The sequence below is a fragment of the Salmo salar genome, chromosome 17 (assembly GCF_965601325.2).
Source record: "Salmo salar chromosome 17, fSalSal1, whole genome shotgun sequence".
Taxonomy (NCBI): domain Eukaryota; kingdom Metazoa; phylum Chordata; class Actinopteri; order Salmoniformes; family Salmonidae; genus Salmo; species Salmo salar.
In genome coordinates, this window is record NC_138307.1 from 36,274,915 (window position 1) to 36,347,003 (window position 72,089).

Genomic DNA, 72,089 nt, shown 5'->3' on the forward strand with positions numbered 1-72,089 from the left:
ACATGTCTCTCTCTCTTTCTCTCTGTCTCTCTCTCTGTCTCTCTCTCCCTTCCTCCCTGCACAGGTCTCTCTCTCTCTCTCTCTCTCTCTCTCTCTCTCCCTTCCTCCCTGCACAGGTCTCTCTCTTCTCTCTCTCTCTCTCTCTCCCTTCCTCCCTGCACGTCTCTCTCTCTCTGTCTCTCTCTCTCTGTCTCTCTCTCTCCCTTCCTCCCTGCACCGGTCTCTCTCTCTCTCTCTCCCTTCCTCCCTGCACAGATCTCTCTCTCTCTCTCTCCCTTCCTCCCTGCACAGGTCTCTCTCTCTGTCTCTGTCTCTCTCTCTGTCTCTCTCTCCCTTCCTCCCTGCACATGTCTCTCTCTCTGTCTCTGTCTCTCTCTCCCCTTCCTCCCTGCACAGGTCTCTCTCTCTCTCTCTCTCTCTCTCTCTCTCTCTCTCTCCCTTCCTCCCTGCACAGGTCTCTCTCTCTCTCTCCCTTCCTCCCTGCACATGTCTCTCTCTCTCTGTCTCTCTCTCTGTCTCTCTCTCCCTTCCTCCCTGCACAGGTCTCTCTCTCTCTCTCTCTCTCTCTCTCTCTCTCTCTCTCTCTCTCTCTCTCTCCTTCCTCCCTGCACAGGTCTCTCTCTCTCTGCTCTCTCTCTCTCTCTCTCTCTCTCTCTCTCCCTTCCTCCCTGCACAGGTCTCTCTCTTTCTCTCTCTCTCTCTCTCTCCCTTCCTCCCTGCACATGTCTCTCTCTCTCTGTCTCTCTCTCTCTGTCTCTCTCTCTCCCTTCCTCCCTGCACAGGTCTCTCTCTCTCTCTCTCCCTTCCTCCCTGCACAGATCTCTCTCTCTCTCTCTCCCTTCCTCCCTGCACAGGTCTCTCTCTCTGTCTCTGTCTCTCTCTCTGTCTCTCTCTCCCTTCCTCCCTGCACATGTCTCTCTCGCTGTCTCTGTCTCTCTCTCCCCTTCCTCCCTGCACATGTCTCTCTCTCTCTCTCTCTCTCTCCCTTCCTCCCTGCACAGATCCCTCTCTCTCTCTCTCTCTCTCTCTCTCTCTCTCTCTCTCCCTTCCTCCCTGGACAGGTCTCTCTCTCTCTGTCTCTGTCTCTCTCTCTGTCTCTCTCTCCCTTCCTCCCTGTAGTGTAGTAGCGCACTACTTTAGACCAGGGCCCATAGGGTTAGTAGTGTACTACTTTAGACCAGGGTCCATAGGGTTAGTAGTGTACTACTTTAGACCAGGGCCCATAGTGTTAGTAGTGTAGTAGTGTACTACTTTAGACCAGGGTCCATAGGGTTAGTAGTGTAGTAGTGTACTACTTTAGACCAGGGTCCATAGGGTTAGTAGTGTAGTAGTGTACTACTTTAGACCAGGGTCCATAGGGTTAGTAGTGTAGTAGTGTACTACTTTAGACCAGGGTCCATAGGGTTAGTAGTGTACTACTTTAGACCAGGGCCCGTAGGGTTAGTAGTGTAGTAGTGCACTACTTTAGACCAGGACCCATAGGGTTAGTAGTGTAGTAGTGTACTACTTTAGACCAGGGCCCATAGGGTTAGTAGTGTAGTAGTGCACTACTTTAGACCAGGGCCCATAGGGTTAGTAGTGTACTACTTTAGACCAGGACCCATAAGGTTTGTAGTGTAGTAGTGTACTACTTTAGACCAGGGTCCATAGGGTTAGTAGTGTAGTAGTGTACTACTTTAGACCAGGGTCCATAGGGTTAGTAGTGTAGTAGTGTACTACTTTAGACCAGGGTCCATAGGGTTAGTAGTGTAGTAGTGTACTACTTTAGACCAGGGCCCATAGGGTTAGTAGTGTAGTAGTGTACTACATTAGACCAGGGCCCAGGAGGTTAGTAGTGTAGTAGTGTACTACTTTAGACCAGGACCCATAGGGTTAGTAGTGTAGTAGTGCACTACTTTAGACCAGGACCCATAGGGTTAGTAGTGTACTACTTTAGACCAGGGCCCATAGGGTTAGTAGTGTACTACTTTAGACCAGGGCCCATAGGGTTAGTAGTGTAGTAGTGTACTACTTTAGACCAGGGCCCAGGAGGTTAGTAGTGTAGTAGTGCACTAAGTATTATTGTTTAATTAACCTTTATTTAACCTTTATATAACTAGGCAAGTCAGTTAAGAACAAACAAAAAGCCACAGGCCTCCTGCAGGGACTGAGGCCTGAGATTAACAATAAAAAATACACATTTTGGACAAAACACACATCACGACAAGAGAGACAACACTACATAAGAGAGACAACACTACATAAGAGAGACAACACTACATAAAGAGAGACAACACTACATAAAGAGAGACAACACTACATAAAGAGGTTGTTCCACTGGATATCATAAGGTGAATGCACCAATTTGTAAGTCGCTCTGGATAAGAGCGTCTGCTAAATGACGTAAATGTAAATGTAAGAGAGACAACACTACATAAAGAGAGACAACTCTACATAAAGAGAGACCTAAGACAACAACATAGCAAGGCAGCAACACATGACAACACAGCATGGTAGCAACATGACAACAACATGGTAGATACACAACATGACAACAACATGGTAGAAGCACAACATGGTAGCAACAAAACATGGCAGCAACAAAACATGGTCCAAACATTATTGGGCACAGACAACAGCACAAAGGACAAGAAGTTAGAGACAACAATACTTCACGTGAAGCAGCCACAACTGTCAGTAAGAGTGTCCACGATTGAGTCTTTGAATGAAGAAAACTGTCCAGTTTGAGTGTTTGTTGCAGCTCGTTCCAGTCGTGAGCTGCAGCGAACTGAAAAGAGGACCGACCCAGGGGTGTGTGTGCTTTGGGAACCTGTAACAGAATGTGACTGGCAGAACGGGTGTTGTATGTGGAGGATGAGAGCTGCAGTAGATATCTCAGATAGGGGGGAGTGAGGCCTAAGAGGGTTTTATAAATAAACATCAACCAATGGGTCATGCGACGGGTATACAGAGATGACCAGTTTACAGAGGAGTATAGAGTGCAGTGATGTGTCCTATTAGAAGCATTGGTGGCAAATCTGATGGCCGAATGGTAATGAACATCTAGCCGCTCGAGAGCACACTTACCTGCCGATCTATAAATGACGTCTCCGTAATCTAGCACGGGTAGGATGGTCATCTGAATCAGGGTTAGTTTGGCAGCTGGGGTGAAAGAGGAGTGATGACGACAGAACAGGTATTCTCAAACTGGGGTATGCAGAATGTCGTCAGGGGTAGAACCAAATTAAAATGGGATTCACATTTATTAAAACATTTTTGTTAAAAGAATCTTCACGTTTTCAGACAGTACAAACAGCACATTCATTCTTCTGTTTACTAAATGTATGGTATAGTGTGTGTGTGTGGCAGGCTCACAACGATGGCAAAAAAACAACATTTGAGAGTTTCCTGACCCTGGTGCTAGAGGGGGTACAGCTGGATGTTGAATGTTTGAAGGGGTACGGGACTATAAAACGTTTGGGAACCACTGGTGTAGAGGAAACCAAGTCTAGATTTAACTTTAGCCTGCAGCTTTGATATGTGCTGAGAGAAGGACAGTGTACCATCTAGCTATACTCCCAAGTACTTGTATGAGGTGACTACCTCAAGCTCTAAACCCTCAGAGGTAGTAATCACACCTGTGGGAAGAGAGGAGTTCCTCTTACCAAACCACATGACCTTTGTTTTGGAGGTGTTCAGAACAAGGTTAAGGACAGAGAAAACTTGTTGGACACTAAGAAATCTTTGTTGTAGAGCGTTTTACACAAACTCCGGGGAGGGGCCAGCTGAGTATAAGACTGTATCATCTGCATATAAACGGATGAGAGAGCTTCCTACTGCCTGAGCTACGTTGTTGATGTAGAACTACATAGGGAGCAGAGATGCAACAAGATGGCGCCGATAGAGATGGAAGCCCTTAGGAAACCGTGCATTATTTAGTTTTTAAATGTATTATTTCTTACGTTGTAAAATGTATATATATATATATATATATATATATATATATATATATATATATATATATATATATATATATATATATATATAATTATATAAGCGTTTCGATACACTTTGCTAACCATGTCTATGTGACCAATAATATTTGGATTTGATTTGATTTGGTTTGGTTTGAGAATCTGATTAAGTTGTCTCCCCAGCCCCAAATCTCGAATTTCTATCTGGAAACATGTTGAGGACGGGTTTCTTTCTTTCTTTCTTTTTGTTGTTGTTGTCTTCTATTAAATGACACAGATCAGAAATGAGGAAGTGCTGCAGACAGGAAGGGAAAGCAAGATAGCTGGTGGTGATGACACTGATGAAGCTGGGAAACTGCAACTTGGCAGCGTGCCTAGATAATGCCTGTAAGGCTTTTCCCTCTTTGTTTTCCTTTAAGGCAAAAAAAATGCAGAGGAATTTGAACTGGCTTGTGTCCTAGATGGCACCCTTATTCCCTTATATAGCACACTACTTTTAACAGGGGGGGGGGGGGGGGGGGGGGAGATAGGCTGTCATTTGGGACGCAGAGGAGGCATTAGTCACTAAATTACATCCTTTTACATCCAGAGTAGCACTGCCAATGAAATCAATCAGAGGAAACATGATGCCTCGGGACTTGGCCTTCTAATGAGTTCAGTATCATTCATTTAACGTCAGATCAACACTGTTTTGACAGGAAGAAACGTTACACACTTTATTACTTACATCCTGTATTGTATTCTCCTTCAACACACCGTGGACTAGGTTTGATATGAACACTAACAAAGCAATTATATGGGCCCCATGTTAGAAGGAATATTCCTCAGAACTCATATAAAGGGTCAGAGGACCAGGACATTTATGTGTAAAGTGGCAATGAACACATTCGTAACTTCTCACTGTGTGTGAGTAGTGTAAATATTTTGGTCTGTCCGTCTCTGAGGGAGGGAGGGAGGGAGGGAGAAAAGAGGGAAGAGAGGAAGCTGTTAAAATGTGTTTTGACAGCATGGAGAGGAAACAAACCCAACACCCCATACCAGAGTAAAGGATCCTCTCCTCTCCTCTCCCCTTTTGGCAATAACTCTCTTCTCCCATTGAAGAATTCTGGAATAATTTAATTTGGCGTTGGGAGAATGGACTCATGGGTAGAGGATACGCCCACACGCACTTCCCTCTAGCACCTTCTCCCCCTCGATCTATCTCTCTCCCCCTCTATCTACTTCTATACCCCTCTATCTACCTCTCTACCTCTCTATCTACCTCTCTACCCCTCTACCTACCTCTCTCCCCCTCTATCTACCTCTCTCCCCCTCTATCTACCTCTCTCCCCCTCTATCTACCTCTCTACCCCTCTATCTACCTCTGTACCCCTCTATCTACCTCTCTCCCCCTCTCTCTACCCCTCTATCTACCTCTCTACCCCTCTATCTACCTCTCTACCCCTCTATTTACCTCTCCATCTACCTCTCTCCCCTCTCTCTACCCCTCTGTCTACCTCTCTACCCCTCTATCTACCTCCCTATCTACCACTCTCCCCTCTATCTACCTCTCTCCCCCTCTATCTACCTCTCTACCCACCCCTCTACCTACCTCTCTCCCCCTCTATCTACCTCTCTCCCCCTCGATCTACCTCTCTACCCCTCTATCTACCTCTCTCCCCTCTATGTACCTCTCTCCCACTCTCTCTACCCCTCTACCCACCTCTCTATCTACCTCTCTACCCCCCTACCCCTCTCTCCCCCTCTATCTACCACTCTACCCCTCTATCTACCCCTCTATCTACCTCTCTCCCCCTCTATCTACCTCTCTCCCCCTCTATCTACCTCTCTACCCCTCTATCTACCTCTCTCCCCCTCTCTCTACCCCTCTATCTACCTCTCTACCCCTCTATTTACCTCTCTATCTACCTCTCTACCTCTCTATCTACCTCTCTACCCCTCTATCTACCTCTCTACCCCTCTATCTACCTCTCTACCCCTCTCTCTACCCCTCTATCTACCTCTCTATCTACCTCTATCTACCTCTCTATCTACCTCTCTACCCCTCTATCTACCTCTCTACCCCTCTATCTACCTCTCTACCCCTCTATCTACCTCTCTACCCCTCTATCTACCTCTCTACCCCTCTATCTACCTCTCTCCCCCTCTATCTACCTCTCTACCCCTCTATCTACCTCTCTACCCCTCTATCTACCTCTCAACCCTTCTATCTACCTCTCTACCCCTCTATCTACCTCTATCTACCTCTCTATCTACCTCTCTACCCCTCTCTCTACCCCTCTTCACCTCTCTACCCTCTATCTACCTCTCTACCCCTCTATCAACCTCTCTACCCCTCTATCTACCTCTCTACCCCTCTATCAACCTCTCTACCCCTCTATCTACCTCTACCCCTCTATCTACCTCTCTACCCCTCTATCTACCTCTCTACCCCTCTATCTACCTCTCTATCCCTCTCTCTACCCCTCTTCACCTCTCTACCCCTCTTCACCTCTATCTACCTCTCTACCCCTCTATCTACCTCTCTATCTACCTCTCTACCCCTCTATCTACCTCTCTACCCCTCTATCTACCTCTCTACCCCTCTATCAACCTCTCTCCCCCTCTATCTACCTCTCTACCCCTCTATCTACCCCTCTATCTACCTCTCTACCCCTCTATCTACCTCTCTACCCCTCTATCTACCTCTATCTACCTCTCTATCTACCTCTCTACCCCTCTATCTACCTCTCTACCATCCAGAAGCCCCTCTATCTACCTGTCTACCTCTCTTTTCATCCCCAAGCCCCTCTATCTACCTGTCTACCTCTCTTTTCATCCCCAAGCCCCTCTATCTACCTGTCTACCTATCTACCTCTCTTCCCACCCCCCAAATTAAAATGAATTCTGGAGGGAGAAAGGTGATGGTGTGGTGTTGTGTAGTCTGCCAGAGGCCTAGTGGAAGACCCAACCAGTGATGTGGATGTAGAACAAGCTGGAATGAGCTCTGCGTACCAAATGGCCCCTGAGGGCCCTGGTCAACAGTAGTTGACTATATACAGTATAAACCAATGTTAACCTTTATGAAGTAATTTTTCTAAAAACTCAAGAAATAATTTTCCAATTCACAATCATTTACTTTGTTAAGTTTTCGACCGCTTATATAACCGTCCATTTAGAGTGCAATTAACATATAAAAAAAAACAGAATAAGTAAATATTTGGCATTTATTGTTGAACTTATGCTGTGTTCAGCAAAATAAGTTAATTGGCACTCCAAAAACCCCAGCGTGTTCCTCCTCCTGCATTACAATACAGGTCTCTCAGTGGGGCTGGTGTCTGCTCTGCATGCACAGAGGTTTTGATAATAGGACTCAGTGAACAAGATACCAATGCTTTTTTTTAAATTGTTGACTGTTTCCCAAAATGGCACCCTAATCCCTTTGCCGTGCACTACTTTTTTTTCGGTCCAGAGTAGTGCACGTTCGTAGAGATGAGGGTGTCAATGGGGACACGTTCATTTGTCTCACCAATAGAAGGAGAGTTTATTTTTCTGTATGAAAGTCATGGACCAATTAAAGCTGTGAATAAAACTCTTCAGAAGTCAAAGCCGCCTTTGAACTTCAGAATATGTCACAGATGACTATTTAATATGGACTAATTAGTCTTAAAGTGATATATTGATACACTGTGAGCAGTTATAGGACCTGTTATAGTGAGAGACATATTATTGATCATTATAGGGCCTGTTATAGTGAGAGACATATTATTGATCATTATAGGGCCTGTTATAGTGAGAGACATATTATTGATCGTTATAGGACCTATTATAGTGAGAGACATATTATTGATCATCATAGGACCTGTTATAGTGAGAGACATATTATTGATCATTATAGGGCCTGTTATAGTGAGAGACATATTATTGATCATTATAGGATCGTTATAGGGCCTGTTATAGTGAGAGACATATTATTGATCGTTATAGGACCTGTTATAGTGAGATACATATTATTGATCGTTATAGGATCGTTATAGGACATGTTATAGTGAGAGACATATTATTGATCGTTATAGGACCTGTTATAGTGAGAGACATATTATTGATCGTTATAGGACCTGTTATAGTGAGAGACATATTATTGATCGTTATAGGACCTGTTATAGTGAGAGACATATTATTGATCATTATAGGACCTGTTATAGTGAGATACATATTATTGATCGTTATAGGACCTGTTATAGTGAGAGACATATTATTGATCGTTATAGGACCTGTTATAGTGAGAGACATATTATTGATCGTTATAGGATCGTTATAGTTAGAGACATATTATTGATCGTTATAGGACCTGTTATAGTGAGAGACATATTATTGATCGTTATAGGACCTGTTATAGTGACAGACATATTATTGATCATTATAGGACCTGTTATAGTGAGAGACATATTATTGATCGTTATAGGATCGTTATAGTTAGAGACATATTATTGATCGTTATAGGACCTGTTATAGTGAGAGACATATTATTGATCGTTATAGGACCTGTTATAGTGAGAGACATATTATTGATCGTTATAGGACCTGTTATAGTGAGAGACATATTATTGATCGTTATAGGACCTGTTATAGTGAGAGACATATTATTGATCGTTATAGGATCGTTATAGGACCTGTTATAGTGAGAGACATATTATTGATCGTTATAGGACCTGTTATAGTTAGAGACATATTATTGATCGTTATAGGACCTGTTATAGTGAGAGACATATTATTGATCATTATAGGACCTGTTATAGTGAGATACATATTATTGATCGTTATAGGATCGTTATAGGACCTGTTATAGTTAGAGACATATTATTGATCATTATAGTGCCTGTTATAGTGAGAGACATATTATTGATCATTATGGGGCCTGTTATAGTGAGAGACATATTATTGATCGTTATAGGATCGTTATAGGACCTGTTATAGTGAGAGACATATTATTGATCGTTATAGGACCTGTTATAGTGAGAGACATATTATTGATCATTATAGGGCCTGTTATAGTGAGAGACATACTATTGATCATTATAGGGCCTGTTATAGTGAGAGATATATTATTGATCGTTATAGGACCTATTATAGTGAGAGACATATTATTGATCATCATAGGACCTGTTATAGTGAGAGACATATTATTGATCATTATAGGGCCTGTTATAGTGAGAGACATATTATTGATCATTATAGGATCGTTATAGGGCCTGTTATAGTGAGTGACATATTATTGATCATTATAGGACCTGTTATAGTGAGATACATATTATTGATCGTTATAGGATCGTTATAGGACCTGTTATAGTGAGAGACATATTATTGATCATTATAGGATCGTTATAGGGCCTGTTATAGTGAGAGACATCTTATTGATCGTTATAGGACCTGTTATAGTGAGATACATATTATTGATCGTTATAGGATCGTTATAGTGAGAGACATATTATTGATCGTTATAGGATCGTTATAGGACCTGTTATAGTGAGAGACATATTATTGATCATTATAGGGCCTGTTATAGTGAGAGACATATTATTGATCGTTATAGGACCTATTATAGTGAGAGACATATTATTGATCATTATAGGATCGTTATAGGGCCTGTTATAGTGAGAGACATATTATTGATCATTATAGGACCTGTTATAGTGAGAGACATATTATTGATCGTTATAGGACCTGTTATAGTGAGAGACATATTATTGATCATTATAGGACCTGTTATAGTGAGATACATATTATTGATCGTTATAGGACCTGTTATAGTGAGATACATATTATTGATCATTATAGGATCGTTATAGGGCCTGTTATAGTGAGAGACATATTATTGATCGTTATAGTGAGAGACATATTATTGATCGTTATAGGGCCTGTTATAGTGAGAGACATATTATTGATCGTTATAGGACCTGTTATAGTTAGAGACATATTATTGATCGTTATAGGACCTGTTATAGTGAGAGACATATTATTGATCGTTATAGGACCTGTTATAGTGAGAGACATATTATTGATCGTTATAGGATCGTTATAGTTAGAGACATATTATTGATCGTTATAGGACCTGTTATAGTGAGAGACATATTATTGATCATTATAGGACCTGTTATACTGAGATACATATTATTGATCGTTATAGGATCGTTATAGGACCTGTTATAGTGAGAGACATATTATTGATCGTTATAGGATCTGTTATAGTGAGAGACATATTATTGATCATTATAGGACCTGTTATAGTGAGAGACATATTATTGATCATTATAGGGCCTGTTATAGTGAGAGACATATTATTGATCGTTATAGGGCCTGTTATAGTGAGAGACATATTATTGATCGTTATAGGACCTGTTATAGTGAGAGACATATTATTGATCGTTATAGGACCTGTTATAGTGAGAGACATATTATTGATCGTTATTGGACCTGTTATAGTGAGAGACATATTATTGATCGTTATAGGATCATTATAGGACCTGTTATAGTGAGAGACATATTATTGATCGTTATAGGACCTGTTATAGTGAGATACATACTGTTATCCATGTCAAATAACACTGCTGTCAGTCTACAGTGGGGAAAAAGTATTTGATCCCCTGCTGATTTTGTACGTTTGCCCACTGACAAAGAAATGATCAGTCTATAATTTTCATAGTAGGTTTATTTGTACACTGAGAGACAGAATAACAACAAAAAAATCCAGAAAAACGCATGTCAAAAATGTTATAAAATGATTTGCATTTTAATGAGGGAAATAAGTATTTCACCCCTCTGCAAAACATGACTTAGTGCTTGGTGGCAAAACCCTTGTTGGCAATCACAGAGGTCAGACGTTTCTTGAGGTTGGCCACCAGGTTTGCACACATCTCAGGAGGGATTTTGTCCCACTCCTCTTTGCAGATCTTCTCCAAGTCATTAAGGTTTCGAGGCTGACGTTTCAGACGGGCATGTATATGTATTCTTGAGCAGGGGGACCTTGCGGGCGCTGCAGGATTTCAGTCCTTCACGGTGTAGTGTGTAACCAATTGTTTTCTTGGTGACTATGGTCCAAGCTGCCTTGAGTACATTGACAAGATCCTCCAGTTCTGGGCTGATTCCTCACCTTTCTCATGATCATTGCAACTCCACGAGGTGAGATCTTGCATGGAGACCCAGGCCGAGGGATATTGACAGTTCTTTTGTGTTTCTTCCATTTGCGAATAATCGCACCAAATGTTGTCACCTTCTCACCAAGCTGCTTGGCGATGGTCTTGTAGCCCATTCCAGCCTTGTGTAGGTCTACAATCTTGTCCCTGACATCCTTGGAGAGCTCTTTGGTCTTGGCCATGGTGGAGAGTTTGGAATCTGATTGATTGATTGCTTCTGTGGACAGGTGTCTTTTTTTACAGGTAACAAGCTGTGGTTAGGAGCACTCCCTTTAAGAGTGTGCTCCTAATCTCAGCCCGTTACCTGTATAAAAGACACCTGGGAGCCAGAAATCTTTCTAATTGAGAGGGGGTCAAATACTTATTTCCCTCAATAAAATGCAAATCAATTTATAACATTTCTGACATGCGTTTTTCTGGATATTTTTGTTGTTATTCTGTCTCTCACTGTTCAAATAAACCTACCATTAAAATTATAGACTGATCCTTTCTTTGTCAGTGGGCAAATGTACAAAATCAGCAGGGGATCAAATATTTTTTTCCCCCACTGTACATGCCTTGAAAGATCTCAATACTTCATCCCAATTGACACCCTATTCCCTATATAGTGCAGTACTATTGATTATTAACCCTAGCTCTAGGGCTCCTGGTCAAAAGTAGTGCACTATATAAGGAAAAAGGTTTGTTCTGCCGTAGTGACCAGAAGTCAGTCCTAGCAGTAGGATGTCTTTTAGCTGGTTGCATTAGTTATTATTGTCGTGTGTGACATAGTGAGGCAAGAAGGGATATTTGCCATGACTCTGGAAAGAAAGAATAATCACAGAGTGTAGTGAAGTTACCTCACTTAGTAATGGATAATATCAGAACAGGGATCCTCTCTCTCTGTATCTCTCTCTCTCTCTCTGTCTCTCTCTCTCTCTCTCTCTGACTCTTTCTGTATCTCTCTGTCTCTCTGTTTCTCTGTCTCTCTGTCTCTCTCTCTCTCTCTCTCTCTCTCTCTTTATCGCTCTGTCTCTATGTCTCTCTCTGTCTCTCTATTCAAGTCAATTCAAGGGGTTTTATTGGCATGTGAAAACATATGTTAACATTGCCAAAGCAAGTGAGGTAGATAATATAAAAAAGTGAAATAAACAGTAAACAGTAAACATTACACATACAGAAGTTTCAAAAGAATAAAGACATTACAAATGTCATATTATGTATGTATACAGTGTTGTAACGATGTACAAATGATGTACAAATGGTTAAAGTGTCTCTGTCTCTCTCTCAGTCTCTCTCTCTGTCTCCCTCCCTCCCTCCCTCCCTCCCTCCCTCCCTCCCTCCCTCCCTCCCTCCCTCCCTCCCTCCCTCCCTCCCTCCCTCCCTCCCTCCCTCCCTCCCTCCCTCCCTCCCTCCCTCCCTCCCTCTCTCTACCACCCACCAACGTGTTTCCATCTTAACCCCACTCAGCATATTCTTCCATTTCCCCCGGCGGCATACACAATCCTTTCTTCTGATAAGAATACATTAAATAAGCTGTCAAGAAAAGAAAAAAATGACTTTGCAAAGACAGCAATGAAAATCTGAGATATTCTATCTAACACACAGAGCCTTAACTTTCAGCTGCACTGACAGACATCCCAAAGCTCTTTTGAAGACATCGATGCACGATTTGTCTCCTCTCCTCTCCTGCCCTCTATCTCTCTCTCTCTCTCTCTCTCTCTCTCCTCTCTCTCTCTCTCTCTCTCTCTCTCTCTCTCTCTCTCTCTCTCTCTCTCTCTCTCTCTCTCTCTCTCTCATACCATCTTCTCTATTCTCTCTCATTCCTTCTGTACCACCTCACGCATGCAATTACATTGCAGTTTGAGTTTAATGACATAATGACTTAATGACTTAATTAAAACAGCGTTGGCCTGATACTATCCCCTTATCTGACCCCATATTCTAACCCTCCCGGTCATTCGTCCCAGGTTGTCCCACATAAAAAAAATATTTACTATAGAATACTACAGTACTTTACTATATAATTCTGTAGAAAATTGTAGTACAATGTAGAATACTATATAACACACTCTTGTATCCATCAATCATGTGTAGTACTTAATATATCATATTGTAATATACTGTAGAACTCTATAGTACATTTTACAGTATTATCCACAAAAACAAACACTACAGTAAATACTACAGTATATTAGAGTCCACAAAAACACTACAGCGAATACTACAGTATAATGAAGTCCTCAAAAACACTACAGTGAATACTACAGTATAATGAAGTCCTCAAAAACACTACAGTGAATACTAGAGTGTATTACAGTAAACAAAAACAAATTCTCATTTACAATGGCGGCCTACCCCAGCCATACCCGGACGACGCTGGGCCAATTGTGCACCGCCCTGGAATCGAACCAGGGTCTGTATTGACGCCTCCAGCACTGAGATGCAGTGCCTCAGACCGCTGCTCCACTCGGCAGCCCCTAACCTGGTTGGACATGTTGCTTGGTACGCCATTAGATGGATCATACTGAAAACCTACTGTACACCAGGGACAATACCAACAGCATAGGTCTGCCCCTCTAGGGTCCCCTGTCAGGGAAAACAGAGAGTAAACAATTAAACACATGGTTTGTTATGGACCCTAAACATGTTTCTTTTCACTCTCTAGTGGCATTAATAATACAAACAGGTATCTCCTGAGTCCTGAGCTTTCAGCTCCATCTGCTCTTATGTCATTAGTCAATATAGATATTGTTATGTTATTAATCTCTACATCTGTTGTTATGTCACTAGTCTCTACATCTGTTGTTATGTCATTAGTCTCCACATCTGTTGTTATGTTACTAGTCTCTACATCTGTTGTTACGTCACTAGTCTCTACATCTGTTGTTATGTCACTAGTCTCTACATCTGTTGTTATGTCACTAGTCTCCACATCTGTTGTTATGTTACTAGTCTCTACATCTGTTGTTATGTCACTAGTCTCTACATCTGTTGTTATGTCATAAGTCTCCACATCTGTTGTTATGTCATTAGTCTCCACATCTGTTGTTATGTCACTAGTCTCTACATCTGTAGTTATGTCTTTAGTCTCTACATCTGCTGTTATGACATTAGTCTCCACATCTGTAGTTATATCTTTAGTCTCTACATCTGCTGTTATGTCATTAGTCTCCACATCTGTTGTTATGTCATTAGTCTCTACATCTGCTGTTATGTCATTAGTCTCCACATCTGTAGTTGTCTTTAGTCTCTACATTTGCTGTTATCTCATTAGTCTCCACATCTGTTGTTATGTCATTAGTCTCTACATCTGTTGTTATGTCATTAGTCTCTACATCTGCTGTTATGTCACTAGTCTCTACATCTGTTGTTATGTTACTAGTCTCTACATCTGTTGTTATGTTACTAGTCTCTACATCTGTTGTTATCTCATTAGTCTCTACATCTCCATCTGTTGTTATGTCACTAGTCACTACATCTTCATCTGTTGTTATGTCACTAGTCTCTACATCTGCTGTTGTGTCATTAGTCTCCACATCTGTTGTTCTATCATTAGTCTCTACATCTCCATCTGTTGTTATGTCACTAGTCTCTACATCTCCATCTGTTGTTATGTCACTCGTCTCTACATCTGCTGTTATGTCATTAGTCTCTACATCTGTAGTTATGTCTTTAGTCTCTACATCTGTTGTTATGTTACTAGTCTCTACATCTGTTGTTTATCACTAGTCTCTACATCTGTTGTTATGTCACTAGTCTCTACATCTCCATCTGTTGTTATGTCACTAGTCTCTACATCTGCTGTTATGTCATTAGTCTCTACATCTGTAGTTATGTATTTAGTCTCTACATCTGTTGTTATGTTACTAGACTCTACATCTGTTGTTATGTTACTAGTCTCCACATCTGTTGTTATATCATTAGTCTCTACATCTCCATCTGTTGTTATGTTACTAGTCTCTACATCTCCATCTGTTGTTATGTCACTAGTCTCTACATCTGCTGTTATGTCATTAGTCTCTACATCTGTAGTTATGTCTTTAGTCTCTACATCTGTTGTTATGTTACTAGTCTCTACATCTGTTGTTATGTCATTAGTCTCCACATCTGTTGTTATGTCATTAGTCTCCACATCTGTTGTTATGTTACTAGTCTCTACATCTGTTGTTATGTCACTAGTCTCTACATCTGTTGATATGTCATTAGTCTCCACATCTGTTGTTATGTCATTAGTCTCCACATCTGTTGTTATGTCACAAGTCTCTACATCTGTTGTTATGTCACAAGTCTCTACATCTCCATCTGTTGTTATGGAAGTAGTCTCTCTATCTGTTGTTATGGAACTAGTCTCTACATCTCCATCTGTTGTTATGTAACTAGTCTCTTCGTCTCCGTCTGTTGTTATGTAACCAGTCTCTACATCTCCGTCTGTTGTTATGTAACTAGTCTCTACTTCTCCATCTGTTGTTATGTAACTAGTCTCGACATCTGTTGTTCTGTAACTAGTCTCTACATCTCCGTCTGTTGTTATGTAACTAGTCTCTACATCTGTTGTTATGTAACTAGTCTCTACTTCTCCATCTATTGTTATGTAACTAGCCTCTACATCTGTTGCTATGTCACTAGGCTCTACATCTCCATCTGTTGTTATGTAACTAGTCTCTACATCTACATCTGTTGCTATGTCACTAGTCTCTACATCTCCATCTGTTGTTATGTAACTAGTCTCTTCATCTCCATCTGCTGTTATGTCACTAGTCTCTACATCTCCATCTGTTGTTATGTTACTAGTCTCTTCATCTGCTGTTATGTTACTAGTCTCTTCATCTCATATGTTGTTATGTTACTAGTCTCTACGTCCGCTGTTATGTCACTAGTCTCTAAATCTGTTGTTATGTCTCTAGTATCTACATCTGTTGTTACATCAATAGTCTCCACATCTGTTGTTTTGTTACTAGTGTCTACGTCTGTTTTTATGTTACCAGTCTCTACATCCGCTGTTATGTCAGTAGTCTCTATATCTATTGTTATATTACAAATCTCTACATCTGCTGTTATGTCAGTAGTCTCTATATCTATTGTTATATTACTTGTCTCTACATCTGTTGTTATGTTACTAGTCTCTAGTAGGGCCCAGTCAGTCAGCAGCCAGTAGGGGCCAGAACTTGGCAAGGTATACTGTACTTTGTCAGTCAACAGCCAGTAGGGGACAGGACTTGACAAGGTATACTGTAATTGGTCAGTTAACAGCCAGTAGGGGCCAGGACATGACAAGGTATACTGTAATTAGTCAGTCAACAGCCAGTAGTGGACAGGACTTGACAAGGTATATTTAACTTCTCTAGGGTAGGGGGCAGTATTTTGAAGTCCGGATGAAAGGCGTGCCCAAATTAAACTGCCTACTACTCAGGCTCAGAAGGTAGGATATGCATATTATTAGTATATTTGGATAGAAAACACTCTGAAGTTTCTAAAACTGTTTGAATGATGTCTGTGAGTATAACAGAACTCATATGGCAGGCAAAAACCTGAGAAAAATTCAACCAGGAAGTGTGGAAATCTCAGGTTTGTAGTTTTTCAAGTGATTGCCTATACAGTATACAGTGACTTGGGGTTCATTTTGCACTTCCTGAGGCTTCCACTAGATGGCAACAGTCTTTAGAATGTTGTTTCATGCTTCTACTGTGAATATGGAGCGAACAAGAGGGCCTGGAAGTTAATGAGTGTGACAATGACATGAGCTCAGATGCGCGCCCTCACGTGAGAGTTACCTGTGTTCCTTTTCTTTTCTGAAGACATTGGAATTTTCCGGTTGGAATATTACTGAAGATTTATGTTAAAAACGTCCTAAAGATTGATGCTATACATCGTTTGACATATTTCTACGAACGTAAATATAACTTTTTTTGACTTTTCGTCATGACATTTGTGCGCGCTTCCGGCATTTGAATTAGTGGACTGAACGCCGAACAAAAGGAGGTATTTGGACATAAATAATGGACTTTATCGAACAAAACAAACATTTATTATGGACCTGGGATTCCTGGGAGTGCATTCTGATGAAGATCATCAAAGGTAAGTGAATATTTATAATATTATTTCAGAGTTTTGTTGACTCCACAAAATGGCGGGTTTGGTTTTGTGTCTGAACGCTGTACTCAGATTATTGCATAATTTGCTTTCGCCGTAAAGCTTTTTTGAAATCTGACACAGCGGTTGCATTAAGGAGAAGTGTATCTATAATTCTTTAAATAACTGTTGAATATTTTATCAACGTTTATGATGAGTATTTCTGTAAATTGATGTCCTCATTCACCAGAAGTTTTGGGAGGCAAAACATTTCTGAAAATTACACGCTGTCGTGTCTTTGGGGTACCATTAAACTGAAGACATGTTTATCAATTAACTCCCTGTAATTATTATCACGCAATTAAACTGATTAATCGTTTAATTGTAATTAACTAGGAGATCGGGGCACCAAGGAAAATATTCAGATTACACAGTTATAATTTTCCTAATCTAACTTTCCTATATTAAAACATTATATATTATATTCTATTATAGTATAGGCCGATTATCTTCTGGTTTAAATGGTGTATTTTACCTCGCGTCCAGTCTCATTCCAAACGTCGTAAATTGTTGTATCTGCACGAACCCAGTCTTTACTAAGAGTCATCCATACATCAATTGTCTTAAAATAATTTATTTACTAAACTAAGTAATTCACATAAAGTATACAAACAGTAATTATCATCACAAAGAATTGGTAGAGTAATGTGCCCTAGTGGCTAACAGACATAGCTGGTGTCTTGTTGAACAATGGGTCATAAAGGGCAGCTGAGAAGGTACACAGAGTTCATTAAAATTAACAATTGACAATTGAACGCTCACTCAATCGGGAACAATTGCAATCAATATATATTTACGCTCAGTGTGTCGTTGGGATCCTTGTTGGAGCGTCGTTCGGTTGGAGAGTTTTGTCCGCGTTCTCTCTCTCTCTCTCTCTCTCTCTCTCTCTCTCTCTCTCTCTCTCTCTCTCTCTCTCTCTCTCTCTCTCTCTCTCTCTCTCTCTCTCTCTTGGTTAGAATGGATCTTTCAAAGCGACATTCATTAATGTTGTCATAGAATGGATGTTTCGTTGGTCTTCGCGTTCAATGATATAATTTACTTAGCTGCAGACTAATAATTAATATCAAAGACTTGTTCTTATTCTGTCGGTATCAATAGTCTAAAAGTTGCCACGTGGTATAGTTCACTTTCAGTAGAGTACTTGGATGGTCAAACCTATTGGCCAACTCGCAATGGAGTGGAGGCCGGGTCTGAAGAAAGTAGCTCAGGGTATAGTTTTATAGTGAACATGTCACATGACGCCTGGTCCTGTCTGTGTCCCTGGGGGCGTGCCGATGACTGAGTTACGCTTGGTACAGAAATACAATTCTATCACATTAACCTCTTGGGGCTAGGTGGGACGCTAGCGTGCCACCTGTGGTGCACTCCATCAACAGCAGGTGCATTTCAAGAGCGGCAAATTTGAATCCAAATAAATGTCAAAATTCAAATTTTTCAAAATACAACTATGTTACACCATTTGAAAGATAAACATCTCCTTAATCTAACCACGTTTTACGATTTCAAAAAGGTTTTACGGCGAAAGCATAAATTTAGAGTATGTTAGGACAGTACATTTACAAGAGTTGTGTGTAATGTTTTGTCAAGTCAAAGACAGGGTCACCAAAACCATAAAACCAGCTAAAATGATACACTAACCTTTTACAATCTCCATCAGATGACACTCCTAGGACATTATGTTAGACAATGCATGCATTTTTAGTTCTATCAAGTTCATATTTATATACAAAAACAGCGTTTTACTATGGCATTGATGTTGAGGAAATCGTTTCCCTCCAATAACCGGCAGTCAAGTCAGCGTCACAAATTAAATAATTAAAATTAGAAAACATTGGTAAAATATTATATTGTCATTTAAAGAATTATAGATTTACATCTTTTGAACGCAATCAACTTGCCAGATTTAAAAATAACCTTACTGGGAAATCACACTTTGCAATAATCTGAGCACTGTGCCCAGAAAAATACGCGTTGCGATACAGACTAGACGTCATGTTGGGGAGATCTAAAATCGAAAATACTATGTAAATAATCCATTACCTTTGATTCTCTTCATCAGATGTCACTTCCAGGTATCACAGGTCCATAACGAATGTAGTTTTGATCAAAAAAGCTCATCATTTATGTCCAAAAATCTCCGTCTCGTTAGCACATGATGTAAGCCAGCCGGACTTCTCGTCATGAACGAGGGGAAAAAATATATTTCCGTTCGTTCAAACATGTCAAACGTTGTATAGCATAAATCATTAGGGCCTTTTTTAACCAGAACATGAATAATATTCAAGGTGGACGAATGCATAGCCTTTTATAACGTATTGGAACGAGGGTACCCAACATGAAGTAGCGCGCCAGGTGTCTAATGGGACATCACCGTTCCATGGCTCTTGTTCGGTCAGATCTCCCTCCAGAAGACTCAAAACACTTTGTAAAGGCTGGTGACATCTAGTGGAAGCAATAGGAAGTGCCAAAATATTCCTAAACCCCTGTGTTTTTCAATGGGATAGGTTTAAAGTCAATACAACACATCAGGTATCCACTTCCTGTCAGAAAATGTCTCAGGGTTTTGCCTGCCAAATGAGTTCTGTTATACTCACAGACACCATTCAAACAGTTTTGGAAACTTTAGAGTGTTTTCTATCCATATATAATAAGTATATGCATATTCTAGTTACTGGGTAGGATTAGTAACCAGATTAAATCGGGTACATTTTTTTTATCCAGACGTGCAAATGCTGCCCCCTAGACCCAACAGGTTAACTTCTAATTTCTAACCTTACTCTAGAAGTTAATATTGACCGACAGAAATAGTACCGTTTGGCCTAACGGACTAAATCTGGAATTTATCCCTCACTGCTATCGACATAAGACCGGAGCCACTCTAAATAGCTTCTCCCAATGGAAAATACACAATCACTTTGTTTAGATAGCAGGCTGTTTGTACAATTCTGTTCGCACAATTGATATATAGAATTTCACAGCAAAGTCCAATTCTATCTTAGATTCCTCGCACGGGGGCTCCATTTATGTCGTGTCTTTGGGGTACCATTAAACTGAAGACATGTTTATCAATTAACTCCCTGTAATTATTATCACGCGATTAAACTGATTAATCTTTTAATTGTAATTAACTAGGAGATCGGGGCACCAAGAAAAATATTCAGATTACAAAGTTATAATTGTCCTAATATAGCTTTCCTATATTATAACATTATATATTATATTCTATTATAGTATAGGCCGATTATCTTCTGGTTTAAATGGTGTATTTTACCTCGCGTCCAGTCTCATTCCAAACGTCGTAAATTGTTGTATCTGCACAAACCCAGTCTTTACTAAGAGTCATCCATACATCAATTGTCTTAAAATCATGTATTTACTAAACTAAGTAATTCACATAAAGTATACAAACAGTAATTATCATCACAAAGAATTGGTAGAGTAATGTGCCCTAGTGGCTAACAGGCATGGCTGGTGTCTGTTGAACAATGGGTCATGAAGGGCAGCTGAGAAAGTACACAGAGTTCATTAATATTAACAATTGACAATTGAACGCTCACTCATTCGGGAACAATTGCAATCAATATATATTTACGCTCAGTGTGTCGTCGGGATCCTTGTTGGAGCGTCGTTCGGTTGGAGAGTTTTGTCCGCGTTCTCTCTCTCTCTCTCTCTCTCTCTCTCTGGGTTAGAATGGATCTTTCAAAGCGACATTCATTAATGTCGTCATAGAATGGATGTTTCGTTGGTCTTCGCGTTCAATGATATAATTTACTTAGCTGCAGACTAATAATTAATATCAAAGACTTGTTCTTATTCTGTCAGTATCAATAGTCTAAAAGTTAACCACGTGGTATAGTTTACTTTCAGTAGAGTACTTGGATGGTCAAACCTATTGGCCAACTCGCAATGGAGTGGAGGCCGGGTCTGAAGAAAGTAGCTCAGGGTATAGTTATATAGTGAACATGTCACATGACGCCTGGTCCTGTCTGTGTCCCTGGGGGTGTGCCGATGACTGAGTTACGCTTGGTACAGAAATACAATTCTATCACATTAACATCAGTACATAGCATCTCAATGTATTACAAATAGCTTTATCCTTATTAATACATTCTATACAACCATGTGGATGCAAGTCTCAAGGCTGAGGCTATTATATAAACCGTTTTATGGTAATATGGCTATATTGTCTCTTCTGAGTATCACAAAATTGTACCAAGCGGACCAGTTCGTAGCTGGATTCTTCACCAATCTTCCATACCTTCTCCAGAACACAAATGTCACTCGGTTCCCCAATTCTGTAAGTTGGAAGAATTTCCTGTGTCTCTCTATGGGCCATGTGGCCAGAGACTCTTCTCTGGAATTTTAGCACTCCTTCACACAGGGACTGGGTGGGGGAAGGTAGGTTGGGGGATGGTGCAAGGGGGGAGGGGGTCAACTGTCCTCCCTGTACTCAAAGAGGCCAACGTCATGACAACGCCAATGTAAAATGTTTTTTTTTTAATATAAATATGAACTTTATCGAGCAAAACATACATGTATTATGTAACATGAAGTCCTATGAGTGCCATCTGATGAAGATCATCAAAGGTTAGTGATTAATTTTAGCTGTATTTCTGTTTTTTGTGACGCCTCTCCTTGCTTGGAAAAGGGCTGTGTGGTTTTTCTTGTTTAGGTGCTGTCCTAACATAATCTAATGGTATGCTTTCACCTTAAAGCCTTTTTGAAATCGGACAATGTGGTTGGATTAACGAGAAGTGTATCTTTAAAATGGGATATAATAGTTGTATATTAGAGAAATTTGAATCATGAGATTTTTGTTGTTGAATTTGCCGCCCTGCTATTTCACTGGCTGTTGAATAGTGTGTACCAACAGTAAGGTCTAAGGTCATAATCTGTTCCACCCTACCAACAGTAAGGTCTAAGGTCATACTCTGTTCCACCCTACCAACAGTAAAGTATTTCTATTATTTCTGACCACTGTTCCAGTTTCCTTTTTGGGATCCACCAGTGTTCCTACACTTATTTTAATGCCCTTTCACCACTCTCCACCACTTTAGCACCTTTCATATTCATCCTCCACCCTCCATTCACCTCCCTTCTTCCACCTGTCCAGAGAGACTTGATTGGCCAGACAGGTGTCTATAACCATGACTCAAGGAACAGTCAGACAGTTAGTTCACCTATCAGACAGGTGTCTATAACCATGACTCAAGGAACAGTCAGACAGTTAGTTCACCTATCAGACAGGTGTCTATAATCATGACTCAAGGAACAGTCAGACAGTTAGTTCACCTATCAGACAGGTGTCTATAATCATGACTCAAGGAACAGTCAGACAGTTAGTTCACCTATCAGACAGGTGTCTATAACCATGACTCAAGGAACAGTCAGACAGTTAGTTCACCTATCAGACAGGTGTCTATAACCATGACTCAAGGAACAGTCAGACAGTTAGTTCACCTATCAGACAGGTGTCTATAATCATGACTCAAGGAACAGTCAGACAGTTAGTTCACCTATCAGACAGGTGTCTATAACCATGACTCAAGGAACAGTTAGTTCACCTATCCACACTATAGCTGAGAGTTTTATGTCAAACTTGAATATATGCAAATCCCAGAGTGCATCCTAAATGACACCCTATTCCCTATATAGTGCACTACTTTTGACCAGAAATCTATTGGCCCTGGGCAAAAGTAGTGCACTAAATAGGGTGCCATTTAGGATGAACCCCTAGTGTTTCCTTTCCTCCTTCCTTCCTTCCTTCCCTCAAATCCCCTGTGCCCTTTATCTGCCAATCCCTGGTCTTTCATTGGTTGACTTGAAGTATGATATCTCTAATGTTCAAGACAAATGAATCCCCCTAGGGGAAAGGCAATGACAGTGAGCCGCCAGTAGGTCACTCCTTTTTAATCAGGTTATGTCCCAAATTACACCCTACTCCCTTTCCAGCCCAGGGCTCTGGTCAAACGTAGGGCACTATTTTAGGAATAGGCTGCCATTTTGGATGCATCCTGTGTCTGTCATTTCACATTTGCAGCAGCAGCAGCAGTGTGCAGGGCTGCATATCTAAGCAGGATATTTGTATAAACTGAATGGGAAGGGAAAGGGAACGAGAAAAGGAGAGTGTGCTTTGCTTACACAGAAACGGCTTTCAATTCAAATGGCCTGAATTGAATTCAAATTGACTAATTGGTTCAAAGATGTTTCACTTCGCCTGCAACAGTCGCCTGACTGTTACATATTATGATAATTTTTAATAAAGTTATTGCAGTCCTGCAGGTTTGCTTTAGGACTGTAGGTCAACCAAGGGCTTTATCTTTAGCTCCACGGTGTATTAAGGACAATGCTGGAACATTATTCTATGTACATGTCCATTGACCCCTGAATATTCCAAGAGCTTCTTGTTATTTAATCTGTTTTCCACCTTTCCCCCAATGTTCGGTGTTGAATGCAATTGATGGTGTGTGTGATATGAATTTAAATGAAAGTGATAATGCAGTATACTAGTTCTGTAAACTCAGGATGATATCAACACTACTAATTACAGTGGAACTGGAAACAATGATAGGCTATATTATTCATTATAAGCTGGGTGGTTCCAACCCTGAATGCTGATTGGCTGACAGCCGCGGTATATGAATATGTATTTTTTAATGCTCTAATTACGTTGGTAACCAGTTGATAATAGCAATAAGGCACCTCGGTGGGGTTTGTGGTATATGGGCCAATATACCACGGCTAATGGCTGTGTCCAGGGACTCTGTGATTCGTCGTGGCCATATACCACACCCCCTTCGTGCCTTATTGATTAATCATAGCGTCCTGTGAAAACATACATTTGAACAATGAAATCAATAATCAATATGTCCGTCTAGAAGCTCCAATAAATTCTACTGTATTAGGTTAATCTCAAGTGCGATCTTTACAACTTTGTATTACTTATTGTGTATTTGTGATAAATGTGAATTGCTGTTGAGGGAAGCTTGCAAGTAAGTGTTTCACTGTACCGATGACACACTGCATCCTGTGCACGTGACCAATACAATGGCATTTTATTTTATTTGTTTGATCGTGTGTGCACGTGTGTGTGTGTGTGTGTGTGTGTTTTGTGTTGGGTTTGATTGACATGAAATGGCCCTGCCGATTGTGTTTTTCCCAGGCCTCTAGGTTGGTAATGGACAGGTGTGTGTGTGTGTGTGTGTGTGTGTGTGTGTGTGTGTGTGTGTGTGTGTGTGTGTGTGTGTGTGTGTGTGTGTGTGTGTGTGTGTGTGTCTGTGTGTGTGTGTGTGTGTGTGTGTGTGTGTGTGTGTGTGTGTGTGCAGGTAATGGACATGAGTCTCCCAGGTCCTTGACATAGGGGAATAATAACCTGGGGCTGCCTGAGGTAACAACAGTTGCAGGGTTATTAGTGATGATGGGAGAGAGGGAGGGAGGGAGGGAGAAATGGAGGAAGGGAGGGAGGGAGGGTAGAGAGAAACAACTCAAGGTTCTGTTTTATGGACTCTTGCTTTCCCAGAAGGCCCACAGACTGTAGCCTCCCCATCCAATTAGTCATAGCCCACAGGCAAAGCATTCTGGGAACTCGTGGCCACCCGGGTCTATTTGTCATTTTATGTTGTCTACAGTCACCTATAGGCTGTATGTAGAAGACTCTGTAGGCATGCTGTATTGTGTGTGTGTTTGTGTGTGTGTGTGTGTGTGTGTGTGTGTGGTGCGGTCTATCGAGCGCCCGCTGTCATTACAATCTGATGACATCATCAAGGATAGACTTAAATATATCCATACATGTACTGTATAATGTTTACTAAGATCCAAGTGCAAAAAATGAGTGTAACTAATTTCTAATCGATCTTGGCAAATATCTCTCCAATAGATTTTAATTGATGTGCGTTTCATTGGAACAGTTTAGTCCATTTACGTTCCAGGAAACAAATACAAACACTTTTTTTTTAAATTTTGTAACTCATTAGCTGGAATTACCTTGATTACATGCCAAGATTACATTACTGTGAAACCAGTCCTCCATCCCAAATGACATACTTTTCCTTTAACAGTGCAGTACTCTTGACTGGGACCCATAGGGGATAGAATGAAGGTAATTCCAGTAACGGGCCCTGGTCTAATGTAGTACACTGCATTGAGGATAGGGTGTCATTAGAGACTCCAGGTTTGACCTTCCCCCCATCCAGAGGACAAGACAGAGACATTGAGACACACTCCAAGTTTGACCTTCCCCCATCCAGAGGACAAGACAGAGACGTTGAGACACACCCCAGGTTTGACCTTCCCCCATCCAGAGGACAAGACAGAGGCATTGAGACACACCCCAGCTTTGACCTTCCCCCATCCAGAGGACAAGACAGAGAGGTTGAGACACACCTCAGGTTTGACCTTCCCTCATCCAGAGGACAAGACAGAGACGTTGAGACAGAACCCAGGTTTGACCTTCCCCGACAGAGGTGTTTTTGTGGATATGTGGATGATTGTGTTCCAGGTCTTAGTGCCAGGTAAGTAGTGGTAGCTATGTGTTCCAGGTCATAGTGCCAGGTAGGTAGTGGTAGCTATGTGTTCCAGGTCTTAGTACCAGGTAGGTAGTGGTAGCTATGTGTTCCAGGTCATAGTACCAGGTAGGTAGTGGTAGCTATGTGTTCCAGGTCTTAGTGCCAAGTAGGTAGTGGTAGCTATGTGTTCCAGGTCATAGTACCAGGTAGGTAGTGGTTGCTATGTGTTCCAGGTCTTAGTGCCAGGTAGGTAGTGGTAGCTATGTGTTCCAGGTCTTAGTACCCGGTAGGTCGTGGTAGCTATGTGTTCCAGGTCATAGTAACCGGTAGGTAGTGGTAGCTATGTGTTCCAGGTCTTAGTACCAGGTAGGTAGTGGTAGCTATGTGTTCCAGGTCATAGAACCCGGTAGGTTGTGGTAGCTATGTGTTCCAGGTCATAGTACCCGGTAGGTAGTGGTAGCTATGTGTTCCAGGTCTTAGTACCAGGTAGGTAGTGGTAGCTATGTGTTCCAGGTCAGAGTACCAGGTAGGTAGTGGTAGCTATGTGTTCCAGGTCTTAGTACCCGGTAGGTCATGGTAGCTATGTGTTCCAGGTCATAGTACCCGGTAGGTAGTGGTAGCTATGTGTTCCAGGTCTTAGTACCACGTAGGTAGTGGTAGCTATGTGTTCCAGGTCAGAGTACCCGGTAGGTCGTGGTAGCTACGTGTTCCAGGTCTTAGTACCAGGTAGGTAGTGGTAGCTATGTGTTCCATGTCTTAGTACTAGTTAGGTAGTGGTTGCTATGTGTTCCAGGTCTTAGTACCAGGTAGGTAGTGGTAGCTAAGTGTTCCAGGTCATAGTGCCAGGTAGGTAGTGGTAGCTATATGTTCCAGTTCTTAGTGCCAGGTAGGTAGTGGTAGCTATGTGTTCCAGGTCAGAGTACCAGGTAGGTAGTGGTAGCTATGTGTTCCAGGTCAGAGTAGCAGGTAGATAGTGGTAGCTATGTGTTCCAGGTCAGAGTACCAGGTAGGTAGTGGTAGCTAAGTGTTCCAGGTCTTACTACCCGGTAGGTAGTGGTAGCTATGTGTTCCAGGTCTTAGTGCCAGGTAGATAGTGGTAGCTATGTGTTCCAGGTCAGAGTATCAGGTAGGTAGTGGTAGCTATGTGTTCCAGATCTTAGTGCCAGGTAGGTAGCAGCAGCTTCCTCTCGCCACGGACCCCCGTGGTCGGCGGACAGACAAGGAGCGTCAGGATCAAAGGCAAGAGTAACACATAGCTGAACGAGGGGATTTGGGGTGGGCTTAGAGCCTCTTTAGGAATATTATGGAGGTAAGGCTGGGAATTAGATAGCAGGGAATTAGATAGGAAGACAGTTATAATACAAAGCCCAGGAAGAGCTGGCTAGAGCATGCCCCGATCAGATATGCTGTGAATGTATGAGGGGAAGGGGAGAGTTTGATTTGAGGGGAGGAGCGGTATAGGTGGGCTAGGGGAGGGGAGGGGGAGAGTTTATTGTAGATGAGGAGGGGTATAGGTGTGCTGGGGGAGGGGAAGGGGAGAGTTTGATTGATGGGAGGAAGGGTAGAGGTGGGCTGGGGAAGGGAAGGGGAGAGTTTGATTGGATGGGAGGAAGGGTAGAGGTGGGCTGGGTAAGGAAAGGGGAGAGTTTGATTTGAGGGGAGGATGGGTTAAGGTGGGCTGGGGGAGGGGAAGGGGAGAGTTTGATTGGATGGGAGGAAGGGTAGAGGTGGGCTGGGGAAGGGAAGGGGAGAGTTTGATTTGATGGGAGGAGGGGTTAAGGTGGGCTGGGGAGGAAAGGGGAGAGTTTGATTTGAGGGGAGGATGGGTTAAGGTGGGCTGGGGGAGAGTTTGATTTGGGTTATGAAGGGTGTAGGTGAGGTTTGGGGTGGGGAAAGAGAAGAGTAGAAGAGGGTTTGAGGTGGGCTGTATGTGGGGTTGGGCAGTTTGAGGAGGTGGGCTGTATGGGGAGGTGGGCTGTTTGTGGAGGTGGGCTGTTTGAGGAGGAGGTGAGGTGGGCTCTAAGGAGAGATGGGGAGGAGTGGTGGGGAGGTGGACTGTATGAGGAGGTGGGCTGTTTGGGGAGGTGGGCTGTATGAGGAGGTGGGCTGTATGAGGAGGTGGGCTGTATGAGGAGGTGGGCTGTTTTGGGAGGTGGGCTGTTTGGGGAGGTGGGCTCTAAGGAGAGGTGGGGAGGTGGACTGTATGGGGAGGAGGGGAGGTGGGCTCTAAGGAGAGGTGGGGAGGTGGACTGTATGGGGAGGAGGGGAGGTGGGCTCTAAGGAGAGGTGGGGAGGTGGACTGTAAGGAGAGGAGGGGAGGTGGGCTGTATGGGGAGGAGGGGAGGATGGCTGTGGGGGGAGGAGGGGAGGATGGCTGTATAGGGAGGAGGGGAGGATGGCTGTGGGGGTGGAGGGGAGGATGGCTGTATTGGGAGGAGGGGAGGTGGGCTGTATGGGGAGGAGGGGAGGATGGCTGTGGGGGGAGGAGGGGAGGATGGCTGTATAGGGAGGAGGGGAGGATGGCTGTGGGAGTGGAGGGGAGGATGGCTGTATAGGGAGGAGGGGAGGATGGCTGTGGGAGTGGAGGGGAGGATGGCTGTATGGGGAGGAGGGGAGGATGGCTGTATAGGGAGGAGGGGAGGATGGCTGTATAGGGAGGAGGGGAGGATGGCTGTGGGAGTGGAGGGGAGGATGGCTGTATAGGGAGGAGGGGAGGATGGCTGTGGGAGTGGAGGGGAGGATGGCTGTATGGGGAGGAGAGGAGGATGGCTGTGGGTGGAGGAGGGGAGGATGGCTGTGTGGTAACGGTTCTTGTGCTGGTCTTAGAGAAATGATCAATCTTGTGAAAATGGGTTTGGATGGCTGGAGGCCAGCGTCTAACATTCCATAACGTTTTGCCCTACTAAACACAGCAACAAGCAAGCTAGATGTTTAGCCCTTAAAGGCTGTGTGGCGATTGGTGGAAAGCAAACCAATCCATCAATTAAAAGCCTATCAGCAGTCAGTTCTTTATGAAGTGTGTGTGGCAAGCCATGCAGCTGCCCATAACGTCCCCCTCTCCTCTGTCAGATGGTGGTGGTGTGTGTGTGTGTGTGTGTGTGTGTTTCAGATGTGTGTGTGTACAACACACAGGCAGGTAACCATGGTGCCCATACGCGCTGTCTTCGCCATGGGGTGTCACTCCATCAACTCACTAAGGATCAGTGTGTGTCTCTCTCTCTAAGGATGTGGAAGAGAGATGGAGGTAGAGATGGCAACACCATCTGGGAAGGGTTGTCAGGAACAAACAGGGTGACTGAAGGGGTGTCACGATCCAACAGGGTGACTGAAGGGGTGTCAGGATCCAACAGGGTGTCTGAAGGGGTGTCAGGAGCCAACAGGGTGACTGAAGGAGTGTCAGGATCCAACAGGGTGACTGAAGGAGTGTCAGGATCCAACAGGGTGACTGAAGGGGTGTCAGGATCCAACAGGGTGACTGAAGGAGTGTTAGGAGCCAACAGGGTGACTGAAGGGGAGTCAGGATCCAACAGGGTGACTGAAGGGGTGTCAGGATCCAACAGGGTGACTGAAGGAGTGTTAGGAGCCAACAGGGTGACTGAAGGGGAGTCAGGATCCAACAGGGTGACTGAAGGGGTGTCAGGAGCCAACAGGGTGACTGAAGGGGTGTCAGGAGCCAACAGGGTGACTGAAGGGGTGTCAGGAGCCAACAGGGTGACTGAAGGGCTGTCAGGATCCAACAGGGTGACTGAAGGGGTGTCAGGAGCCAACAGGGTGACTGAAGGGGTGTCAGGAGCCAACAAGGTGACTGAAGGAGTGTCAGGATCCAACAGGGTGACTGAAGGAGTGTCAGGATCCAACAGGGTGACTGAAGGGGTGTCAGGATCCAACAGGGTGACTGAAGGAGTGTTAGGAGTGTTAGGAGCCAACAGGGTGACTGAAGGGGTGTCAGGATCCAACAGGGTGACTGAAGGAGTGTTAGGAGCCAACAGGGTGACTGAAGGGGAGTCAGGATCCAACAGGGTGACTGAAGGGGTGTCAGGAACAAACAAGGTGACTGAAGGAGAGTCAGGATCCAACAGGGTGACTGAAGGGGTGTCAGGATCCAACAGGGTGACTGAAGTGGTGTCAGGAGCCAACAGGGTGACTGAAGTGGTGTCAGGAGCCAACAGGGTGACTGAAGGGGTGTCAGGAGCCAACAGGGTGACTGAAGGGGTGTCAGGAGCCAACAGGTTGACTGAAGGGGTGTCAGGATCCAACAGTGTGACTGAAGGGCTGTCAGGATCCAACAGGGTGACTGAAGGGATGTCAGGATTCAACCGGGTGACTGAAGGAGTGTTAGGAGCCAACAGGGTGGCTGAAGGGGTGTCAGGATCCAACAGGGTGACTGTAGGGGTGTCAGGAGCCAACAGGGTGACTGAAGGGTTGTCAGGATCCAACAGGGTGACTGAAGGGGTGTCAGGATCCAACAGGGTGACTGTAGGGGTGTCAGGAGCCAACAGGGTGACTGAAGGGGTGTCAGGATCCAACAGGGTGACTGAAGGGGTGTCAGGAGCCAACAGGGTGACTGAAGGGGTGTCAGGAGCCAACAGGGTGACTGAAGGGGTGTCAGGATCCAACAGGGTGACTGAAGGGGTGTCAGGAGCAACAGGGTGACTGAAGGGGTGTCAGGAGCCAACAGGGTGACTGAAGGGGTGTCAGGATCCAACAGAGTGTCTGAAGGGGTGTCAGGAGCCAACAGGGTGACTGAAGGGGTGTCAGGGTCAAACAGGGTGACTGTAGGGGTGTCAGGATCCAACAGGGTGACTGAAGGGGTGTCAGGAGCCAACAGGGTGACTGAAGGGCTGTCAGGATCCAACAGTGTGACTGAAGGGCTGTCAGGATCCAACAGGGTGACTAAAGGGGTGTCAGGATTCAACAGGGTGACTGAAGGAGTGTTAGGAGCCAACAGGGTGACTGAAGGGGTGTCAGGATCCAACAGGGTGACTGAAGGGGTGTCAGGAGCCAACAGGGTGACTGAAGTGGTGTCAGGAGCCAACAGGGTGACTGAAGGGGTGTCAGGATCCAACAGGGTGACTGAAGGGGTGTCAGGAGCAACAGGGTGACTGAAGGGGTGTCAGGAGCCAACAGGGTGACTGAAGGGGTGTCAGGATCCAACAGCGTGTCTGAAGGGGTGTCAGGAGCCAACAGGGTGACTGAAGGGGTGTCAGGGTCAAACAGGGTGACTGTAGGGGTGTCAGGATCCAACAGGGTGACTGGAGGGGTGTCAGGAGCCAACAGGGTGACTGAAGGGGTGTCAGGATCCAACAGGGTGATGTAGGGGTGTCAGGAGACAACAGGGTGACTGAAGGGGTGTCAGGATCCAACAGGGTGACTGAAGGGGTGTCAGGAGCCAACAGGGTGACTGAAGGGGTGTCAGGAGCCAACAGGGTGACTGAAGGGGTGTCAGGAGCCAACAGGGTGACTGAAGGGGTGTCAGGAGCCAACAGGGTGACTGAAGGGGTGTCAGGATCCAACAGGGTGACTGAAGGGGTGTCAGGATCCAACAGGGTGACTGTAGGGGTGTCAGGAGCCAACAGGGTGACTGAAGGGTTGTCAGGATCCAACAGGGTGACTGAAGGGGTGTCAGGATCCAATAGGGTGACTGTAGGGGTGTCAGGAGCCAACAGGGTGACTGAAGGGGTGTCAGGATCCAACAGGGTGACTGAAGGGGTGTCAGGGGCCAACAGGGTGACTGAAGGGGTGTCAGGAGCCAACAGGGTGACTGAAGGGGTGTCAGGATCCAACACCGTGTCTGAAGGGGTGTCAGGAGCAAACAGGGTGACTGAAGGGGTGTCAGGGTCAAACAGGGTGACTGTAGGAGTGTCAGGAGCCAACAGGGTGACTGAAGGGGTGTCAGGAGCCAACAGGGTGACTGAAGGGGTGTCAGGAGCCAACAGGGTGACTGAAGGGGTGTCAGGCACCAACAGGGTGACTGAAGGGGTGTCAGGATCCAACAGGGTGACTGTAGGGGTGTCAGGAGCCAACAGGGTGACTGAAGGGGTGTCAGGAGCCAACAGGGTGACTGAAGGGGTGTCAGGAGCCAACAGGGTGACTGAAGGGGTGTCAGGATCAAACAGGGTGACTGAAGGAGTGTTAGGAGCCAACAGGGTGACTGAAGGGGTGTCAGGAGCCAACAGGGTGACTGAAGGAGTGTCAGGATCCAACAGGGTGACTGAAGGGGTGTCAGGAGCCAACAGGGTGATTGAAGGGGTGTCAGGAGCCAACAGGGTGATTGAAGGGGTGTCAGGAGCCAACAGGGTGACTGAAGGGGTGTCAGGAGCCAACAAGGTGACTGAAGGAGTGTCAGGATCCAACAGGGTGACTGAAGGAGTGTCAGGATCCAACAGGGTGACTGAAGGGGTGTCAGGATCCAACAGGGTGACTGAAGGAGTGTTAGGAGTGTTAGGAGCCAACAGGGTGACTGAAGGGGTGTCAGGAGCCAACAGGGTGACTGAAGGGGTGTCAGGAGCCAACAGGGTGACTGAAGGGGTGTCAGGAGCCAACAGGGTGACTGAAGGGGTGTCAGCAGCCAACAGGGTGACTGAAGGGGTGTCAGGATCCAACAGGGTGACTGAAGGGGTGTCAGGAGCAACAGGGTGACTGAAGGGGTGTCAGGAGCCAACAGGGTGATTGAAGGGGTGTCAGGATCCAACAGCGTGTCTGAAGGGGTGTCAGGAGCCAACAGGGTGACTGAAGGGGTGTCAGGGTCAAACAGGGTGACTGTAGGGGTGTCAGGATCCAACAGGGTGACTGTAGGGGTGTCAGGAGCCAACAGGGTAACTGAAGGGTTGTCAGGATCCAACAGGGTGACTGAAGGGGTGTCAGGATGCAACAGGGTGACTGTAGGGGTGTCAGGAGCCAACAGGGTGACTGAAGGGGTGTCAGGATCCAACAGGGTGACTGAAGGGGTGTCAGGAGCCAACAGGGTGACTGAAGGGGTGTCAGGATCCAACAGGGTGACTGAAGGGGTGTCAGGAGCCAACAGGGTGACTGAAGGGGTGTCAGGAGCCAACAGGGTGACTGAAGGGGTGTCAGGAGCCAACAGGGTGACTGAAGGGCTGTCAGGATCCAACAGTGTGACTGAAGGGCTGTCAGGATCCAACAGGGTGACTGAAGGGGTGTCAGGATTCAACAGGGTGACTGAAGGAGTGTTAGGAGCCAATAGGGTGGCTGAAGGGGTGTCAGGATCCAACAGGGTGACTGTAGGGGTGTCAGGAGCCAACAGGGTGACTGAAGGGGTGTCAGGATCCAACAGGGTGACTGAAGGGGTGTCAGGAGCCAACAGGGTGACTGAAGGGGTGTCAGGAGCCAACAGGGTGACTGAAGGGATGTCAGGATCCAACAGGGTGACTGTAGGGGTGTCAGGAGCCAACAGGGTGACTGAAGGGTTGTCAGGAGCCAACAGGGTGACTGAAGGGGTGTCAGGAGCCAACAGGGTGACTGAAGGGGTGTCAGGATCCAACAGCGTGTCTGAAGGGGTGTCAGGAGCCAACAGGGTGACTGAAGGGTTGTCAGTGTCAAACAGGGTGACTGTAGGGGTGTCAGGATCCAACAGGGTGACTGGAGGGGTGTCAGGAGCCAACAGGGTGACTGAAGGGGTGTCAGGATCCAACAGCGTGACTGTAGGGGTGTCAGGAGACAACAGGGTGACTGAAGGGGTGTCAGGATCGAACAGGGTGACTGAAGGGGTGTCAGGAGCCAACAGGGTGACTGAAGGGGTGTCAGGAGCCAACAGGGTGACTGAAGGGGTGTCAGGATCCAACAGGGTGACTGTAGGGGTCTCAGGAGCCAACAGGGTGACTGAAGGGGTGTCAGGATCCAACAGGGTGACTGAAGGGGTGTCAGGAGCCAACAGGGTGACTGAAGGGGTGTCAGGATCCAACAGGGTGACTGAAGGGGTGTCAGGAGCCAACAGGGTGATTGAAGGGGTGTCAGGAGCCAACAGGGTGACTGAAGGGGTGTCAGGATCCAACACCGTGTCTGAAGGGGTGTCAGGAGCCAACAGGGTGACTGAAGGGGTGTCAGGGTCAAACAGGGTGACTGTAGGGGTGTCAGGAGCCAACAGGGTGACTGAAGGCGTGTCAGGAGCCAACAGGGTGACTGAAGGGGTGTCAGGAGCCAACAGGGTGACTGAAGGGGTGTCAGGATCCAACAGGGTGACTGTAGGGGTGTCAGGAGCCAACAGGGTGACTGAAGGGGTGTCAGGATCCAACAGGGTGACTGAAGGGTTGTCAGGAGCCAACAGGGTGACTGAAGGGGTGTCAGGAGCCAACAGGGTGACTGAAGGGGTGTCAGGATCCAACAGCGTGTCTGAAGGGGTGTCAGGAGCCAACAGGGTGACTGAAGGGGTGTCAGTGTCAAACAGGGTGACTGTAGGGGTGTCAGGATCCAACAGGGTGACTGGAGGGGTGTCAGGAGCCAACAGGGTGACTGAAGGGGTGTCAGGATCCAACAGCGTGACTGTAGGGGTGTCAGGATCCAACAGCGTGACTGTAGGGGTGTCAGGAGACAACAGGGTGACTGAAGGGGTGTCAGGATCCAACAGGGTGACTGAAGGGGTGTCAGGAGCCAACAGGGTGACTGAAGGGGTGTCAGGAGCCAACAGGGTGACTGAAGGGGTGTCAGGATCCAACAGGGTGACTGTAGGGGTCTCAGGAGCCAACAGGGTGACTGTAGGGGTGTCAGGATCCAACAGGGTGACTGAAGGGGTGTCAGGAGCCAACAGGGTGACTGAAGGGGTGTCAGGATCCAACAGGGTGACTGAAGGGGTGTCAGGAGCCAACAGGGTGACTGAAGGGGTGTCAGGAGCCAACAGGGTGACTGAAGGGGTGTCAGGATCCAACACCGTGTCTGAAGGGGTGTCAGGAGCCAACAGGGTGACTGAAGGGGTGTCAGGGTCAAACAGGGTGACTGTAGGGGTGTCAGGAGCCAACAGGGTGACTGAAGGGGTGTCAGGAGCCAACAGGGTGACTGAAGGGGTGTCAGGAGCCAACAGGGTGACTGAAGGGGTGTCAGGATCCAACAGGGTGACTGTAGGGGTGTCAGGAGCCAACAGGGTGACTGAAGGGGTGTCAGGATCCAACAGGGTGACTGAAGGGTTGTCAGGAGCCAACAGGGTGACTGAAGGGGTGTCAGGAGCCAACAGGGTGACTGAAGGGGTGTCAGGATCCAACAGCGTGTCTGAAGGGGTGTCAGGAGCCAACAGGGTGACTGAAGGGGTGTCAGTGTCAAACAGGGTGACTGTAGGGGTGTCAGGATCCAACAGGGTGACTGGAGGGGTGTCAGGAGCCAACAGGGTGACTGAAGGGGTGTCAGGATCCAACAGCGTGACTGTAGGGGTGTCAGGAGACAACAGGGTGACTGAAGGGGTGTCAGGATCCAACAGGGTGACTGAAGGGGTGTCAGGAGCCAACAGGGTGACTGAAGGGGTGTCAGGAGCCAACAGGGTGACTGAAGGGGTGTCAGGATCCAACAGGGTGACTGTAGGGGTCTCAGGAGCCAACAGGGTGACTGAAGGGGTGTCAGGATCCAACAGGGTGACTGAAGGGGTGTCAGGAGCCAACAGGGTGACTGAAGGGGTGTCAGGATCCAACAGGGTGACTGAAGGGGTGTCAGGAGCCAACAGGGTGACTGAAGGGGTGTCAGGAGCCAACAGGGTGACTGAAGGGGTGTCAGGATCCAACACCGTGTCTGAAGGGGTGTCAGGAGCCAACAGGGTGACTGAAGGGGTGTCAGGGTCAAACAGGGTGACTGTAGGGGTGTCAGGAGCCAACAGGGTGACTGAAGGAGTGTCAGGAGCCAACAGGGTGACTGTAGGGGTGTCAGGAGCCAACAGGGTGACTGAAGGGGTGTCAGGAGCCAACAGGGTGACTGAAGGGGTGTCAGGAGCCAACAGGATGTCTGAAGGGGTGTCAGGAGCCAACAGGGTGACTGAAGGGGTGTCAGGTTCAAACAGGGTGACTGAAGGGGTGTCAGGAGCCAACAGGGTGACTGAAGGGGTGTCAGGAGCCAACAGGGTGACTGAAGGGGTGTCAGGAGCCAACAGGGTGACTGAAGGGGTGTCAGGGGCCAACAGGGTGACTGTAGGGGTGTCAGGAGCCAACAGGGTGACTGAAGGGGTGTCAGGAGCCAACTGGGTGACTGAAGGAGTGTTAGGAGCCAACAGGGTGACTGAAAGGGTGTCAGGAGCCAACAGGGTGACTGAAGGGGTGTCAGGAGCCAACAGGGTGACTGAAGGAGTGTCAGGATCCAACAGGTTGACTAAAGGGGTGTCAGGAGCCAACAGGGTGACTGAAGGGGTGGCAGGAGCCAACAGGGTGACTGAAGGGGTGTCAGGATCCAACAGGGTGACTGAAGGGGTGTCAGGAGCCAACAGGGTGACTGAAGGGGTGTCAGGAGCCAACGGGGTGACTGAAGGGGTGTCAGGAGCCAACAGGGTGACTGAAGGGGTGTCAGGGGCCAACAGGGTGACTGTAGGGGTGTCAGGAGCCAACAGGGTGACTGAAGAGGTGTCAGGAGCCAACAGGGTGACTGAAGGAGTGTTAGGAGCCAACAGGGTGACTGAAGGGGTGTCAGGAGCCAACAGGGTGACTGAAGGGGTGTCAGGAGCCAACAGGGTGACTGAAGGAGTGTCAGGATCCAACAGGTTGACTAAAGGGGTGTCAGGAGCCAACAGGGTGACTGAAGGGGTGGCAGGAGCCAACAGGGTGCCTGAAGGGGTGTCCTATATGTTAGAACAATATTATATATTATATAACGTTCTTATATGTTAGAACAATATTTTATATTATAAATTAAATAACATTCCTATATGTTATTTAATGAAGGGGTGTCAGGAGCCAACAGGGTGACTGAAGGGGTGTCAGGATCAAACAGGGTGCCTGAAGGAGTGTTAGGAGCCAACAGGGTGACTGAAGGGGTGTCAGGATCAAACAGGGTGACTGAAGGAGTGTTAGGAGCCAACAGGGTGACTTACTTTGATACCTGACGGTTTTTTACTTTTTCATTACCGTATATTTTTACTTTTTCCCTCACTCAACTTTTTTCATTCAACTTTTTCACCCCGGAGGTTTTATCTGGACATGGTTCGTCAGGACTTCAAACAGCCGAAGCTAAGTAACATTAACATGATGCCTTCTAATTGCAGTCGTTGTACTTATAATATACAGGAGAACGATCGCCTTACGGCAAGGATAGCTGTGCTGCAAGCCCAGCTTCAGACGCGATCGTTAGGCAAGGGTAATTTCAGTGTAGGAAAGGATGAAACAGCGTCTGTGCCACCAGTAAGTACAGATAGTAACGTTAGTATAAACCCCCTCGCACGGTCCCCGCAGCCAGACATCTTTCTCATGGCTTCTGGAGGGAAACGCTGTAGGAATGCTCAACCGGTGTCGCTTATTCAGCCGACAGAAACTTTCAACCGGTTCTCCCCATTAAGCGAGTCGGAGTCGGAGGCCGAGACTTCTCTGGTCTGTACTCCTCCCGTTGTGGGGTCTGAGACGCCGACGGCTCCCACCATTAGCTCTGACAAATTGAAAACCCTAGTCATTGGCGACTCCATTACCCGCAGTATTAGACTTAAAACTAATCATCCAGCGATCATACACTGTTTACCAGGGGGCAGGGCTACCGACGTTAAGGCTAATCTAAAGACGGTGCTGGCTAAAGCTAAAACTGGCGAGTGTAGAGAGTATAGAGATATTGTTATCCACGTCGGCACCAACGATGTTAGGATGAAACAGTCAGAGGTCACCAAGCGCAACATAGCTTCAGCGTGTAAATCAGCTAGAAAGATGTGTCGGCATCGATTAATTGTCTCTGGCCCCCTCCCAGTTAGGGGGAGTGATGAGCTCTACAGCAGAGTCTCACAACTCAATCGCTGGTTGAAAACTGTTTTCTGCCCCTCCCAAAAGATAGAATTTGTAGATAATTGGCCCTCTTTCTGGGACTCACCCACAAACAGGACCAAGCCTGGCCTGTTGAGGAGTGACGGACTCCATCCTAGCTGGAGGGGTGCTCTCATCTTATCTACGAACATAGACAGGGCTCTAACTCCTCTAGCTCCACAATGAAATAGGGTGCAGGCCAGGCAGCAGGCTGTTAGCCAGCCTGCCAGCTTAGTGGAGTCTGCCACTAGCACAGTCAGTGTAGTCAGCTCAGCTTTCCCCATTGAGACCGTGTCTGTGCCTCGATCTAGGTTGGGCAAAATTAAAAATGGCGGTGTTCGCTTTAGCAATCTCACTAGTATAAAGACCTCCTCCATTCCTGCCATTATTGAAAGAGATTGTGATACCTCACATCTCAAAATTGGGCTACTTAATGTTAGATCCCTCACTTCCAAGGCAGTTATAGTCAATGAACTAATCACTGATAATAATCTTGATGTGATTGGCCTGACTGAAACATGGCTTAAGCCTGATGAATTTACTGTGTTAAATGAGGCCTCACCCCCTGGTTACACTAGTGACCATACCCCCCGTGCATCCGGCAAAGGCGGAGGTGTTGCTAACATTTACGATAGCAAATTTCAATTTACAAAAAAAAAAACAACAATGACGTTTTCGTCTTTTGAGCTTCTAGTCATGAAATCTATGCAGCCTACTCACTCACTTTTTATAGCTACTGTTTATAGGCCTCCTGGGCCATATGCAGTGTTCCTCACTGAGTTCCCTGAATTCCTATCGGATCTTGTAGTCATAGCAGATAATATTCTAATTTTTGGTGACTTTAACATTCACATGGAAAAGTCCACAGACCCACTCCAAAAGGCTTTCGGAGCCATCATCGACTCAGTGGGTTTTGTCCAACATGTCTCTGGACCTACTCACTGCCACTGTCATACTCTGGACCTAGTTTTGTCCCATGGAATAAATGTTGTGGATCTAAATGTTTTTCCTCATAATCCTGGACTATCGGACCACCATTTTATTACGTTTGCAATTGCAACAAATAATCTGCTCAGACCCCAACCAAGGAGCATTAAAAGTCGTGCTATAAATTCTCAGACAACCCAAAGATTCCTTGATGCCCTTCCAGACTGCCTCTGCCTACCCAAGGACGTCAGAGGACAAAAATCAGTTAACCACCTAACCGAGGAACTCAATTTAACCTTGCGCAATACCCTAGATGCAGTTGCACCCCTAAAAACTAAAAACATCTGTCATAAGAAACTAGCTCCCTGGTATACAGAAAATACACGAGCTCTGAAGCAAGCTTCCAGAAAATTGGAACGGAAATGGCGCCACACCAAACTGGAAGTCTTCCGACTAGCTTGGAAAGACAGTACCGTGCAGTATCGAAGAGCCCTTACTGCTGCTCGATCATCCTATTTTTCCAACTTAATTGAGGAAAATAAGAACAATCCGAAATTTCTTTTTGATACTGTCGCAAAGCTAACTAAAAAGCAGCCTTCGCAAATGGAGGATGGCTTTCACTTCAGCAGTAATAAATTTATGAACTTCTTTGAGGAAAAGATCATGATCATTAGAAAGCAAATTACAGACTCCTCTTTAAATCTGGGTATTCCTCCAAAGCTCCATTGTCCTGAGTCTGCACAACTCTGCCAGGACCTAGGATCAAGGGAGATACTAAAGTGTTTTAGTACTATATCTCTTGACGCAATGATGAAAATAATCATGGCCTCCAAACCCTCAAGCTGCATACTGGACCCTATTCCAACTAAACTACTGAAAGAGCTGCTTCCTGTGCTTGGCCCTCCTATGTTGAACATAATAAACGGCTCTCTATCCACCGGATGTGTACCAAGCTCACTAAAAGTGGCAGTAATAAAGCCTCTCTTGAAAAAGCCGAATCTTGATCCAGAAATTATAAAAAACTATCGGCCTATATCGAATCTTCCATTCCTCTCCAAAATTTTAGAAAAAGCTGTTGCACAGCAACTGACTGCCTTCCTGAAGACAAACAATGTATACGAAACGCTTCAGTCTGGTTTTAGACCCCATCATAGCACTGAGACTGCACTTGTGAAGGTGGTAAATGACCTTTTAATGACGTCAGACCGAGGCTCTGCATCTGTCCTCGTGCTCCTAGATCTTAGTGCCGCTTTTGATACCATCGATCACCACATTCTTTTGGAGAGATTGGAAACCCAAATTGGTCTACATGGACAAGTTCTGGCCTGGTTTAGATCTTATCTGTCGGAAAGATATCAGTTTGTCTCTGTGAATGGTTTGTCCTCTGACAAATCAATTGTAAATTTCGGTGTTCCTCAAGGTTCCGTTTTAGGACCACTATTGTTTTCACTATATATTTTACCTCTTGGGGATGTCATTCGAAAACATAATGTTAAATTTCACTGCTATGCAGACGACACACAGCTGTACATTTCAATGAAACATGGTGAAGCCCCAAAATTGCCCTCGCTAGAAGCCTGTGTTTCAGACATAAAGAAGTGGATGGCTGCAAACTTTCTACTTTTAAACTCGGACAAAACAGAGATGCTTGTTCTAGGTCCCAAGAAACAAAGAGATCTTCTGTTGAATCTGACAATTAATCTGGATGGTTGTACAGTCGTCTCAAATAAAACTGTGAAGGACCTCGGCGTTACTCTGGACCCTGATCTCTCTTTTGAAGAACATATCAAGACTGTTTCAAGGACAGCTTTTTTCCATCTACGTAACATTGCAAAAATCAGAAATTTTCTGTCCAAAAATGACGCAGAAAAATTAATCCATGCTTTTGTTACTTCTAGGCTGGACTACTGCAATGCTCTACTTTCCGGCTACCCGGATAAAGCACTAAATAAACTTCAGTTAGTGCTAAATACGGCTGCTAGAATCCTGACTAGAACCAAAAAATTTGATCATATTACTCCAGTGTTAGCCTCCCTACACTGGCTTCCTGTTAAGGCAAGGGCTGATTTCAAGGTTTTACTGCTAACCTACAAAGCATTACATGGGCTTGCTCCTACCTATCTTTCCGATTTGGTCCTGCCGTACATACCTACACGTACGCTACGGTCACAAGACGCAGGCTTCCTAATTGTCCCTAGAATTTCTAAGCAAACGGCTGGAGGTAGGGCTTTCTCCTATAGAGCTCCATTTTTATGGAATGGTCTGCCTACCAATGTGAGAGACGCAGACTCAGTCTCAACCTTTAAGTCTTTACTGAAGACTTATCTCTTCAGTAGGTCCTATGATTAAGTATAGTCTGGCCCAGGAGTGTGAAGGTGAACGGAAAGGCTGGAGCAACGAACCGCCCTTGCTGTCTCTGCCTTGCCGGTTCCCCTCTTTCCACTGGGATTCTCTGCCTCTAACCCTTTTACAGAGGCTGAGTCACTGGCCTACTGGTGTTCTTCCATGCCGTCCATGGGAGGGGTGCGTCACTTGAGTGGGTTGAGTCACTGACGTGGTCTTCCTGTCTGGGTTGGCGCCCCCCCCCCCCCCCTTGGGTTGTGCCATGGCGGAGATCGTTGTGGGCTATACTCGGCCTTGTCTTAGGACGGTAAGTTGGTGGTTGGAGACATCCCTCTAGTGGTGTGGGGGCTGTGCTTTGGCAAAGTGGGTGGGGTTATATCCTGCCTGTTTGGCCCTGTCCGGGGGTATCATCGGATGGGGCCACAGTGTCTTCTGATCCCTCCTGTCTCAGCCTCCAGTATTTATGCTGCAGTAGTTTATGTGTCGGGGGGCTAGGGTCAGTCTGTTACATCTGGAGTATTTCTCTTGTCTTATCCGGTGTCCTGTGTGTATTTAAATATGCTCTCTCTAATTCTCTCTTTCTCTCTTTCTGTCTTTCTCTCGGAGGACCTGAGCCCTAGGACCATGCCTCAGGACTACCTGGTATGATGACTCCTTGCTGTCCCCAGTCCACCTGGCCGTGCTGCTGCTCCAGTTTCAACTGTTCTGCCTGCGGCTATGGAACCCTGACCTGTTCACCGGACGTGCTTGTTGCACCCTCGACAACTACTATGATTATTATTATTTGACCATGCTGGTCATTTATGAACATTTTAACATTTTAACATTTGACCATGTTCTGTTATAATATCCACCCTGCACAGCCAGAAGAGGACTGGCCACCCCTCATAGCCTGGTTCCTCTCTAGGTTTCTTCCTAGGTTTTTGGCCTTTCTAGGGAGTTTTTCCTAGGGAGTTTTTCCTAGCCACCGTGCTTCTTTCACATGCTTTGCTTGCTGTTTGGGGTTTTAGGCTGGGTTTCTGTACAGCACTTTGAGAATATCAGCTGATGTACGAAGGGCTATATAAAAAATAAATTTGATTTTAAAGGGGTGTCAGGAGCCAACAGGGTGACTGAAGGGGTGTCAGGAGCCAACAGGGTGACTGAAGGGGTGTCCTATATGTTAGAACAATATTATATATTATATAACATTCTTATATGTTAGAACAATATTTTATATTATAATTTAAATAACATTCCTATATGTTATAGAACAATATTTTATATTATAAATTAAATAACATTCCTACATGAAACAAATGTTTCATTCTGTCATCATAATGAGGTTGGTAGTAACGTGAAAATCGTCGTTAAAATCTGTTGCAGCTCAAGTCGACTACAAAACCCACAATGCAATGCTATCTCTATGGGCTGGCAAGCGCACAATAATAACAAAGTCAATATCAGCATGTAGTAGCTTCTTAGCTGTAAAATTGTCTAAATAAACTGCACTATCAATTCAGGAGTTTACAATATCACCATCTTCAACCTGGAGATCGATTTTCCTCACAGAGTGCAGTCTGACGTTCACAACGGCACCATGCAAAGCAACCTGGAGTGAAGAGGCAGACAAATAGGAGATGTCTGAAACATGATCAATGGCTCATTCCAGAGAATAAAACCTACCTCGTTATGATAATTCTCAGTATTGAAATCTGATCAAAAAGTCATATTCCTATTTCCTTCCAGTTTAGTGAGATGCTACAGTACTGCTTCTTAGGGATAACCCACCCCCCCCCTTTTTTTTCAAATTGTTGCCTAAATGACATACTCAAATCTAACTGCCTGTAGCTCAGGTCCTGAAGCAAGGATATGCTAAGAATATTTAAGTCATCCCGGACACATTTACACCCTGCTTGAGTGGTAATATTTCAGATACACATGAAAACATGATTTTGAAACCAGGGAATCGATAGAACATCACTCAGAGATGCACAAAAACAATATAACATTCAACATGGGTGAGTCTTTACTTTTAAGCATGAAAGCATTTTTGAAGGTTAAGTTTAGGAATTATTGCCAAATTCTTAAGGTTACGCATTAACTCTGAATGGTTAAGGTTTGAGATAGGATTTGAACAAGTGACCTACTGAACCAAAGGTAGAGACTTATGGTTATTTGCCATCCCCATTCACAACACCCTAGCAAACCCGAAACCTACTTGAAGGTAACGCCGCACAATGTTGACCCTAGTGGCCAGTTTCCACGTTATTTCCCAACGTCCTCAGACATGGATGGACGTCGAGTACTGACTTGTATCACGGGTGACTTGCCTGGTAAGGTCAACAGTAGTACACTATACTGTACAGGGATGAGGGTGCATTGACTTGTATCACGGGTGACCTGCCTGGTAAGGTAAAAAAAAGGCTTTCCAAATTTGGATCAGAATCTGAATTTAAGAGAAAGGTTTAATTGCGGCCTGCAAATTAGGGTGTTGCTGCATGTGGGCGTTCCTGCTTGTGGGCGTTCCTGCATCTTTAGGAACCCCCTTGTTATACTTCTATTGGTCCATGTTTAAACTAGGACTCAAGGAACACAGGTGGGAGGTGGTCCAGTACACTGTATGCTAGCAAGCTAGGACTCCAGTACTCAGGCGAGAGCCGGGGGTGAAGGATGCTGTGTGCTAGCTAGGACTCCAGTACTCAGGCGAGAGGCAGGGGAGAAGGATGCTGTGTGCTAGCTAGGACTCCAGTACTCAGGCGAGAGGCAGGGGAGAAGGATGCTGTGTGCTAGCTAGGACTCCAGTACTCAGGCGAGAGGCAGGGGAGAAGGATGCTGTGTGCTAGTTAGGACTCCAGTACTCAGGTGAGAGGCAGGGGAGAAGGATGCTGTGTGCTAGCTAGGACTCTAGTACTCGGGCGAGAGGCGGGGGAAAAGGACGCTGTGCTAGCTAGCTAGGACTCTAGTACTCGGGCGAGAGGCGGGGGAGAAGGACGCTGTGCTAGCTAGCTAGGACTCTAGTACTCGGGCGAGAGGCGGGGGAGAAGGACGCTGTGCTAGCTAGCTAGGACTCTAGTACTCGGGCGAGAGGCGGGGGAGAAGGACGCTGTGCTAGCTAGCTAGGACTCTAGTACTCGGGCGAGAGGCGGGGGAGAAGGACGCTGTGCTAGCTAGCTAGGACTCCAGTACTCGGGCGGGAGGCGGGGGGCGAAGGACGCTGTGCCAGCTAGCTAGGACTCTAGTACTCGGGCGAGAGGCGGGGGAGAAGGACGCTGTGCTAGCTAGCTAGGACTCTAGTACTCGGGCGAGAGGTGGGGGAGAAGGACGCTGTGCTAGCTAGCTAGGACTCTAGTACTCGGGCGAGAGGCGGGGGGCGAAGAACGCTGTGCTAGCTAGCTAGGACTCCAGTACTCGGGCGGGAGGCAGGGGGCGAAGGACGCTGTGCTAGCTAGCTAGGACTCTAGTACTCGGGCGAGAGGCGGGGGAGAAGGACGCTGTGCTAGCTAGCTAGGACACCAGTACTCGGGTGAGAGGCGGGGGGCGAAGGACGCTGTGCTAGCTAGCTAGGACTCCTGTCTACTGAACGCCGCCTGCCGAACACTGCTTTCCCGCAGTTACGGCGAGGGCGTCTGTCTGTTTATTCATTACATCACTTCCTCTCAGCGTTGATAAAGAGAGGGAGGGGTGGCTGGTGTATCAGTTACATCTCCTATCCAACACATACACTTTAAATATACTACGATGATGGCATAGCCTAAACCCCAAAACTTATATCATATTTTTATTTCCCTTCTGACCCATATGTTAGTCACATAGACGATCAGGGGAAATCCAGAAGCTTCACACAAGCATGATGATGGCGTGCTCGGGTGGGGGTGTTCCTGCAGCTGCGCCCAACATGCAGGAACCAATGGGATGTTCGAGGGGGTGGCGTTCCTGCAGATGAAGGAATGCTCACACGTAGGAATGCCCCAAATTACAAGGCCGCAATCACAGTATTGGAATTTTAAGAAAATAGCACCTGTAAACCTTTGTCAATTCAATCAATTCACCACTATGATCTGTAAATATACAGAGAAACAATTCACCACTATGATCTGTAAACATACAGAATAACAGTTCACCATTATGATCTGTAAATATACAGAGAATCAATTCACCATTATGATCTGTAAATATACAGAATAACAATTCACCATTATGATCTGTATATATACAGAGAAACAATTCACCATTATGATCTATAAATATACAGAGAAACAATTCACCACTATGATCTGTAAATATACAGAGTAACAATTCACCACTATGATCTGTAAATATACAGAGAATCAATTCACCATTATGATCTGTAAATATACAGAATAACAATTCACCATTATGATCTGTAAATATACAGAGTAACAATTCACCGCTATGATCTGTAAATATACAGAGAAACAATTCACCACTATGATCTGTAAATATACAGAGCAACAATTCACCATTATGATCTGTAAATATACAGAGAAACAATTCACCACTATGATCTGTAAATATACAGAGCAACAATTCACCATTATGATCTGTAAATATACAGAGTAACAATTCACCATTATGATCTGTAAATATACAGAATAACATTTCACCATTATGATCTGTAAATATAAAGAATAACAATTAACCATTATGATCTGTAAATATATAGAATAACAATTCACCATTATGATCTGTATATATACAGAGAAACAATTCACTATTATGATCTGTAAATATACAGAGAAACAATTCACCACTATGATCTGTAAATATACAGAGTAACAATTCACCACTATGATCTGTAAATATACAGAGTAACAATTCACCATTATGATCTGTAAATATACAGAGTAACAATTCACCACTATGATCTGTAAATATACAGAGTAACAATTCACCATTATGATCTGTAAATATACAGAGTAACAATTCACCATTATGATCTGTAAATATACAGAGAAACAATTCACCACTATGATCTGTAAACATACAGAATAACAATTCACCATTATGATCTGTAAATATACAGAGAATCAATTCACCATTATGATCTGTAAATATACAGAATAACAATTCACCATTATGATCTGTAAATATACAGAGTAACAATTCACCGCTATGATCTGTAAATATACAGAGAAATTCCACTAATTACTAGCATTTGGAATTCACATAGTTATTGTTAATGGGTCTAGTAAAAAACCGAGAGAAACTTAAACCTCTTCAGCGTCTCATCCCGTCACCGGGATCAAAATCCAGCGAAAAATCATATCGCAATTAGCAAAAAAAAAAATCATAATTTAAAAAAAAATATATATATATATATATTTTTTTTTTATAGATACACCTCTCCTGAATCGACCCACGTCGTCCGATTTCAAAAAGGTTTTACAGGAAAAGCAAATCATTAGATTATATTAGATGAGTCCATCGTAAAAAGCAGCTTCATAGCCATTTTCCGACCAACCACTTGCATCACATATAATCAAAAAACAGCTAAATGCAGCACTAACCTTTTACAAACTTCATCAGATGGCACCCCTAGGACATCATGTTATACAATGCATGCATTCTTTTGTTCAATAAAGGTCATATTTATATATAAAAACAGCATTTTACATCTCTGTCTGAGGTTGACTACATAATTTCCCCTCAAAAGCGTCCCGGTAAACAATGCTACATTTCCCTAAATTACTATCCTATAACGATTTTTTAAATGTATATTGTCAATCTAACATTTATAGATGAATATCTCTTGAGAACACCCGTCATACCAGATTTTAAATTAACTTTACTGGGTAATCACACTTTGCGATAAAAGGAGATGCGATACTCAGAAAATTAGCTAATATACAGAGCTCGGCGCCATCTTTGAAACAATCGCATGTCACATCTTATCTTGTATAATATTGTCAATAATCGCCTACCTTTAGTTGTCTTCATCAGAAAGCATCCCAGGTCCACAACAGATGTATTTTCGGTCAAAAAGTCCATACTTCACGTTCCATTAGCCTGATGTTGGTAGCGCGTCCTATGGCTCTCTCCAAGCGCAGGGCTGAAGTTCCGAATAAAATGCAATGCTCCCGCATGTAGGTTCGTTCAAACATGTCAAACGTTGTATAAAATAAATCTTCAGGGCCTGTAACACCAAGAGAGCCAATAAGATTCGAGGGGGATGATGTCATGGCCTTTAAAACCGTATCCAAAGGTGGGGGCAGACATGGCCGCCGGCGTCATAATGGTGATGGCCCATCCCCTGTGACCAATTTCAAACTCGTGTCATTCACTGAGTTTTGACTCTATAAGGCTCAAACCACTGTGAAAGGACTGGCGACATCTAGTGGAAGCAATAGGAAGTGCTCACTGAACCATTGTTAACGGTGTGATTAATAAGGAAAGATGAGAAGTCGAGTCCACAATTCAGAATTCCACTTCCTGTTTCAATCGGTCTCGGGGTTTTGACTGCCATTTGAGTTCTGTTATACTCACAGACACCATTCAAACAGTTTTAGAAACTTTAGAGTGTTTTCTATCCATATATAATAAGTATATGCATGCCCTAGCTTCTGAGTTTGATTAGTAGGCCGTTGAAAATGGGAACGATTTTTTTTCAAAATGCGCTGTGGCGCCCCCTATCCTACGGTATCCTCAAGAGGTTTTAACTCCTAAACCATGTATTATGTTCACTGCATCCCAGGGTGCATGTTAATAACTATGCCGACACTTCGCCTCTACGGCGAGAAAGACATGGTTATGTTCTGTGTGTGTGTTTGTGTGTGGTTATGTTTGTGTGTGTGTGTGTGTGTGTGTGTGTGTGTGTGTGTGTGTGTGTGTGTGTGTGTGTGTGTGTGTGTGTGTGCACGGGTACTGTAGTTGTCAGGGTCAGGTGATTCGTTCAGGGAGTTTCTTTCTCAGAGCATGAAACTGGAACAGGAAACAGAAACATGAAACAGGAAACAGGAAACGCACAAAAAGGCCCAGCTTTCGAGTGGTCGACGTGATGGTACATAATGATATGTGGGTCACATACTAAACGCCCCACACTGACCTTTTAAATCCCTCCTGATGAGAAGAGAGAAACAGCCGTGATGAGCCATTTGTTGATGGGTTTTTCTATGGAGCCAATAGTGGAGATCAATAAGGTGGAATGAGATGCTTAAAGAACAACAGCTTAAAGAACCATTTGATGCCGTGTTTCCTCTTTATTTTACTTATTAACCTTTATTTAACTATTGACGGCCAAACGGGGGGAGCATAACGAAAGATTTTTACCTATTCAGCTCGGGGATTCAATCCAGCAACCTTTCGGTTACCGGACCAACAGCTCTAACCACTAGGCTACCTGCTGCCCCTACTACTAGGGATCTATTAGTGGAGATGAATGAGTTGGAATGAGATGAGGAAAACATCCACAGCTTAATGAGGCAGTGAAACCTTGCCTGATTGAGATGAATAAGGTGGAATGAGATGAGGAAAACATCCACAGCTTAATGAGGCAGTGAAACCTTGCCTGATTGAACTGCTAAATGTACAGGTGTGTTGTGGTGTTAGTAAATAACTTGTATTTATTAGATATATTTCCAACAGTCAATAACTTGTATTTATTAGATATATTTCCAACAGTCAATAACTTGTATTTATTAGATATATTTCCAACAGTATGGGGGACTAACGAAGCAGGTTTATATTACAATGTGTCTTTAATTTTACAATAGGTTTGTATTCACTTAAACAAACACACATACACACACACGCACACACACACACACACACACACACACACACACACACACACACACACACACACACACACACACACACACACACACACACACACACACACACACACACACACACACACACACCATCAATCAAGTGACATGCCGTGCTAGTTAACAGAACATGATAGAGACAGATCGGGTGTGTGTGTGTGTGTGTGTGTGTGTGTGTGTGTGTGTGTGTGTGTGTGTGTGTGTGTGTGTGTGTGTGTGTGTGTGTGTGTGTGTGTGTGTGTGTGTGGCAGGTGGGTTACTGCCAGAGGTTCTGTCAACACTAGGCTCAGACCAGGATTGATCACAGGATCCATTTAAATGTCTCAGAATACTAAACATGATGGAGACAAAAGCAAGGCCAGTTTTCTGTCCTTTATTATTAAGAACGCATTCACACACACACACACACACACACACACACACACACACACACACACACACACACACACACACACACACACACACACACACACACACACACAATTTAAATAACTGAGCTGTGTATGAAGAGTTTATTTTCAAAACACTTGTTTCCATCCATTTAGACTACATCCAAAACTCTGTATCCATCCATGTCACGGATCCCTCTGGAACGTTCGTTGTGCACACCTGGCCCCTATTCCCGCTGATTGTATTTGTATATATATGTGTGCCCTTTGTTCACCATGGTGCTGTCGATTATTGTTCCATTGTCCGTTGGTGCGTGTGAGTACCTGTGCTGTGTGTTTTGGGCTTTTGTGCCCTTGTGGATTGTGCAGATGATTACGGGTCTCGTCCCGTGTGATAATCATTGTGTGATTGTGTTATTTATTCGAGGTACTCCTCTCACTTTTGTTTGGGTTTTGAACCCTGTGTTTTGTGTTACGTGTTTGTTTGGTCTTCCTCTCCCCTTCCTTTACACGGCACGCTGTAATTTGGGTGAATAAAAAAAACTATTACGCATTCCTGCGCCTGTCTCCTGAATCTCTTCATGCCAATGTGACAATCCATTTTAACTATTTCCAAAACGCTGTATCCGTAAATGTTTTATTCATATATTTTAGATGGTTATGACATTTTTTTGTTGTTGTTGTTACTAAACGCTATATACAATGCATTCGTAAAGTATTCAGACCCATTGACTTTTTCCACATATTGTTACTCTACAACCATATTCTAAAATTAATTAAATAGATTTTTTTCATCATCAATCTACACACAATACCCCGTAATGACAAAGCTAAAACATTTTTTTAGAAAAGCTTGCATATTTATAAAAAAAAACTAAAAACATGAATACTTTATTTACATCAGTATTCAGACCCTTTCCTATGAGACTCTATATGTATCTCAGATGCATCCTGTTTCCATTGATCATCCTTGAGATGTTTCTACAACTTGACTGGGGTCCACCTATAATAAATGTAATTGATTGGACATGATTTGGAAAGGCACAATCCAGGTCGCACAGTTTACATTGCATATCAGAGCAAAAACCAAGCCAAGAGGTCAAAGGAATTGTCCGTAGAGCTGAGAGATTGGATTGTGTCGAGGCACAGATCTGGAGAAGGGTACCAAAAAAATGTCAGCAGAATTGAAGGTCTCCAAGAACACAGTGGCCTCCATCATTCTTAAATGGAAGAAGTTTGGAACCACCAAGACTCTTCCTAGAGCTGGCCGCCCAGCCAAAACGAGAAACCGGGGGGAGAAGGGCTTTGGTCAGGAAGGTGAACCTGTTGGTCACTCTGACAGAGCTCCAGAGTTCCTCTGTGGAGATGGGAGAACCTTCTAGAAGGACAACCATCTCTGCAGCACTCCACCAATCAGAACTTAATGGTAGAGTGGCCAGACGGAAGCCGCTCCTCATTAAAAGGCACATGACAGCCTGCTTGGAGTTTGGCAAAAGGCAGCTAAAGGACTCTCAGAGCCTGAGAAACAAGATTGCCAAGCGTGGCCTGAATGCCTAGCGTCACATCTGGAGGAAACATGGCACCATCCCTATAGTGAAGCATGGTGGTGGTAACATCATGCTGTGGGGAGGTTTTTCAGCGGCAGGGACTCGGAGACTAGTCAGGATCGAGGAAAAGATGAACGGAGCAAAGTACAGAGAGGTCATTGATGAAAACCTGCTCCAGAGCACTCAGGACCCACAACCGGGCGACGGATCACCTTCCAACAGGACAACACAGGAGTGGCTTAAGAACAAGTCTCAATGTCCTTGAGTGGCCCAGCCAGAGCCTGGACTTGAACCCGATTGAACATCTCTGGAGAGACCTGAAAATAGCTGTGCTGCGACGCTCCCCATCCAACCTGACAGAGCTTAAGAGGATCTGCAGAGAAAAAAGGGAGAAACTCACCACATTTTTATTTTACCTTTATTTAACTAGGCAAGTTAAAATTCTTATTTACAATGACGGCCTAGGAACAGTGGGTTTACTGCCTTGTTCAAGAGCAGAACGACAGATTTTTACCTTGTCAGCTCGGGGATTCGATTTCGTTTACTGGCCCAACGTTCTAACCACTAGACTACCTACCACCCCAGGTGTACAGGTGTGCCAAGCTGGTAGTGCAATATCCAAGAAGACTCAAGGCTGTAAACGATGCCAAAGGTGCTTCAAGAAAGTACTGAGTAAAGGGTCTGAATACTTATGTAAATATAATATTTCCATTTTATTTTTCTATTTTTTTGCACCTGTTTTTGCTTTGTCATTATGGGGTATTGTGTGTAGATTGATGAGGGGGAAAAAAACAATTCAATTCATTTCAGAATAAAGCTGCAACTTTACAAAATGTGGAAAAAGTCAAGAGGTCTGAATACTTTCCGAATGAACTGAATATCCGTTGCTTAGCTGGAATGGAATGTTGGTATCCTGTATAGTTCACTTCCGTCCTATGTGGTTGTCTTGCTATCTTAAGACGAATGCTCTTACTGTACAATATGTTGCTCTGGATAAGACCATCTGCTGAGTGAATAAAATATCAAATGTAAAAAAAAAAAAATCTTTTTATTTTTTATTTAACCTTTATTTATACAGGTTTTTCTCATTGAAATAATGATCTCTTTTCCAAGAGAGACCTGGTCCAATAGCAGCAAGGGGGAACAACATTTCAGATAAAACAACTTAGATACACTAACACAACATTAAACAAAAGTAGACACACACATACAGTACAACAGTTACATATTACGTTAAAAAACAGGAAGGTCTTGACTAAAAAACAGCTGTCCTAAAGACAATTACACTCTTCTATGATATTTACATCGTTCAAGTGTTTAAACTCCACCAACGAAGCTAGATCATCACATTTTTAAATGTTCAGGAGAGAATTCCAGGACCACGGAGCTAAGTAACTAAAACTATTTCTACCATGAACTGGTAAAAGTTTTGGTACTGTTAGAAGATAAATGAGAATGGGACCGTAATTGATATTTATTTACCGACCTGATTAAAAAAGAACATAGATGAAATGGCATTTTACCTAATATGGCCTTATAAATCAGTGTATACCGGTGTTTAATAAGCCTACGCAAGGTCAATGATGACCAGCCAACAGCGCTGTAGAGATCACAATAATGTGTTAGACATTTTTGATTTGTAATGAACCTGAGGGCTGCATGATGCACTGAATCAAGTGCTCTCAGGGTAGTGGTTGAGGCCTGCATATATATAACATCACTAAAATCTAAAACTGACAGCAATGTACATCATACCAGCTCCTTCCTGGCCTCCAGAGGAAAACAAACCTTATGCCGGTAATAAAATCCTATTCTCAGCTTGAGCTTCCTTATCAAGTTCTCCACATGAGCACTGAAGCTCAGCTTGTCATCAACTCACACACCCAAATATTTATACACTTTAACTTGCTCTATAGTATATCCAGCCAATGTAGCAATGACATGATTAGTAACATGCCTGGCATTTGAAAATACCATTGCATTTTGTTTTACCTGAATTTAGAAGCAGCTTTAAAATCATACAGATTCTGTTGTATGATGTTAAACGCTCTTTGGGTATTTTCAAAAGATAAACTACTACCACTTGAATAAAGAACAGTATCATCTGTATCAAAATGAATATCCGCTGGTTCAATAAGACCCCCAATGTTGCTGATATACATAATGAACAACAGCAGGCCCAAAATAGAACCTTCCGGAACAACCATCCGCCATTACACATTGTGTATGATTTTATAGGTCATTTATAAACCAATCTAGAGCCATGACCAGTATTCCACAACATTTTAACATTTGCACCAACAAAGCATGGTCCACTATGGCAAATGCCTTCAACAAATCAATTAAGACAGACAACACAATATAACTTCTTGTCAAGAGCACAGTGGACGTCATTTAAAATCTTCAATGTTGCTGAAACAGTACTGTGGCCAGACCTAAAACCTGATCGCATTCCATGTTAAGACGTTGTGTTCTTGGAGGTAGACCTTCAGCTGCCTCTACTGAAAGACTCCAGTACCTTAGACAAGTACAGACAATTTTGATATGGGTCGATAGTTGTCAAGTAGCGAAGGATCTCCACCTTTCAGGAGAGGCAGTACAAAAGCAGATTTCCATAACTTGGGGGATTTCCTTAAAACATCAAGCGAGAAGTTAAAAATGCATGTTAAGAGGGGGAGCAAAGATTTCTGCAGCACAGTGTGGGGGGGGGGTGGTCTGTTTCATCATGGCCAAATCAGTATGTTTTACATACAGATCTCATATCTAAAAAAAGATACTTATACAGTCGGCACAAATGTATCATTTGTAGAGTTCTTTCTATATATTTTTTTAGTTATTTGTTACGTTTGACTGTGTAAAACCTAGCAGTACTACTTGTTTCTCTGAGAGTGAGGTTGGATATATAGTATTTTGGAAGAAAAACATGATTATTTGTCTCTCTGAAAATGAAACCAACCATCAAGTAATAGATTTGAAACAAATACACGTCTGTCATTGAACAAACCTAATTCCATGATTAGATAGCTAAATAAAAAACACACCAATCTTTTTCATCATTTATTTACAATACAACAATAAAAACACATTTTCTAACGTTTCTGAAAATGGAGGCATAGAGTTTTGGAATAAAACTCTTCATATGTACAGCACACGCATTACATTATCAATTAAGTCCAACATGTATCTAATTAGGTTCTACTGCTCAAACTAACTCTGACTCTATCTTTCATAATTCTAACTAACTCTGATTCTATCTTTCATATTGCAAACTAACTCTGACTCTAACGCTGACTCTAACTGTAATATTTCTAACTAACTCTGACTCTATAACTTTCATATTTCAAACTAACTCTGACTCTATCTCTGACTCTAACTTTCATATGTCTAACTAACTCTGACTCTAACTTTCATATTTCTAACTCTGACTCTAACTTTCAGATTTCAAACTAACTCTGTCTGGCTCTAACTTTCATATTTCAAACTAACTCTGACTCTAACTTTCATATATCAAACTAACTCTGACTCTAACTTTCATATATCAAGCTAACTCTGACTTTATAATGTTCATATTACAAACTAACTCTGACTCTAACTTTCGTATATCAAACTAACTCTGACTCTAACTTTCATATATCACACTAACTCTGACTCTAACTTTCATATATCACACTAACTCTGACTCTAACTTTCATATTTAAAACTAACTCTGACTCTAACTTTCATATTTCAAACTAACTCTGACTCTAACTTTCGTATATCAAACTAACTCTGACTCTAACTTTCATATTTCTAACTCTGACTCTAACTTTCAGATTTCAAACTAACTCTGTCTGGCTCTAACTTTCATATTTCAAACTAACTCTGACTCTAACTTTCATATATCAAACTAACTCTGACTCTAACTTTCATATATCAAGCTAACTCTGACTTTATAATGTTCATATTACAAACTAACTCTGACTCTAACTTTCGTATATCAAACTAACTCTGACTCTAACTTTCATATATCACACTAACTCTGACTCTAACTTTCATATATCACACTAACTCTGACTCTAACTTTCATATTTAAAACTAACTCTGACTCTAACTTTCATATTTCAAACTAACTCTGACTCTAACTTTCGTATATCAAACTAACTCTGGCTCTAACTTCCATATATCACACTAACTCTGACTCTAACTTTCATATATCACACTAACTCCAACTTTCATATTTAAAACTAACTCTGACTCTAACTTTCATATATCACACTAACTCTGACTCTAACTTTCATATTTAAAACTAAATCTGACTCTAACATTCATATATCAAGCTAACTCTGACTTTCATATTTCTAACTAACTCTGACTCTAACTTTGACTAACTTCCATATTTAAAACTAACTTTGACTCCATAACTTTCGTATGTCAAACTAACTCTGACTCTAACTTTAAAATATAAAACTATCTCAGAATATAACTTTCACATTTCCAACTAACCCTGACTCTATAGCTTTCATATTTCAAAGTGGAAAGTTTTCACACCTTGATAAGGATGGAAAATAAATCACTACTACATCTGCGGAATGTGAATAAATATTGCATAAGCAAAGCCGGTTTCAGAGGTCCGTCGGAAAATACAGTAAATAATAGATTATGAAAGCCAAGTTCAAAATCATTCCACGTCGGCTTATGGATGTTCATCAGTCAGCTAGTGATCAGCTGACAACATCAGACCAGGGATGTGTGTGTGTGTGTGTGTGTGTGTGTGTGTGTGTGTGTGTGTGTGTGTGTGTGTGTGTGTGTGTGTGTGTGTGTGTGTGTGTGTGTGTGTGTGTGTGTGTGTGTGTGTGTGTGTGTGTGTGAGTGCAGAATATGTACCCCTACGAAAGGTCACGCTGCTCATCGGCTCTTGGGATTCTGATGGTGATGTTGGTGTTGGTGATGGTGGTGGTGGTGGTCCCAGATTGGTTCCTACTTCACAGAGAGGGAAAGATGTCCCAGATAGGTTCCTACTTCACAGGGAGGGAAATATGTCTCAGATTGGTTCCTACTTCACAGAGAGGGAAATATGTCCCAGATAGGTTCCTACTTCACAGAGAGGGAAATATGTCCCAGATAGGTTCCTACTTCACAGAGAGTGAAATATGTCCCAGACAGGTTCCTACTTCACAGAGAGGGGAATATGTCCCAGATAGGTTCCTACTTCACAGAGAGGGAAATATGTCCCCGATATGTTTCTACTTCACAGAGAGGGAAATATGTCCCCAATAGGTTCCTACTTCACAGAGAGGGAAATATGTCCCAGATTGGATCCTACTTCACAGAGAGGGGAATATGTCCCAGATAGGTTCCTACTTCACAGAGAGGGAAATATGTCCCAGATAGGTTCCTACTTCACAGAGAGGGAAATATGTCCCAGATAGGTTCCTACTTCACAGAGAGGGGAATATGTCCCAGATAGGTTCCTACTTCACAGAGAGGGGAATATGTCCCCGATAGGTTGCACACACCCCTCCATCCATCCATCCCTCCCTTCTTCCAACCCCTGTCCCATCCATCCGTTCCTTCCTCCTTCCATCATCCCTCTCTTCAACCCCCGTCCCCTCCCTCCTTCCAATCTCCCTCCCTCCCTCCCTCCCTCCCTCCAACTCCCGTCCCCTCCATCCCCCCATCCCCTCCATCCCCCACTTTTGAACCTATAGGGAATAGGGGGACATTTGGGAAACAGAAGTTTTAGCCTTCACTGAGAGACATGTTGTTTCTTGTAGCTATATCCTTCACTGAGAGACATGTTGTTTCTTGTAGCTATATCCTTCACTGAGAGACATGTTGTTTCTTGTAGCTATAGCCTTCACAGAGAGACATGTTGTTTCTTGTAGCTATATCCTTCACTGAGAGACATGTTGTTTCTTGTAGCTATATCCTTCACAGAGAGACACGTTGTTTCTTGTAGCTGTAACCTTCACTGAGAGGCATGCTGTTTCTTGTAGCTATAGCCTTCACAGAGAGACACGTTGTTTCTTGTAACTGTAACCTTCACAGAGAGACATGCTGTTTCTCATAGATATAGCCTTCACTGAGAGAAATTATATTTCTTGTAGCTATAGCCTTCATTGAGAGACATGTTGTTTCTTGTAGCTGTAGCCTTTATTGAGAGGACATGTTGTTTCCTGTAGTTATATCCTTCACTGAGAGACATGGTGTTCATTGTATATATAGTTATTGTAGCTATATCCTTCACTGAGAGACAAGTTGTTTATTTCAGATATAGTTATTGTAGCTATATCCTTCACTGAGAGACACATGTGTAATTAAACCATACGCACCCACACACAGATTTTTTGCAACAGCACAATGCCAGTTCCACTTCAACTCAGAAACTCTGTTAGTTTGGCTGAGATCGAATGCATTATATAACACATTATGAGTGTGTCTTTGCATCCCAAATGGCACCCTATTCCCTACATAGTGCACTGCTTTTAACCAGAACCCTATGGCACCATATTTCCTTTATAGTGCACTGCTTTTAACCAGAACCCTATGGAACCCAAATCAAAATCATTGCAACATAAAGGAAATAGGGAGTCATTTGGGATGCAGAGAGAAATAAAGCAGGAAGGTCAGAGGAGGTGTCAACGCATTAATGAGATAAGAGGATGTAGGGGTCATAGGTCAGATGACCTTGAGAACAGGTCCAGTTGGTTATGCAACTAGTATGTTGACCTGTGGTGGAGTCATGTAGCTTACTAACACCATATTTTGATGGGAGGGAGGAAAAGAGAGAGAGAGAGAGAGAGAGAGAGAGAGAGAGAGAGAGAGAGAGAGAGAGAGAGAGAGAGAGAGAGAGAGAGAGAGAGAGAGAGAGAGAGAGAGGGGAGAGAGGGAGAGAGAGAGAGAGAGAGGGGGAGAGAGGGAGAGAGAGAGGGGGAAAGGGGGAGAGAGGGGAGAGAGAGAGAGAGAGGGGGAGAGGAGGGAGAGAGGGAGAGAGAGAGGGGGAGAGGGGGAGAGAGGGAGAGAGAGAGAGGGAGAGGGGGAGAGAGAGAGAGAGAGGGGGAGAGGGGGAGAGAGAGAGGGGGAGAGGGGGAGAGAGTGAGAGGGAGAGAGAGAGAGAGGGAGAGATCGACAGAGAGAGAGGGAGAGGGGGAGAGAGAGCGACAGAGAGAGAGAGAGAGAGATTGACAGAGTGCTCTGAGAGAGATCATTAATATAAGAATTTCTTCTTCATTCTACCAGAAGCTTAGCTCAGCATAAGACTATCACTACTTTAGAGACAGCAGATTAGGTATGCAGTGGTCTACATCAATGTTAGTAGCTTAGTAATCCATACAAATGTTAGCATTTCTACAGCAATGTTAGTAGCTCAGTATCTCTACAGCAATGTTAGTAGCTCAGTATCTCTATAGCAATGCTAATAGCTCAGTATCTCTATAGCAATGCTAATAGCTCAGTATCTCTATAGCAATGCTAATAGCTCAGTATCTCTATAGCAATGCTAATAGCTCAGTATCTCTATAGCAATGCTAATAGCTCAGTATCTCTACAGCAATGTTAGTAGCTCAGTATCTCTACAGCAATGCTAGTAGCTCAGTATCTCTATAGCAATGCTAATAGCTCAGTATCTCTATAGCAGTGCTAATAGCTCAGAGTCTCTACAGCAATGTTAGTAGCTCAGTATCTCTACAGCAATGCTAATAGCTCAGTATCTCTACAGCAATGTTAGTAGCTCAGTATCTCTACAGCAATGTTAGTAGCTCAGTATCTCTGTAGCAATGCTAATAGCTCAGTATCTCTATAGCAATGTTAGTAGCTCAGTATCTCTATAGCAATGCTAATAGCCCAGTATCTCTACCTTCAGTAGTGTGGTGAGGTATCTCAGTATATCTACCTTCAGTAGTATGGTGAGGTATCTCAGTATCTCTACCTTCAGTATTGTGGTGAGGTATTAACTCAACCCCAGAGTCATGCATACCGTACTGGAGAGTTTCAGGAATTAATTAAAATGAGTGAAGATAAATAATAAGCCCTAAGCTAATCAATGAAGCAATGAGGTTAATATCATACAGTATTCTGGGGCCTGAAGGACAGGGAATCATATACGGTGTTAATATCATGCAGTATTCTGGGGCCTGAAGGACAGGGAATCATATACAGTGTTAATATCATACAGTATTCTGGGGGCTGAAGGACAGGGAATCATATACAGTGTTAATATCATGCAGTATTCTGGGGCCCGAAGGACAGGGAATCATATACAGTGTTAATATCATGCAGTATTCTGGGGCCTGAAGGTCAGGGAATCATATACACTGCCTTCACAAATCTTCACTTTTTCCACATATTGTTGAGTTAGAGCCCGAATTTAAATTTGATTAGTTTTGATGTTTTTTGTCGTTGGCCTAAACACAATACCCCATTATGATTTTTGAATTTTTTACAAATCAATAAAATATGAAAAGCTGAAATGTCTTGAGTCAACAAGTACTAAAGTACCCCTTACAAGTACTAAAGTACCCCTTTTGGTTTATGGAAAGCCTAAATACGTTTAGGGGTAAACATTTGCAAGTCCCATAATAACTTGCATGGTCTCACTCTGTGCAATAATTGCGTTTAACAGGATTTTTGAATGACTACCTCATCTCTGTACCCCACACATACAGTCATCTGTAAAGTCCCCCAGTCAAGCAGTGCATTTCAAACACGTATTCAACCACAAGACCAGGGATGTTTTCCAATCCTCACAACGAAGGACACCTATTGGTAGATGGGTAAAAATAAAAAAGCAGACAGTGAATATCCCTTTAAGCATGGTAAATGTATTAATTACACTTTGGAGGGTGTATCAATACAACCAGTTCCTACAAAGAAACAGGTGTCCTTCCTAACTCAGTTGCCGTAGAGGAAGGAAACCGCTCAGTGATTTCACCATGAGGCCAATGGTAACTTTAAAACAGTTACAGAGTTTAATAGCTGTGATGGGAGAAAACTGAGGATGGACCAACATCACTGTAGTTACTCTACAATACTAACCTAAATGACAGAGTGAAAAGAAAGAAGCCTGTTCAGAAAAAAAATATTCCATAACATGAATCATGTTTGCAACAAGGCACTAAAATAATTCTGCAGAAAATGTGACAAAGCAAATAACTTTTTGTCCTGAAATATTTTTTTTAATGTTTGGGGCAAATCCAATACAACACATTACTAAGTACCACTCTCCATATTTTCAAGCATAGTGGTGGCTGTGTCATGTTATGGGTATGCTTGTAATCATTAAGGACTTTTTCAGGATAAAAAATATATGGAATGGAGTTAAACACAAGCAAAATCCTAGAGGAAAAACTGGTTCAGTCTGCTTTACACCAGACACTGGGAGATGAATTCACCTTTCAGCAGGACAATAACCTAAAACACAAGGCCCTATATACACTGGAGTTGCTTCCCAAGAGTGGCCGAGTTACAGTTTTGACTTAAATCAACTTGAAAATATATGGCAAGACCTGAAAATGGTTGTCTATTAATGGTCAACAACCAATTTGACAGAGCTTGAAGAATTTTGAAAAGAATAATTGGCAAATGTTGCACAATACATGTGTAGACAACTCTTAGAGACTTACCCAGAAAGACTCAAAGCTGTAATAACTGTCAAAGCTTCTTCTTCAAAGTATTGACACAGGGGTGTGAATAATTATGTAAATTAGATATTTCTGTATTACATTTTCAATAAATATGCAAAAAATATCTAAAAACGTGTTCACTTTGTCATAATGGGGAATTGTGTGTATATGAATGAGGGGGGAAAAACATTGATTCAATGATTTGAATTCAATCTGTAACAGAAAGAAAATGTGGAATAAGTTAAGGGGTATGAATACTTTAACATAAACAAAATGTGGAATAAGTTAAGGGGTTTGAATACTTTAACATAAACAAAATGTTAAAGTATAACATAAACAAAATGTGGAATAAGTTAAGGGGTTTGAATACTTTAACATAAACAAAATGTTAAAGTATAACATAAACAAAATGTGGAATAAGTTAAGGGGTATGAATACTTTAACATAAACAAAATGTGGAATAAGTTAAGGGGTTTGAATACTTTAACATAAACAAAATGTGGAATAAGTAAAGGGGTTTGAATACTTTCTGAAGGCGCTGTATTGTGGACTGTATTGGTTAAGATGTATTAGAAGGTGTATTAGAAGGTGTATTAGAAGGTGTATTAGAAGATGTATTAGAAGGTGTAATAGAAGATGTATTAGAAGGTGTATTAGAAGGTGTATTAGAAGGTGTATTAGAAGGTGTATTAGAAGATGTATTAGAAGGTGTATTAGAAGGTGAGGTACGAGAGACACTGTCTCCGTTATAGAAATATAGGGTTTATTAGTGATCCATAATTAAAAACATACTGTGACGTTTCAGTCAGAGTCCTTCATCAGACTGTATTGGTTAAGATGTATTAGAAGGTGAGGTATGACACTGCCTCCATTAGGAAAATATGCGGTTTATTACTAATCCATATTTAAAAACAGGGGCGCAACTTTCACTGGGAAACGGGGGGGACATGTCAGAGCAAAAACCAAGCCATGGAATCGAAGGATTGTGCCGAGGCACAGATCTGGGGAAGGGTACTAAAACATTTCTTCCAACTCCCCCATTACACAGTGGCCTCCATCGTCGCCTAGTAATTAGAGCGTTGGGCCAGTAACCAAAAGGTTGCTGTATCGAACCCCGAGCTGAGAAGGTAAAAATCGGTCTTTCTGTACCTGAACAAGGCAGTTAACCCACTGTTCCTAGTCCATCATTGTCAATGTGTTCTTAACTGACTTGCCTAGTTAAATAAAGGTTCATTAAAATAAATCATTCTTAAAATGGAAGAAGTTTGGAAGTACCAAGACTAATCCTAAAGCTGTCCGTCCGGCCAAACTGAGCAATCGGGGGAGAAGGGCCTTAGTCAGGGAGGTGACCAAAGCCAGACAGAAGCCACTTCTCAGTAAAAGACACATGACAACCCGCTTGGAGTTTGCCAAAAGGCACATAATGGACTCTCAGAGCATGAGAAACAAGATTCTGAACTCTTTGGCCTGAATGCCAAGCGTCACGTTTGGAGGAAACCTGGCACCATCCCTACGGTGAAGCATAGTGGTGGCAGCATGATGCTGTGGGGATGTTTTGTCAGCGGCAGGGACTGGGAGACTAGTCAGGATCGAGGGAAAAGATGAAGAGAGCAAAGTAGAGAGATCCTTAATGAAAACCTGCTCCCCAAATACAGGTGTGCCAAGCTTATAGCGTCATACCCAAGAAGACACGTTGTTGTAATCACTGTTTCAACAAAGTACTGAGTAAAGGGTCTGAATACTTTTAATATAAATTGGCAAAAAAAAAAAGTAAAACCTGATTTGCTTTGTCATTATGAAGAATTGCGTGTAAAAAAAGAAAAAAATAATAATTTTAGAATAAGGTTGTAACGTACATTTTTTGGGGAAAAAGTCAAGGGGTCTGAACAATTCCTGAAAGCACTGTACGACACGTTGTTCAGTTAATGGAATTATCCATGTTATAGAAGCACTGCTTTCATAACATGACACAATGTATATATCCCACTGGACCAGACAGGTCCTGAAATAAAAACAAAATGTATATATCCCACTGCATCAGACAGGCCCTGAATTATAGCTAAATGTATATATCCCACTGGATCAGACAGGTCCTGAATCATAACTAAATGTATATATTCCACTGGATCAGACAGGTCCTGAATCATAACTAAATGTATATATTCCACTGGATCAGACAGGTCCTGCATCATAACTAAATGTATATATCCCACTGGATCAGACAGGTCCTGAATCATAACTAAATGTATATATTCCACTGGATCAGACAGGTCCTGTATCATAACTAAATGTATATATCCCACTGGATCAGACAGGTCCTGAATCATAACTAAATGTATATATTCCACTGGATCAGACAGGTCCTGAATCATAACTAAATGTATATATTCCACTGGATCAGACAGGTCCTGAATCATAACTAAATGTATATATTCCACTGGATCAGACAGGTCCTGAATCATAACTAAATGTATATATCCCACTGCATCAGACAGGTCCTGAATCATAACTAAATGTATATATCCCACTGCATCAGACAGGTCCTGAATCATAACTAAATGTATATATTCCACTGGATCAGACAGGTCCTGTATCATAACTAAATGTATATATCCCACTGGATCAGACAGGTCCTGAATCATAACTAAATGTATATATTCCACTGGATCAGACAGGTCCTGAATCATAACTAAATGTATATATTCCACTGGATCAGACAGGTCCTGAATCATAACTAAATGTATATATTCCACTGGATCAGACAGGTCCTGAATCATAACTAAATGTATATATCCCACTGCATCAGACAGGTCCTGAATCATAACTAAATGTATATATCCCACTGCATCAGACAGGTCCTGAATCATAACTAAATGTATATATTCCACTGGATCAGACAGGTCCTGAATCATAACTAAATGCATATATTCCACTGGATCAGACAGGTCCTGAATCATAACTAAATGTATATATTCCACTGGATCAGACAGGTCCTGCATCATAACTAAATGTATATATTCCACTGGATCAGACAGGTCCTGAATCATAGCTAAATGTATATCTCACACTGGATCAGACAGGTCCTAAATCATAACTAAATGTATATATTCCACTGGATCAGACAGGTCCTGCATCATAACTAAATGTATATATCCCACTGGATCAGACAGGTCCTATATCATAACTAAATGTATATATTCCACTGGATCAGACAGGTCCTGTATCATAACTAAATGTATATATCCCACTGGATCAGACAGGTCCTGAATCATAACTAAATGTATATATCACACTGGATCAGACAGGTCCTGAATCATAACTAAATGTATATATTCCACTGGATGAGACAGGTCCTGAATCATAACTAAATGTATATATCACACTCGATCAGACAGGTCCTGAATCATAACTAAATGTATATATCCCACTGGATCAGACAGGTCCTGAATCATAACTAAATGTATATATCACACTGGATCAGACAGGTCCTGAATCATAACTAAATGTATATATCACACTGGATCATACAGGTCCTGAATCATAACTAAATGTATATATCACACTGGATCAGACAGGTCCTGAATCATAGCTAAATGTATATATCACACTGGATCAGACAGGTCCTGAATCATAACTAAATGTATATATTCCACTGGATCAGACATGCCATTTTGAAGTTGTATCTTCCAAGCTATAATGGACTCCCAGTCCTTATAATGTAGCTGGTAATCTAATAGTGTAAATATAGTAGCACTCTAAGAGAGAGGAGTGTTTTTCAACACATGGGAACCTCTTGTGTAAATGTCCATTCCCCTGAAGGATTCAAAGCTGTGAGGGCCATTCACCGAGACACCGATGGCGGTCCAAATAGCATCCTATTCCCTACGAAGTGCACTACTTCTGAACAGGGAGCTATGGCCACCTTCTCTTGTCAAAAGTAGCGTACTATAAAGAGAATAGGGTCATATTTGGGACGCACAGAGGCAGAGGCTCTTAGACTGCATGTCTACTGAGAATAAAAGACAATAAAAGCACATCTTTTAAATATTTAATCAGGCTAAAAGCTGGCGTTTAGGAGGACAAAGTCTCAGATCACCAAATGAAAGGAGGTCTAGGAGGGTATTGTATTGTTTATACAGCAAACGTCTGTCTCTCTGCTGAGACCGATTACTTCTGAAGGAGAAACGTCTGTCTCTCTGCTGAGACCGATTACTTCAGAAGGAGAAACGTCTGTCTCTCTGCTGAGACCAATTCATTCTGATGGAGAAACGTCTGTCTCTCTGCTGAGACCAATTCATTCTGATGGAGAAACGTCTGTCTCTCTGCTGAGACCGATTACTTCAGAAGGAGAAACGTCTGTCTCTCTGCTGAGACCAATTCATTCTGATGGAGAAACGTCTGTCTCTCTGCTGAGACCAATTCATTCTGATGGAGAAACGTCTGTCTCTCTGCTGAGACCGATTACTTCTGAAGGAGAAACGTCTGTCTCTCTGCTGAGACCGATTCATTCTGATGGAGAAACGTCTGTCTCTCTGCTGAGACCAATTCATTCTGATGGAGAAACGTCTGTCTCTCTGCTGAGACCAATTCATTCTGATGGAGAAACGTCTGTCTCTCTGCTGAGACCGATTACTTCTGAAGGAGAAACGTCTGTCTCTCTGCTGAGACCAATTCATTCTGATGGAGAAACGTCTGTCTCTCTGCTGAGACCAATTCATTCTGAAGGAGAAACTCCACTTACCCTTCTTCCCATCCATCAGGACCCTAGCACCTCTCTCTCCCTCCTCTCTCTTTCTTTCTTTCTTTCTCTATCTCCTTCTGCTTCTCTCTCTGTCTCTCTCTATCTCTATATATATATCTCTCTCTCTATATATATATATATCTCTCTCTTTATATATATATAAATATCTCTCTCTATATATATATATCTCTCTCTCTCTATATGTATATATATATATCTCTCTATATATATATCTCTCTCTCTATATATATATATATATATATCTCTCTCTCTCTATATATATATATATATCTCTCTCTCTATATATATATATATATCTCTCTCTCTCTCTCTCTCCTTCACTCTCTCTCCTTCTCTCTCTCCTTCTCTCTGTCTCTCTCTCGCTCTCTCTCTCTCTCTCTCTGTCTACATCTCTCTCTCTGTCTACATCTTTCTCTTTCCCTCCTCTCTCTTTCTTTCTCTCTCTCACCTTTTCCTTCAATCTCTCTCCTTCTCCTTCTCCTTCTCTCTGTCTCTCTCTCTGACGCCCAGGGAGTACTCTGCTCCTTCTCCGTTACGAGGCCTGGAGTACGTCCGCCCAACAGTCCGACCGCCCACCAAGGGGCAAGGACAAACGCCAAGGTCAGAGTTTCACCTGTGAATGGATTGTGTGTCAGCCCGGGATACCTGTGCATAGCTAATGGACACAAACAGCTAAAGTACCGACCAGCCAAGGAGAAATCATCTCTCTCTCTCTCCTCTCTGTCCGCCCTGCTGAATGGGAGACAATACGGCCAAATTGCTTTGGAGGAAAGAGAAGGACGTGAGGGAAAACAAAGAGAGCAAAGAGCAGCATAAAGGGCTTTCAGCCATGTGAGATGTTGTTGATGCTACAGAGACTCCAGGGATCGTTCTGCTGTGATCTTCCTCGTCTATTGTTGTTCATGTGGACCATTGAATGATAGCAGCTTTTATAGTATCAAACCTTTTGGAAGGAAACAATTGGCCCTGGCCCAGAAGACTAAATGTAACTGACGCTATTTCTGTCCAAGTCCGACAGTGATCAGGAAGGAAACCTTTCCTGCATCCCAAATTGCACCATATTCCCTATATAGTGCACTACTGTTGACCACAGCTCTATGGACCCAGGTCAAACCATGGTGCAGTACTATAGTCTACAAAATGTACTACTGTTGACCACAGCTCTATGGGCCCAGGTCAAACCATGGTGCAGTACTATAGTCTACAAAATGTTCAGTGCTTTTGTAGATGGATGAGTGTTTTTGCATAAGTCTTTTACAATGAGACAGAGACAGAGACAGAGAGAGCGGGACAGAGACAGAGAGACAGAGAGACAGAGATACAGAGAGAGAGACAGAGAGGGACAGACAAAGAGAGAGAGAGAGAGAGAGAGAGAGACAAAAAGACAGAGAGAGGGAGACAGAGACAGAGAGAGACAGAGAGAGAGAGAGAGAGAGACACAGAGAGAGACAGAGAGAAACACAGAGAGAGACAGAGAGAGACAGAGAGAGAGAGGCAGAGACAGAACGATAGAAGGCGAGATGGCAGGAGACCAACGGCAGGTCAACAGAGGTCCTTGTTCCCAGAGGAAAAGAGTAAAACATCTAACAGATGTTTAATAGAACACAGCAGCGTATTTTATACAATCAAAGAGGTCTTGAGACTCCGGTGCTTCTTACACCAGAAACATCAAAGACTCCCTCACAAGCTGATGTGGCAGAACAGACAGGGAAGGTGTGGAATATATCACATCAATATTCAGGGATGTTACTAACATATGAGTGAGCGCTTCTTCTAATGGAGGTGTGTGTGTGTGTGTGCGTGCGTGTGTGCGTGCGTGCGTGTGCGTGTGTATGTGTGTGTGTGTGTGTGTGTGTGCGCGTGTGCGCGTGTGTGCGCGCGCGCGCGTGTGTGTGTGTGTGCGTGCGCGTGCGCGTGTGTGTGTGTGTGCGCGCGCGTGCGCGTGTGCGTGCGTGTGTGTGTGTGCGTGCGCGTGCGTGTGTGTGTATGTGTGTGTGTGCTGCTGAATGTGCTACTGTTGTTGACATCTCCCCCCTTTTAGTGGATTAATTCTATACATGTAACATTCGTGTTAAAACATTTATCAAGTAACGCAGAAACAAAACGTGTGGACAATGTAGGTTACACGAAGGGCCATGTGTGACTCATAGCCTGATTAGTTCAGGTTGTGTGATTGGTAGATTCCCCGTTCATGACACGCTGTTGTTATTGTGGTTGTTTATACTGCACGGGTGTGTGGCTCACGCGTCACGAGGTTCCATTTTCAGTTTTTTCCTCTTTTTTCTTCCCCTCACAGACTATAATGGAATATTTTAAAGTGGTTCCACACACTGGACACTCATCCTAGTAACAATGAAGAACCAGTTCACAAAACTAGATAAGAGCAAGACGTTATTCCACAACTCAACTTTTAGTTTCATTTAAACCCTTTTTCACAGGTAATTGTTTCCTGAAATCATACATGATTCAACTATCCTTCCTCAGGTTGTCTACCGTTTACACTGAGTAATTCATTACTCCCTGAAAACATACATGATACAACTATCCTTCCTCAGGTTGTCTACCGTTTACACTGAGTAATTCATTACTCCCTGAATCATACATGATACAACTATCCTTCCTCAGGTTGTCTACCGTTTACACTGAGTAATTCATTACTCCTTGAATCATACATGATACTACTATCCTTCCTCAGGTTGTCTACCGTTTACACTGAGTAATTCATTACTCCATGAAATCATACACGATACTACTATCCTTCCTCAGGTTGTCTACCGTTTACACTGAGTAATTCATTACTCCCTGAATCATACATGATTCAACTATCCTTCCTCAGGTTGTCTACCGTTTACACTGAGTAATTCATTACTCCCTGAATCATACATGATTCAACTATCCTTCCTCAGGTTGTCTACCGTTTACACTGAGTAATTCATTACTCCCTGAATCATACATGATTCAACTATCCTTCCTCAGGTTGTCTACCGTTTACACTGAGTAATTCATTACTCCCTGAAATCATACATGATTCAACTATCCTTCCTCAGGTTGTCTACCGTTTACACTGAGTAATTCATTACTCCCTGAATCATACATGATTCAACTATCCTTCCTCAGGTTGTCTACCGTTTACACTGAGTAATTCATTACTCCCTGAATCATACATGATTCAACTATCCTTCCTCAGGTTTTCTACCGTTTACACTGAGTAATTCATTACTCCCTGAATCATACATGATACTACTATCCTTCCTCAGGTTGTCTACCGTTTACACTGAGTAATTCATTACTCCCTGAATCATACATGATACTACTATCCATCCTCAGGTTGTCTACCGTTTACACTGAGTAATTCATTACTCCCTGAAAACATACATGGTTCTACTATCCTTCCTCAGGTGGCCTCTATACAGAAGTGTGAAGAGGAGAGTAACAGTCTCCCTGCTGCACTTCCATGTAGAATAGATGAGCCATATCCCCCCCTCAAGGCCGCTGCGGTGCTGAGAGACAGACACGGAGCACAGAGGCAGAACAGATAGGCCTAATTATCCTCCGCCGACTACGCCAGCCAGGCTAGCTGTATCTATAGCTGATGTAGTCAGTTGTCTGGCCTGGAAACAATACAATCAGGAAGGAAGCAATGTGGAACGAGTCAGAGAGAGGCCTCTCATTCACACACTCCCAGGTGAGGGTATGTCTGTCTGTTTGTGATAGAGGAGGAGGGAGAGAGAGAGAGAGAGAGAGAGAGAGAGAGAGAGAGAGAGAGAGAGAGAGAGAGAGAGAGAGATAAAGAGAGAGAGAGAGCGAGAGAGAGAGAGAGTGAGAGAGTGAGAGACAGAGAGACAGAGAGACAGAGAGACAGAGAGACAGAGAGAGAGACTGTTTGATGTCTCTGAAGGCTGCAACACTGGAAATAAATTGAGGAAGGAAAGTCAGATGTATGATGGAGATGAACATGTGTATTGTACGGTGGCCCAAAGGGACCAAATAGTTCTGAAACATAGGGAACAGCAGTGAAAAACAACAACATGTTTTGAAACAAACAAAACAATCTATCCCATGCTGCTACACTACTGCGTTCTCTATCCATCAAGGACTATGCTAATCAAGTCACTTGTGGACTCCACTAAGTGTTATTCTCTCCATAGATGGGATGTGTTGTCTTCCTTCTGCCTTCTGGACCCCACTAAGTGTTACTCTCTCCATAGATGGGATGTGTTGTTTTCCTTCTTCCTTCTGGACTCCACTAAGAGTTACTCTCTCCATAGATGGGATGTGTTGTCTTCCTTCTTCCTTCTGGACCCCACTAAGTGTTATTCTCTCCATAGATGGGATGTGTTGTCTTTCATCTGGACTCCACTCAGTGTTATTCTCTCCATAGATGGGATGTGATGTCTTCCTTCTTCCTTCTGGACTCCACTAAGTGTTATTCTCTCCATAGATGGGATGTGATGTCTTCCTTCAGCCTTCTGGACTCCACTAAGTGTTATTCTCTCCATAGATGGGGTGTGTTGTCTTCCTTCTGGACTCCACTAAGTGTTATTCTCTCCATAGATGGGATGTGATGTCTTCCATCTTCCTTCTGGACTCCACTAAGTGTTCTTCTCTCCATAGATGGGATGTGCTGTCTTCCTTCTGCCTTCTGGACTCCACTCAGTGTTATTCTCTCCATAGATGGGATGTGTTGTCTTCCTTCTGGACCCAACTAAGTGTTATTCTCTCCATAGATGGGATGTGATGTCTTCCATCTTCTTTCTGGACCCCACTAAATGTTATTCTCTCCATAGACGGGATGTGTTGTCTTCCTTCTGGACTCCACTCAGTGTTATTCTCTCCATAAATGGGATATGTTGTCTTCCATCTTCTTTCTGGACTCCACTAAGTGTTATTCTCTCCATAGATGGGATGTGTTGTCTTCCTTCTGGACCCAACTAAGTGTTATTCTCTCCATAGATGTGATGTGATGTCTTCCATCTTCCTTCTGGACCCCACTAAATGTTATTCTCTCCATAGATGGGATGTGTTGTCTTCCATCTGGACCCCACTCAGTGTTATTCTCTCCATAGATGGGATGTGTTGTCTTCCATCTGGACTCCACTCAGTGTTATTCTCTCCATAGATGGGATGTGTTGTCTTCCTTCTTCCATCTGGACACCACTCAGTGATATTCTCTCCATAGATGGGTTGTGATGTCTTCCTGTTGGACTCCACTCAGTGTTATTATCTCCATAGATGGGATGTGTTGTCTTCCTTCTTCCATCTGGACTCCACTAAGTGTTATTCTCTCCATAGATGGGATGTGTTGTCTTCCATCTTCCTTCTGGACCCCACTAAATGTTATTCTCTCCATAGATGGGTTGTGATGTCTTCCTGTTGGACTCCACTCAGTGTTATTATCTCCATAGATGGGATGTGTTGTCTTCCTTCTTCCATCTGGACCCCACTAAGTGTTATTCTCTCCATAGATGGGATGTTTTGTCTTCCTTCTGCCTTCTGGACCCCACAAAGTGTTATTCTCTCCATAGATGGGATGTATTGTCTTCCATCTGGACTCCACTAAGTGTTATTCCCTCCATAGATGGGATGTGTTGTCTTCCTTCTGGACTCCACTAAGTGTTATTATCTCCATAGATGGGATGTGATGTTTTCCATCTTCCTTCTGGACCCACAAAGTGTTATTCTCTCCATAGATGGGATGTGTTGTCTTCCATCTGAACTCCACTCAGTGTTATTCTCTCCATAGATGGGATGTGTTGTCTTCCATCTGGACTCCACTCAGTGTTATTCTCTCCATAGATGGGATGTGATGTCTTCCATCTTCCTTCTGGACTCCACTAAGTGTTCTTCTCTCCATAGATGGGATGTGCTGTCTTCCTTCTGCCTTCTGGACTCCACTCAGTGTTATTCTCTCCATAGATGGGATGTGTTGTCTTCCTTCTGGACCCAACTAAGTGTTATTCTCTCCATAGATGGGATGTGATGTCTTCCATCTTCTTTCTGGACCCCACTAAATGTTATTCTCTCCATAGACGGGATGTGTTGTCTTCCTTCTGGACTCCACTCAGTGTTATTCTCTCCATAAATGGGATATGTTGTCTTCCATCTTCTTTCTGGACTCCACTAAGTGTTATTCTCTCCATAGATGGGATGTGTTGTCTTCCTTCTGGACCCAACTAAGTGTTATTCTCTCCATAGATGGGATGTGATGTCTTCCATCTTCCTTCTGGACCCCACTAAGTGTTCTTCTCTCCATAGATGGGATGTGCTGTCTTCCTTCTGCCTATCTGGACCTCCACTCAGTGTTATTCTCTCCATAGATGGGATGTGTTGTCTTCCATCTTCTTTCTGGACTCCACTAAGTGTTATTCTCTCCATAGATGGGATGTGTTGTCTTCCTTCTGGACTCCACTCAGTGTTATTCTCTCCATAAATGGGATATGTTGTCTTCCATCTTCTTCTGGACTCCACTAAGTGTTATTCTCTCCATAGATGGGATGTGTTGTCTTCCTTCTGGACCCACTAAGTGTTATTCTCTCCATAGATGGGATGTGTTGTCTTCCTTCTTCCATCTGGACACCACTCAGTGATATTCTCTCCATAGATGGGTTGTGATGTCTTCCTGTTGGACTCCACTCAGTGTTATTATCTCCATAGATGGGATGTGTTGTCTTCCTTCTTCCATCTGGACTCCACTAAGTGTTATTCTCTCCATAGATGGGATGTGTTGTCTTCCATCTTCCTTCTGGACCCCACTAAATGTTATTCTCTCCATAGATGGGTTGTGATGTCTTCCTGTTGGACTCCACTCAGTGTTATTATCTCCATAGATGGGATGTGTTGTCTTCCTTCTTCCATCTGGACCCCACTAAGTGTTATTCTCTCCATAGATGGGATGTTTTGTCTTCCTTCTGCCTTCTGGACCCCACAAAGTGTTATTCTCTCCATAGATGGGATGTATTGTCTTCCATCTGGACTCCACTAAGTGTTATTCCCTCCATAGATGGGATGTGTTGTCTTCCTTCTGGACTCCACTAAGTGTTATTATCTCCATAGATGGGATGTGATGTTTTCCATCTTCCTTCTGGACCC